This window comes from Antedon bifida, chromosome 9 (assembly GCF_963402885.1).
Source record: "Antedon bifida chromosome 9, ecAntBifi1.1, whole genome shotgun sequence".
Lineage (NCBI taxonomy): Eukaryota > Metazoa > Echinodermata > Crinoidea > Comatulida > Antedonidae > Antedon > Antedon bifida.
In genome coordinates, this window is record NC_136234.1 from 7953905 (window position 1) to 8025993 (window position 72089).

The window sequence follows — 72089 nt, forward strand, 5'->3', positions numbered from 1 at the left end:
TGTTGATCTGCGATTGATATGTGGAAAACACCCTCAATGACAGAAAACTCTGTTGAGTTGATACCTTCTAGCGTGGATGAGTTGGAATAAACAATGCTGAATTCAAAGAAGTAACCACTTCCCGACAGATTGGCCCAGCCATGGATTATATCTACAGTGTTGTTGTTGACGAGCTCTGCATCAGATACTCCTGGGCATTTTCCATGGATGTGAAGAATGTCCCAGATTTTGCACAATTTCAGCCTGAAAAAATCAAAAAATCATTGAATAATTCCTTTTTTTCGTAGAATATTTGTATCAAACCTATGGTGTATTACCAAAGCTTGATAGCCTACAGTATATTGGAGTTTAGAAAGAATTGTGTTAAAACCTACACTGGTATCCAATATAGAGATGCAAGGCTGAACCTCAAATGGATGGTTCTCCATAGCATCAGCCTTAAACGTATACTCATTGTGCTTTGGAATTGATAGATGATTTCTACTCCTTGGTCACTAGATGCCTCTTCTTCAGCTTGCTTCTCAGAATACCTGTGAACCAATTAGTTATGTTGGTTTGTAATGATATAGGCATTATGGTTATGTTTGTTGCACGCCACACATGAGAATACAATTTAAGACTTTGGACAAGACGATACAAGCCAGTTCTATACTACAGTAACTCTACAGAAAACTCTACTTCAACTCATTACTTCTTAAAATGTGACTTACGTTTCATTGCCTGTACTTGGACCTCCTGTTGTATTTGTTGCTCTCACACCCCTTGTTGGGTCTTCAGCTGGGGGAGAAGGATCGGTCATTGCTAATAACCTCAACTTCAAGACTCTCGTACAAAGTACCGGTTTGTGCTGCATTAACAATTTCTGCTTGAAGGTTAACTAACTCATCATGTTCAAGGGTTGAATTGCCTGTAAGGAAAAAATATTAATTATTGTTTACATATTAAAAGAATAGGTAATTAAATAAAATTCAACTCATTTCTAAACATATGAAACTGAAAAAAGAAGAAATCTGGATAGATTATGTGATACTTTAATATGGTTAAAGAAAGCTATTTACTTATTATATATACCAAACTGGCAAGATTGTTAACAAGATCTTCTTCATAGAAAACATCAACAGGAGCCACACCAAAGTCAACCATTATAACCGGTGTAGTGATGATGTCAATTGGGTCACTACCACGTATAAGTATCCAAAGAGTCTGCCAATCGCGATCAAAATAGTTCTCGCCATAAATGCTGGAGTCAGGAGTTGGCATGAACTGATCGTTTGGATCTTCTGGAACCCATATTTCTCTTTCTATTAATGGCAATGATGTCGAAAGAGTTGACAATTTTAAATATCTTGGACTTACATTTGATTCACTTATGTCATGGAAACAGCATGTTGAACAAGTAGCTTCTAGAGTATCACAACGTATCGGTATTATTCGTAGATTAAGATATTATATTCCAAATTTTGCTTTAAGACTACTTGCTAATGCAATAGTATTACCTTGTTTTGATTACTGTAGTAATGTTTGGTCAAATTGTAACTTAGAACTTGTTAATCGTCTTCAAGTACTTCAAAATAGAGTAGCTAGAATCATTCTTTATGCTGATATGTACACCCCTATAACAGAATTGATGTCCTCACTAAAATGGAAGAGTGTCCATGACAGATGGGAAAATGATTTATTAATTATGCTATTTAAATGCCTACAGGGTTTAGCACCATCTTATTTAACAAATCTATTCAAATTTATGGACACTTTTCACACAAAAAATACAAGAAGTCAATCAACAAAAACTCTAAATGTTCCAGCATGGAACAATATTTATGGAAAGAGAATGTTTAACTATAGAGCATCAACCTTATGGAATAATCTTCCTGTACATATCCGTAAAAATTTTCGGTGAATGGACTGGTCTTGTTTCAAGAGTGCAACTTTAATAGGAGGAAAGATTTAGGGAAGAATCACAGTTTACAAAAGCTAAAATTCAACATTAAAGCAGACAACCAACCTTTATGTGGACATTTTTCATCATAAGGAATTTTAAGTCCACGTCTCGGATCTCTATCCCACTCGTATGGAGAATCAGGAATAACATAACCAGGCCGTGATCCTCCTAGAATTCCACCATCTTCATCTCTGATCATTGCTTTCTTAAATGCATCACAATCCATCTCCACGCAATCAGAAAGATTAACTTTACTGTTAAGATTAAATGAAAAGTGTAATGTATTGAACTTGATTAATATTACTTGCTACCAATTATTTAAACTTCCTTCACCTGTTACCATATATGATGAGTTTCGGGATCCCTTTGACCCGGAGGGAGAGTACCCGTCAGGGTTACAGGTCCCAGGTTTTTAGTTGTTTTTAAAATTAATTAGTGTTCCATGACCTTCTCATCAAAATTAACGTCTCTCATAAAATTAAGAAAAGTTGTGCTATGTCAACATAATGTCAATGACGGCGAAATGTCCCCAATATTGGGGATAGCTATGAAAACAAATAAGTAAGTAGTAAGTAACTTGTATTTCAAGGCAAAAGAAATTACTACAGAGGAGAAGAAACAAGCAACACTGTTAACAGTTATTGGCCCATCATCTTATAAGCTTTTACGAAATTTGGTTACACCAGAAAAACCCAAGGATAAAACATTCGATGAGCTGGTAACAGCTATGAATGGGCATCACAGTCCATGTGCCTAGTGAAATTGTACAGCGATACAAATTCAACTCACGCTTTCGACGTGATAATGAAACAGTGCCTGAATTTATGGCATCGCTTCGATCGATGGCAGAATTCTGTAACTTTGGAGCCTCGCTCAATACAATGTTACGAGATCATCTAGTTTTTGGCGTCCGTAATCACGGAATTTGGTCTTTTGGCAGAAAAAGCACTGACACTGGAAAAAGCTGTTGAAATTGCAACTAGCATCGAAACTGCAACAAGAAATGTAAGAGATCTGGCGCAGCCAACCTCTGCAGCTGCAGTTGAAAATGTAAACAAAATTGCTTACAAAAAGAAGTCAAAATTTACGGAATTGTTCAAAAAATGTCCAAAATTTCCACTTTTTAAACTTCAAGAATTATGCTATAATATTGCCATTTATGCACATATATTATGGTAACATCATCTTATAAAGCCATAGTAACTAGTTGTGTAAAAAAATAAAAAGGTCTAAATTTTGACATTTTTCGAAAAATTCACTGCGGGGGACCAAAGGAATTTGTTAGAAAAATTGCCAAATTTTCTTCTTTTTAAAATTCAATAAGTATGCTATAATATTGCAATTTATGCACATATATTGTGTTAACATCATCTTATGGAGACATAAAAACTAGTTAAGTCAAAAAATAAAAGGGTAAGTATTTGGCCATTTTTCGAAAATTTCACTGCTGGGGACCGAAAGAATTTTTCGAAAATTTGCAAATGTTCACTTTTTAATATCCAATAATTATGCTATTATATTGTCATTTATGTATATATATTGTGTTAACATCATCTTATAGAGCCATAGTAACTAGTTATGTAAACAAATAAAAGGGTCGAAATTTTGCCATTTTTCGAAAATTTCAATGCGGGGGAAAAAAGGAATTATTTCGAAAAATGGCAAAAAAATTCGATAATTATGCTATAATATTGCAATTTATGCACATATATTGTGTTAACATAATCTTATGAAGCCATAAAAACTAGTTATGTCAAATACAAATAAGAAGTCGAAACCATGTTTTCGCTGTGGAAAGAATAACCATTTGCCAGACAAATGTTATTTTAAGCAACCTTCGTCAGTTAAGCTACGTACGTACACTGGACAAATAATGGATGTTTTGGGTAAAATTAATGCTGAAGTTACATACCAGAGTACTACTACAATATTACCGTTAACGATTGTGCGAACAGATGGACCTACCCTAATTGGTCGAGACTGGCTTCAGTTTATAAAGTTGGACTGGCAACAAATCAAGGTAATAAACCAATTAGATTTAAGTTCACTGCTTGGTAAATACCAAGAAATATTTAAAGATGAACTAGGTACCCTTAAGGGTACTGAAGCAAAAATGTATGTTGATAAAGAGACAATGCCAAAATTTTGCAAAGCCAGAAATGTTCCGTATGCTTTGCGACAGAAAGTAGATGACTAACTTGATCGCTTACAACGAGAAGGCATTATTGAACCTATACAGTTTTCAGACTGGGCTGCACCAATAGTTCCGGTACTTAAGGCAGATAAATCTACCATTAGGATCTGTGGTGACTACAAAATTACTGTAAATAAAGCAGCCAAAGTTGATCAGTATCCTTTGCCCCGAAGAAAAATTTACTAAATTGGACATATGTCACAAGCGTACCAACAATTACTCTTGGATAAAGATTCTCGAAAATATGTTGTAATCAACACTCAAAAGGGACTTTACAATATACACGGTTGCCGTTTGGAGTCTCTTCAGCACCAGCGATTTTCCAGCATGTCATGGAAGGACTATTACAAGGAGTTAAAGGTGTTACAGTATACCTGGACGATATATTAATTACAGGAAAGAATGACTTTGAGCATTTCGAAACTCTTGAAACCGTCCTAAAGCGACTGGCAGATGCTGGACTTCGTCTAAAAAAGAGTAAGTGTGTTTTTATGGTTAAATCTGTTGGTTATTTGGGACACCTGATCGACAAAGAGGGATTGCATCCCACAAACGCCAAAGTGAGAGCAATTAAAGATGCTCCAGCGTCTCAAAACTTGACAGAACTGAGAGCTTATTTGGGATTATTATCTTATTATGAAGTTTTTACCAAACTTATCCAACACACTTAATTGCTCTGTTATATGCCTTACTTCGTAAGGATAAAGCTTTGAACTGGACAAATTTAGAACAATCTACTTTTGATAAATCAAAGGAATTGCTACTTTCCTGCAGAGTACTTGCACATTATGATCCAAAAAAGGAAATAATATTATCGTGTGATGCATCTCAATATGGAATTGGGGCTGTGTTAGCACATCGACAAAGTGACGGTACAGGAAGACCAATCGCATTTGCATCTAGAACACTTGCAGAAGCGGAAAAAAAGTATTCGCAAATTGAGAAAGAAGGTTTGGCATGCGTTTTCGGGGTAACGCGATTTCAGTCTTACATTTATGGTAGACATTTCACATTGGTAACAGACCATAAGCCATTGCTGGGTCTTATTAATGAGGACAGACTTGTGCCCAGCCAAGCATCAGCTAGAATCCAACGTTGGGCACTGAAATTAGGTACATACAAATATACATTAAGATTCAAACTGACAAAGTCCCATGCCAATGCGGATGCCTTAAGCAGATTACCATTGCCAGGAAAACCAGAATCAATTCCACAACCTGCCGAAACTGTTCTATTGATGGAGCCAATGAACCAATCTCCAGTTTCCACAGCAGATATTAAAGGTTGGACGGTTAAAGATCCAACACTTTCTCGAGTTCTTTACTACATTGAAAAGGGTTGGCCCAATACTAATCCAAAAATTGAAAACTTGCAACCATATTGGATGGATCTGACAAAGAGAACTCTCTACACAAGATGGATGTATTTTGTGGGAAAATAGAATTGTTGTTCCACAGCCTGGTAGAAAACAGTTGCTACAAGCACTACATGACGGTCATACTGGAATTGTCAGAATGAAAAGTTTTGCTCGGGATTCGTTATGGTGGCCTAATATGGACAAAGACATATCAAAGCAGTGCGATACATGCCAATCCAATCAAACTTTACCACCTAAAGCACCATTGCACCCATGGAATTGGCCAAATAGACCATGGTCACGATTAAATATCGACTGTGCTGGACCATTTATTGGAAAAATGTTTTTAATACGATGCATACTCAAAATGGCTTGAGGTAATTCCGGTAAATTCCTCAACGACAAATACCACAGTGGATAAGCTCAGGCTTATATTTGCATCGCATGGATTGCCAGATAAAATAGTATCCGACAATGGAACATGTTTCACCAGTGATGAATTTCATACATTCGTAAAGCGAAATGGAATAAGACATTCTTTAACAGCCCCATATCACCCATCATCGAATGGTCTTGCGGAACGTGCTGTACGCACATTTAAAGAAACAATGAAACGTACGAAAGATGGATATATCGAAACAAAAGTCGCAAGATTCTTATGTTGTAATTTGTATGTTCTTGTTATCAGTTTCTTGTTTTTAGGACCCAAGTGGAAATAAGTTTTTAACTTTTCTTGGCATTCCTTGTAATCAAGGCCTGTTTTTTCCGTGCAATTGTTTTTCTATTTTCTATGTATTATATTTTATTGTTTTTTAACCTTGATTACCAAATAAAGTTAAAAAAAAAACAATTCAAGATTCCTATTTAAATATAGAAATACACCTCATAGCACAACTGGCAAAACACCAGCAGAATTACTGAATGGCCGAAAATTGAAAACGCATTTTGATCTTTTACACCCTTATCAAGCAGATCGTGTTATCACTCAACTTGAAAAACAGAAATTAGCCCATGATCGTCATGCAAAGAACGCACTTTTGCAGAAGGAGAGTAGGTGTATATAAAGAACTTTAGAGGACAAAATCTGAAATGGTTACCCGGAACAATAATATTAAAATCCGGTCGCATCTCATTCAAGACAAAACTAGAAGATGGACGAGTTTGTCGTCGTCATGCCGACCATATCAGGAAGCGTTATAGGCCTGTTCAAACTCAGGATAAACAGCTTACAAACAAAGATGATCCTCCACAATTACCTCCAATGCTCATTAATCCAAATCTGAACAGTGGAAACATCACAATCGACTGTCGAAGCACAGTCTATTACTGCTCAGCGAAGAGTATACCTTACTCGCGATAGAAAACCGCCGGAAAGATATGGACATTTTTAATAACTGAAATATAGAAACTTTTATGGACATTATTACTGGACAATTTAAAATGTTGATCTTATGTTTTACTTTATACAGTGCATTATACCATATACATTTAAAGTGTTATTAAACCATAACTTAGTACAGTGCTGCTTTGATTCAATTATAAATAAATAGCTTAGAATTGTTTATAATAGAAGGGAGGGAATGTAATGTATTGAACTTGATTAATATTACTTGCTACCAATTATTTATACTTCCTTCACCTGTTACCATATATATTATGTTAACCCACTTCTATATAACCCTGGCTACTTAATGGTCACTAATGGCTAAAGTAGACCCCTCTGCTGAGACCACTAAACATTCCACCTTGACAGATTAATTACCCATTACCGATATTGTTATTATATATAGTAGATGTAGAATAAAGAATAAACACTTCAGTGCTAGCTTTCAACTATAACAGAACTTGTCTCTCTCTCACTTATTTGTATTGTAAATCGGTACATTACAAAAAGTATTGTAGGTAAGTGTACTAGGTTGATGAAAATAATGCAACTAGCAAGTAAGGATACACAATGATTTACATTTACGTAACTTGGATAAATGCAAGTGGTCCGTAGATATATAGGATAAATACTATTAGTACTTACCCTAAATTAGGTATATGTATGTAAACCCTGTTCTTGTCTCTGACTGTTACCTTCTTTGTACAGTACCTACAGCGGACATTGGGTGGATACCATCATCATTTGATGGATTGGTCATAGTAGCGTAATGATCTTTCTTACACGCAGTATCAAAATGAGCGAATGTGACATCTATTGATAAGAAAGAGCAAAATACCTTTATTTGTAAATAAATAAGTATGTTGAAATATATTCATTTGGTAAGTTTCACCAAAAATGTATTCCGATATTAAAGACATATTTTATGATAAAACAGTACTAAGGGACAACCTCAACATTACAGTGGTGATAACTTGGATACAATGGCAATTTTATGTTATCCAAATAAGCATTCAGCTTCATGTGTAAACAGTATGAGTATGCGTTTCCTGCAATAGAACTCAACTGGTTTGTCCAAGTAAGGACTAGGTTTGTCCAAGTAAGGACCAGATTATGTCATGCTTTTACATACCTTGCAATCTTGTGTTTCCAGCAATAGCTGGGTAATTATGTATACCATGAAATGGAAAAAATGGAGCACCATTATCACCAGACATGAAATTTGCCCTCACGTATCCAGCATTTCCATTGTCTGGACCACAAGGTGCACACTGTTTTGCACTTTGACCTGCATTCTCCGGTTGATTCTGAAATATTTACATGAAAATGTTAATGGGAAAATGTAATATTTTAATCAGAATTTATAAATTACGTGACTGATTACACAATGGAATGGCATTATCAGTACACGTTAAGAAAAAGAAGGTAGAAGAGTAAGAAAGTCCTTTGACAAATTTCCTTATGAAAGTCAAGTATGCATATATAATATCTATACATTGATTTTATTTGACAGAATGCAAAATATAGTTCCCCAAACTGACAAAATAATAACATTTGAAAAACAGAAATAAAATCTTTTAAAATGAATAATAAAAATGTTCATATTTATTGAAAATGTTTATATCTTTTTTTTGTGTCTTTTTTGGGTTTCCCACTTTTATTTCATCGTCATTAACATTGTTCCATTCATCATGATTTTTACATTTATACATTATCTAATCTAATTCATCATAATTGCTTAATTACAGTATTCAGTTTGTAACATGCTACAAATGTTTATATTCTTACTGAACCTACCTGTAACTCATCGCAATCAAAGAACAGGCTTGTACCAATTATAAACGATGACTACATTCTCACACATACTTATCAACAGCTTCATGACTAAGAGAAGATGGCCCAATGACAAATGGCATCACCCCAATGTTGTTGTCTAAAATCTAAAATGTAAGTTACTATATAAGGAAAAGAGAAGTATTTTGGTATTGCTTACCTGCTCCAACTGTGTGGTGAATTACATTATCCTGAATTGCATCCAGATAGCAGGACTGAAGCCATTATGAAATGTATATTCACGTACAAACGATGGACTTTCTACAGTAACTTCTCCAATATCCAAGAAAGCAACTGAATAATGTGGCTCATAATAATCTGAAACAAATAAATAAGTGTCACTATCGAATGAATAAGTGCCAGACAAAAACCTCAGGGAAAAAAAAGTTACAATTACAGAACTAACACTTTCCAATGTAAGAATGTTCCTTTATAGAAGTATTTTAACACAACCTGTGTTATTATAATGTATTATTCTGGTCCTCAAGCTTTACTGGAAACTGAGGAAATTCGGATTAGGCCCTCCACGGACCCTCGACAGCCAGCAGTGCAGCGCCTACCAGATCAGCACACCGGGAGACAATCCCCTACTTTTTTCAAACAGTGTACCACGTTCTTTAATGTGCACTGTTAAGTACACAGGACCAACGGCTTTACATCTCATCCGAAGAATAAGGCAATGAGAGTAAAGCATCCTGCCTAAGGAACCATGGTGGTCTATTTATAATTATTTTCTCTCAATCTAATAACAATCATTGCCATGATTCAATAAATTGTTTATTAATTAAAAATATAAAAATCATCACCATTAATGACCAGAAATAATGAGTGATAGAGCTGATAATGTTAGTTTTCCCAACGATTATATAATCTTAAGTTTCCAAAGAAGGAAAGAAGGCAAATAAAGAGAATGCTAGAAGTTTGGACTGGCAAACAGTTTAGTGTACACATAAACAGTAGTTACTGGCACTGTATACTTCAACACAAAGAATAATTATTCTAAATATTTATTTCTTAGGCTTAATACTTACAATAGTTGATTAGATCCACTGCTAGCACTCTTCTTCCTTAGATTCATTCGCATAGTCTGACATTTTAACTTAAGGTACCTTCTCTGTGGGTGCTCAAATGAAAACTGTCAATGGATGTCAAAGGTTGAAAAAGCAATGCGTTGCTCAATTTCTAAACAATGACCCTGTTGTACACACATTTGACTGGATATTTGTTTAATTAATGTACAGTATGTATATGCATGTATGAACATGCTCGCCTGCATCTTAAATTGAGAGGATCTGTGTGTGTAGCATCCAATAAGAATTTAGTGAAGTTCGAGAAGCTGGGAAGAGCAACCCTGTGTTGATCTGGGCCTCCGTGGATAAATTGAACTTATTATACCTATTCATGGTAACAGTAACGTTTGTTGCTCTTAGAGTGGATACGGTAGTCTACAATTGAAGATGCTTTTAAAATTGGGGTAGGGGGAAGTATTAATAGAAGGTAGTGGGTTAAATAGAGGGAGACCTGCATTGAAAATTTGAAATGGACTGTAGTCTTCAAAAAGAAGTTGCTCTTAGATTGGATACACTAGTCTAGATCTGCGATTGATATGTGGAAAACACCCTCAATGACAGAAAACTCTGTTGAGTTGATACCTTCTAGCGTGGATGAGTTGGAATAAACAATGCTGAATTTAAAGAAGTAACCACTTCCTGACAGATTAATGGCAAGATCAGTGAAGTTGGCCCAGCCATGGATTATATCTACAGTGTTGTTGCTGACGAGCTCTGCATCAGATACTCCTGGGCATTTTCCATGGATGTAAAAATCATTGAATAATTCCTTTTTTTTCGTAGAATATTTGTATCAAACCTATGGTGTATTACCACAGCTTGATAGCCTATATTGGAGTTTAGAAAGAATTGTGTTAAATCTACACTGGTATCCAATATAGAGATGCAAGGTTGAATCTCAAATAGCATCAGCCGTTGTAAACGTATACTCATTGTGCTTGAGAATTGATAGATGATTTCTACTCCTGGGTCACTAGATGCCTCTTCTTCAGCTTGCTTCTCAGAATACCTGTGAACCAATTAGTTATGTTGTTTTGTAATGATATAGGCATTATGGTTATGTTCGTTACAAGCCACACATGAGAATACAATTTAAGACTTTGGACAAGACGATACAAGCCAGTTCTTTACAACAGTAACTCTACAGAAAACTCTACTTCAACTCATTACTTCTTAAATGTGACTTACGTTTTATTGCCTGTACTTGGACCTCCTGTTGTATTTGTTGCTCTCACACCCCTTGTTGGGTCTTCGGCTGGGGGAGAAGGATCGGTCATTGCTAATAACCTCAACTTCAAGACTCTCGTACAAAGTACCGGTTTGTGCTGCATTAACAATTTCTGCTTGAAGGTTAACTAACTCATCATGTTCTAGGGTTGAATTGCCTGTAAGGAAGAAATGTTAATTATTGTTTAGATATTAAAAGAATAGGCAATGAAATAAAATTCAACTCATTTCTAAACATATAAAACTGAAAAAAGAAGAAATCTGGATAGATTATGTGATACTTTAATATGGTTAAAGAAAGCTATTTACTTACTGTATTATATATACCAAACTGGCAAGATTGTTAACAAGATCTTCTTCATAGAAGTCATCAACATCAACAGAAGCCACACCAACGTCAACCATTATAACCGGTGTAGTGATGATGTCAATTGGGTCACTACCACGTATAAGTATCCAAAGAGTCTGCCAATCGCGATCAAAATAGTTCTCGCCATAAATGCTGGAGTCATGAACTGATCGTCTGGTCTATTTGGATCTTCTGGAACCCATATGAACATATCTCCATCCAGCTGCCTGTTATTTGGCATGACATAGTGACCTTGATGGTACACATCTAAGCGTTGAGGATTGGCATACCAGATGCCGACAACTATTTTCTGATCTGGAGCTGTGTTCAGGAAATGAAGTCATAACGTTTGAGGATTCGTTGAACTCTCATAAACATCTCATAAGTCTCTCCAATTGCAACGATAGACATAAATGTGCTGATGCGCTCTTGACATGTGTACCCATGACACCAGCCGTGATCTTGTGGTCCATTGATCAAATCAACATAACCGTTAGACACAATGACGATTGGTGAAGACGTCGTAATTCTTGTGTCAGGATCAAGACTTTCAATAATCAACATAGCGTAATCGTAGTCATAGCATTCAAAAGCCTGCCAAGATTCATGCCATATGCAGTCTTCTGTACCAATGATACCTTAATGAAAAGAGCAGATTAGATAAAAGATTTTACTACCATTGATGTCTGTAACCATCATGTTTGAAATTCTATAATCCTATAATTCTAAGTCCACGTCTCGGATCTCTGTCCCACTCGTATGCAGAATCAGGAATAACATAACCAGGCCGTGATCCTACTAGAATTCCACCATCTTCGTCTCTGATCATTGCATTCTTAAATGCATCACAATCCATCTCCACGCACTCAGAAGGATTAAAGACCCCTTCCCTTCAATTTGTGACGTTTTGTAAAAATAATACATATATATTACTTTAAAAACATTAAACAAGGTCATTCCTTGTCTTAAATGTACGTTTTATGGTAAATTATGATAAAAAGTGAGAAACAATGCACTACCTATGTAGCTCGCGGCGAATGACCTCTCGTGGGCAGTCTTTAGGTCTAGCCTAGCTAGGCTGAGTTTTGTAGGCCTAGCCGGTAAACATCGGTAACGTACGAATATCGTATGCTAGTTATATACCTAGCCTGACGTTGTATAGTTGCTGCATTAATTGTCTTTCTATATTTGCCAGACTCCGTTGATACAAAATGGGGAAAACCTGGTACTTTCGGTGAAAATTTATGAGTCTTCCATTTGTTTTGGCCTCACGATCAATCAAAAAGTGGGTGAATTACAGAAGAAAAACAAAAATATCAATCCGCACGCAATGCATTTTGGGATTTATAGCGGGCCGCTAAAATTACTAGAATCAACTTATTTTTCACATTTTTAACCATTTAAAGACAAAAAAGTTACCATATAATATTTATTTTTACATTAATTGTAGTTTGTGACCTTAAATTAGATCTAAAAAACGTAGGGAAGGGGGTCTTTTTAACTTTACTGTAGTGTTAAGATTAAATGAAAAGTATTGTAGGTACAGAAAGTGTACTAGGTTGATGAAAATAATGCAATTAGCAAGTAAAGATACACAATGATTTACAATAACGTAACTTGGATAAATGCAAGCGGTCCGTAGATATATAGGATAAATACTATTAGTACTTACCCTAAATTAGGTATATGTATGTAAACCCTGTTCTTGTCTCTGACTGCTACCTTCTTTGTACCTATAAGCATTCAGCTTCATGTGTAAACAGTATGAGTATGCGTTTCCTGCAATAGAACTCAAACAATGGCAGTTGTTGGTTTGTCGAAGTAAGGACTAGGTTTGTCCAAGTAAGGACCAGATTATGTCATGCTTTTACATACCTTGCAATCTTGTGCTTCCAGCAATAGCTGGGTAATTATGTATACCATGAAATTGAAAAAATTGAGCACCATTACATGAAATTTGCCCACACGAATCCAGCATTTCCATTCTCTGGACGAGGTGCACGCTGTTTTGCACTTTGACCTGCATTCTCCGGTTGATTCTGAAATATTTACATGAAAATGTTAATGGAAAAATGTAATATTTTAATCAGAATTTATAAATTACGTAACTGATTACACAATGGAATGGCATTATCAGTACACGTTAAGAAAAAGGAGGTAGAAGAGTAAGAAAGTCCTTTGACAAATTTCCTTTCGAGTGAAAGTCAAGTATGCATATACTGTATAATAAATATACATTGATTTTATTTGACAGAATGCAAAATAGAGTTCCCCAAAATGAAAATATAATAAAAATTGAAATACAGAAAAAAAAAAAACATCTTTTAAAATGAATAATAAAAATGTTCATATTTATTGAAACTGTTTATATCTTTTTTTTTTTTTTTTTGGTTTCCCACTTTTATTTCATCGTCATTAACATTGTTTCATTCATTATGATTTTTACATATATACAGTATTCGGTTTGTAACATGCTATTTAATGTTAAATCTTACTGAACCTACCTGTAACTCATCGCAATCAAAGAACAGGCTTGTACCAATTATAAACGTCCATTCTCACACATACTTATCAACAGCTTCATGACTAAGAGAAGATGGCTCAATGACAAATGGCATCACCCCGATGTTGTTGTCAGCAAGAACAAGATCAGTCATTTGGAAAAAGACTCAATAATCCCAATTCTTCCAGATGAAGAAATTGGCAATCTGTGTGCAGTCTCTCTGACCATCCCTCGTCATGAACACCGTGCAAAGAAGTATGGCCTTCGTTGTTGCTCCATTGACTTTCAACGTCACAATCTCCCCACTGACATGGTACAGCACCATCTCAGAGCCTACCACAGTGTTGTCTTGTAGGATGACATCTCTGGAGCTCTCAATTTCAATACCTGCTGGCCACGATATATCCTCAGCATTGTAGCGGTCTTGATATGTACCAGGAAAGACAGAACAGCAGATTAATCTAAAATGTAAGTTACTATATAAGGGAAAGAGAAGTATTTTGGCATTGCTTACCTGCTCCAACTGTGTGGTGAATTACATTATCCTGAATTGTTAGTCCTGAAGTACCAAACATCCCGATAGCAGGACTGAAGCCATTATGAAATGTATACAACCGCTGGACCTTCTACAGTAACTTCTCCAATATCCAAGAAAGCAACCTAAGGGAACATTATACTTACCTGTTGATTAAGTTAATTAACAATTGGGATGAAATATTTTACAGTACTTTGTACTTAATTTATTATTAACATTAAAACATATTTTAGTGTAAATTAAAAATAATTTTATTTTATAGTTGTTTATTTATAATTTAATTTAGCATTTACTTAAACTATAGGCTTAATATAATTAAGTTAAGTTATCTTGCCCAGTGGGCTAGTCACAACAAAAACAAAAATCAAGCCCTGCTGAAATGGAAGCCTTATAATTCTTTTTTGCACTTTTTTTTATAAAAAGAAGAATTATCTGCAATTGCGCCATTGGCTGCAACAGTATTTTTAATTAATGATTTATGATTTTTTTCAAATAACTACTGCATATATCACAATATATCACTTTTTAACAATTAGCCAGTAAATCATGGTCTGGTGTTAACATTCTGAATTTTCCACTGATGCAGTGATGCCTGAATTTCACTACACTGCATAAAATATTAGTAAGCCTATTATAAGATTACCTTTTCCTTCAAATAGAATACAGTAAATGTCCATCTGGGTCTTGTCTTCTAATATGTGATGCTTCAAAACACATATCCAGTCGTCTTCTGTTGGTCATTTTGAGATTTTTTTCTTCTGAAGAAACAATAACAATTCTACTAATTTTTTAATTAATTATTAATTATTAGGTCGTACAGACAGTGACCAACAACTTTATGTCTTGTCTGAAGAATCACCCAAGAACACAGACAAGTCAGCACAGATCTCGAATTATAAAATATTGCTTATTGAATCGATCAAAAGATGTGTACGGCGTAACAGTTAGCGTTATTTAAATATTCCTTGTTTTTAACTATATAAATATTGACTTTTTGGAACTGAAGTTGATTTATAAAAAGCATATAGGCCTATTTACATCGTATTTGTTACATATAACCCTGAATAGTCTTTGGTTTGGTGTTTAATATAGGACATGCGAATAGATTGTACTGTATTTATTAGGTATTGGTATAAAATAGGCTAGGCCAATACTAGGATGATAGGTCCCAGCATGTAGGCTAGCCTGCTGGGCCTAAAAAAAATAAACCTTAAACCAAAATTACATTTCCTAGTTTTTAGAATGAAAGCTGTCAACAGAAAACCTAATTGAATATAGGGTCTTCGGCCTAGGCTAGCTTGATACTAGACTAACGATATAGCCTTTATAGTAATAATACTAGCCTAGCTAGGCCTATAGGCCTAGGCCTAACCCATTCCCATAAAAGAAAGAAGAAGAAAACAGATCTGTCATATAGGCCTAGCTAGCCTAACTAGGCCTAGAGCTATAATAGACTATAGGCCTAGTAGGCCTAGAGCTAATACTAGGCCTAGGCCTATTATTATGATAGGCCTAGGCCTAGGCCTATTCTATTGTTGCAACCACTTTACCTTAAAAAAAACAATTTGTATCCAAAGCTAATTTCATACGAAGACATCCTTCCACATGCCAATAAAAAAACTACTAGCTAGGGGCATAGGCCTAGCTAAGTATAAAAAGTGTATTGCTATACAATACAATACAACGGATAGGCCAGCTAGCCCTTACAAAAAAGTTCTATAGAATTCTATAGAATTCTATAGAACATTTTATAGAGCTCTATGGTATTCTATAGAAGTACAAAATTTCTATAGAAACATATTTCAATTTCTATAGAATTTATTTTGTGTCTATAGAATGTTTCTTTTTTTCTATAGAACCTATAATTTTATAGAATTTCTATAGAATTTATTTATGAATTTATATATGTGATTAATACATTGTCTCACCATTATTGAAAGATCATGGAATGAAGTGGATTGATAATTACATTTTTATTTTGCCAATAACAATTTTTTTTTCATCGCTTTACAAAAAATTATATGATAAGCAATTTTGCATGTAAAAGAATAGGATTTTTCTTTACCAGTTTATAGATTGTTGAAAATCAAATTAAAACCTGGACAAAATACAGAAAAACAATATAACACTTTTCTGTAGAAACTCTATGAAATCTCTATAGAATTTTGATAGAGATTTTATTCAATCATTCTATAGAAAATCTATAAACGAATTCTATAGAATATTTGATATAAATTCTATAAAATTATATTTATTTGATTTGACAAAATTTGAACAAATTTGTAAGGGATATTAACATGAACCAATTATCATTGTGTACTTGAATTATATAAACTTTTGCTTACTGTATATCATCAATTATTATAATTTTTATTGTTTAATGGGGGTTACATTTTGATTTTGCCAATAGCAATACAATAATACCTTTTACAATTTTGCATGTAAAGGAATATGATTTTTCTTTATAGACTGTTGAAAATCTAATTAACTTGGACAAAATATAGAAAAACAATACAATGCTTTTCTATATAAACTCTATGAAATCTCTATAGAATTTTAATAGAGATTTTATAGAATCATTCTATAGAAATTCTATAGAATAGTTGATATAAATTCTATAAAAACATTTTTATTTAATTCTATAGAACACATTTTTAATATTAACATGAACTAATTATCAATACTGTGTATTTGAATTATATCAACTTTTGCTTACTGTATATCATCAATTATTATCATTTTTCATTGTTTAATTAATGGGAGTCGTTAATTAACACCTCCCTGGTTTTAACAAACACTACTCCAAGCCATAATGGATTGGTCCATGCATGCAGTGCCTCATGGGATAGCTTGGTGCAACTGCAAGAAGAAAATCGGCGGGAGGATTTTAATTGTGTAGCAGCCAAGCAAGCTAGCCTCTAATTTTATTTAAAGAAAGATGAATACTTTGAATCATGTACACTCAGTCTTAGCCAAAGGTTGGTTAATTAGTATTGTATTATTAACCTAGCTTACACATACCATATATGAGTTACATAATATAAGAATCTATGCTTTTTGGCCTAAATAGTAGTAGGCCTATGAGAATCAGGCCAACAAGCCAGCCAAAGTAAGGCCTACTACTACTAGGCCTACATATGGGATTGGTTAAAGAAGCTAGGCCTAGCTAATTAAGAATTTAATTCGTTTTGTGCCTTCAAAAGAAAAGCCTATATCATGATATAAACAATTCTGTCCTTATTCTATTGTTTTATAGATCTCGCCATCTCGTTACCAGATTATACTGTACTGTAAAGCTGTTTTTTTGCTGCGACTGTCATTGGCCAACAAAGTAAAAGAGATGAACAAAACACAGAAGGTTAGCGCACAGGAGTCACAGCAGGACGAAGATACTGAATAGTTTTTATGTTTTGTATATTTTGTTGCACCTTGTTATTAATTCTTTTTATTCATTACTCCAACTCATAACTGACCGGTAAAGTGTATGCTGATGTGTAATTATTAGTTTTATATTTTTAATTCTAAATTAGTTATTTAATTTATCCAAAACCTTGATCTTTTTATAGTGATATTATCCCTATTTCCCACAAGGTACAACCAAAACAATCCAGAATATATATATAAAAGACACCGAACTAACTACTAGTTATTTAACTGCAAAAACAATATTTAATAGTGTATAATAGTATATTTTTATGTGTATGTATACATGTGTAATTTCGTTTTTATATTGTTATCCTAAATATTTTATTGATATTTCAATAAATTGCAGTACGCACTGAAACAGATGAAAAATTGACTTTAGATTTTATTACAGTACTCAAATATTACAATACTCTAATATACTCTTTTCGCCTAGGCCTAACAAACGATTTGCTGTCGCATGAAAGAAGGTCTAATAGCGGACTTGTATTTAAGCTGAAGATCTCAACCACCCATAGAAAATAAACATTGTTTGGCTACTCATTTTCTATAGAAAGTTGTTGGGTTTCTATAGAAAAGTGAAACTTTTTCATGGAAGTTCTATAGAAAATGTTATAGAATTTGTATACAGCTCTATATAATTTTTATAGAGTTTCTATGGAGCTTTATATAATTTCTATAAAGTTTCTATAGACCTATTATAGTTTTTACAGAGTTTCTATAGAATTTCTATAGAGCTTTATATAATTTCTATAGAGTTTCTATAGACCTATTATAATTTTTACAGAGTTTCTATAGAATCTCTATAGAGTTTCCAAAGAATTTCTATAGAATTTCTATAGTTTCCATAGAATTTTTATAGAGTTCCCATAGAATTTTTATAGAGTTTCCGTAGAAATTCTATAGAATTTTTATAGAGTTTCCATAGAATTTTTATAGAGTTTCCATAGAATTTTTATAGAGTTTCCATAGAAATTCTATAGAATTTTTATAGAGTTTCCATAGAATTTTTATAGAGTTTCCATAGAATTTTTATAGAGTTTCCATAGAATTTTTATAGAGTTTCCATAGAATTTTCATAGAATTTTCATAGAGTTTCCATAGAAATATCTATAGAATTTCCATAGAGTTTTCATAGAGTTTCCATAGAATTTCTATAGATTGTTTCTATAAAAAACTTTATAGAAAATCTATAGAAAATTCTATAGATCTTCTATAGAATTTTTTTTTATAGAATTCTATAGAAAATTTTTGTAAGGGAGGCCTAGGCCTAGGCTAGGCCGAAATCAAACTTCCCCGCAGGAGGTTCGTGCAGGCCCACACTTTTTGAGACTCGTCAACTTATTGTTTAAGAATGCAGATATTTTTTGCCCCGTCGATATAAAATATTTTCCCGTAGAAGTAATTATTAGTTTCCCAGTGGGCACAGAACATAATTTCAACGTTGAATCAACGTTGAAATATAGTTGATTTGTTGAAATCATGTTGTCAGCGTATTTCAAACGTTGAATCAACGTTGAAATAACATTTTTTCCCTAACTATTTTTTTTACGTTTATTAATAAACATTGAATCAACGTTGAAATAACATTTTCTTTTCAATAAAATGTTTATGTTCATTTATCAATGTTAATCAAACGTTAAAATAACATTGTCTTTTTAACTAGTAATTTACGTTAATTTATCAATGTTGATCCAACGTTGAAATAACATTGTATTTTTAACTAGTAATTTACGTTAATTTATCAATGTTGATCCAACGTTGAAATAACATTGTCTTTCTAACTAGTAATTTACGTTAATTTATCAATGTTGATCCAACGTTGAAATAACGTTGTATTTTTAACTAGAAATTTACGTTAATTTATCAATGTTGATCCAACGTTGAAATAACATTGTCTTTCTAACTAGTAATTTACGTTAATTTATCAATGTTGATCCAACGTTGAAATAACATTGTATTTTTAACTAGAAATTTACGTTTTATTATCAATGTTGATCCAACGTTGAAATAACATCGTCCTTCTAACTAGTCATTTACGTTTTATTATCAATGTTGATCCAACGTTGAAATAACATTGTCTTTCTAACTAGTAATTTAAGTTAATTTATCAATGTTGATCCAACGTTGAAATAACATTGTCTTTCTAACTAGTAATTTAAGTTAATTTATCAATGTTGATCAACGTTAAAATCACATTGTATTTTTAACTAGAAATTTACATTAATTTATCAATGTTGATCCAATGTTGAAATAACATTGTATTTTTAACTAGAAAATTACGTTAATTTATCAATGTTGATCCAACGTTGAAATAACATTGTATTTTTAACTAGTAATTTACGTTAATTTATCAATGTTGATCCAACGTTGAAATAACATTGTATTTTTAACTAGAAATTTACGTTAATTTATTAATGTTGATTCAACGTTGAAATAACATTGTATTTTTAACTAGTAATTTACGTTAATTTATCAATGTTGATACAACGTTGAAATAACATTGTCTTTATAACTAGAAATTTACGTTAATTTATCAATGTTGATCCAACGTTGAAATAACATTGTCTTTATTACTAGAAATTTACGTTAATTTATCAATGTTGATCCAACGTTGAAATAACATTGTATTTTTAACTAGTAATTTACGTTAATTTATCAATGTTGACCCAACGTTGAAATAACATTGTCTTTCTAACTAGTAATTTACGTTAATTTATCAATGTTGATCCAACGTTGAAATAACATTGTATTTCTGTATAGAAATTTACGTTAATTTTATCAATGTTTATCCAACGTTGAAATAACATTGTATTTTTAACAAGAAATTTACGTTAATTTATCAATGTTGATCCAACGTTGAAATAACATTGTATTTTAAACTAGTAATTTGCGTTAATTTATCAATGTTGATCCAACGTTGAAATAACATTGTATTTTTAACTATTAATTTACGTTAATTTATCAATGTTGATCCAACGTTGAAATAACATTGTATTTTTAACTAGAAATTTACGTTAATTTATTAATGTTGATCCAACGTTGAAATAACATTGTCTTTCTAACTAGTAATTTACGTTAATTTATCAATGTTGATCCAACGTTGAAATAACATTGTATTTTTAACTAGAAATTTACGTTATTTTATCAATGTTGATCCAACGTTGAAATAACATTGTCTTTATAACTAGTAATTTGCGTTAATTTATCAATGTTGATCCAACGTTGAAATAACATTGTATTTTTAACTAGTAATTTACGTTAATTTATCAATGTTGATCCAACGTTGAAATAACATTGTATTTTTAACTAGAAATTTACGTTAATTTTATTAATGTTGATCCAACGTTGAAATAACATTGTATTTTAAACTAGAAATTTACGTTAATTTATCAATGTTGATCCAACGTTGAAATAACATTGTCTTTCTAACTAGTAATTTACGTTAATTTATCAATGTTGATCCAACGTTGAAATAACATTGTCTTTCTAACTAGTAATTTACTTTAATTTATCAATGTTGATCCAACGTTGAAATACTAACATTGTATTTTTAACTAGAAATTTACGTTATTTTATCAATGTTGATCCAACGTTGAAATAACATTGTCTTTCTAACTAGTAATTTACGTTAATTTATCAATGTTGATCCAACGTTGAAATAACATTGTATTTCTAACTAGTAATTTTTTTCAAACAATTATTATGTTTGTTTTTCAATGTTATTCCAACGTTATTTTAACGTTGAAATCCAGTTGTCATTTTCAAATGAAATTGAAATTATGTTGTTTTTTCAAACTATTCAAATTATTATTTTTGTTTTTCAATGTTAATTAAACATTAAATAAAGTTAAATTCTATTTAATACTTTGGTTAAAATGACATGTTTTTAACGTTAATATTAAATAATATGTGTTTAAGTACGTTGCCATTGATGTTTCAACGTTAAATTAACATTAGATTTCAGTTGGCGTTTTTTTATCATCCTTTATTGTAAAACAATAAATGTATGATGTAGCTTGATTATTGGTTATTTAGGAATTTTAGATTGGCAAATATTATTGTCTCTGTATAATACAAAAATGTTCTAGCTAGAAGTTGTGTTGAAAATCGAATGATCCTTTCATGCAAGATCAAATTTCATAAGATACGAGCTTGTCATTGGTTAGTTTCGTTTTGATCAAATTTTGAAACTGGTGTCAGTAATTTCAGTTACTTCGACGTAGGCTAGGCCTGGTGTGTAGAAAAAAAGGCTCATCATTGAAATTGTCAAATAAGTATGTTTTCAGGTAGGAAAACAATCTTTTTTATTTGTAATCTACTAATTTATAAGCTTAGAGCTTGACTATTTTACCCTTATCAACAGCTAGCCTCTAGTCTAGTAGGCCACACATGCATAGCTAGGCTATAGGACTAGGCCTAGGCCTAGGAGCCTAGAGGTAGGCTAGTAGGCTAGGAAACTGCTGATGAACTGAATTCACTCACTAGGCCTAGTGGAAGCATTTAGTATCATGCCTGTCAAGGGCAAACATTTGCCTTGCCAAGGATAACTACAGTACTGTACTTATTATGGTTATAAAATGGTATGTATTAGGCCTTAGTTCTCAATTCAGAATTCTTTCTTTATTTATCCAAAAGTATACATACATATAACATTATATTATTAGTTGGCCTAGTTAGCTTATTGCTAGGCTGTCTACAGTAGCTGCTAATGCTATTATTAGTATTAATAGTATACAAACACATGCTAGCCTAGGACGGCTATTTGTTTAAACTCACTCGCTTTCTTTATTTCAGATTGTAGGCCTAGCTAAGGCCCTTAGGCCTATGGCTAGCTAGAGTACAAAATAATGAAGTACATGTATAATCTTTTCTATGTGAATCAAACGAGAAAAATCTAATGGATGATCAATATTTTTATATACAAAAGGTTGGTATTTATAGTTCTTATCTTTAATATTGAATAAATATTAATACAGTGTTGCAATATTATTTACATAAATTGAATTGATTGCATATTTTATGTGTAAGTGTGAAATGATGTTCTGAATTGAATTTTTGTTTATGTACAGTATGATTTTTGAACAATGTGTTAAAGATATAATTGAACTGAACAATTTTTTTTTTAAATTTTGTTGAATATGCCGTCACTATAGAGTTGTTCACTTTGACCAAAAATTAGATTTTAAAAAATGCATTTGTACCTGAAAAATTTAAACAAACAATTGGTTTTTGGTTAAATATACTGTTTATTTTGTATTTTTGTTAAGTGAAATCTTTATTGTTTTTGTTTATTTTCTACGGCAAGTGAATATCTTTGTTAAAATTGCAAAATGGCAAGGTATTCAAAGTATGATTGTATTAATCTTCATTGTTCATGTTTTTTGGGGACAATAAATCTTTCAATTAAAGATGTATTGTCCCTTGAAACACAAAAAAATGAAGGTCAAAATATTCTAAATTTAAATTGGCCATATAAAAAACTTTGACTGGAAGTCAAAGTTATTTTTTAAACAGAAAACGTCTGAATTTCAGTTAAATGGTTTTTTTTTTCGACAAATTTTTGGTGATAGTTAATAACTATTATGATACTTCAAAATGACCCACCTTTTTTCGAAATCTTTTATTTTTTTGGAATTAGTCAAAGGGACAATACATCTTTAATTTTTTACTGTATTACTTTTGTTTAAAACTACAGTAACTTGATTGAATTTGTTTCAGGTTTGGAAAAATGATATTGCCACACTTTTGGAAAGCATAGGACAATGTCAACACAGGAATCGAGGCAACTGTTTATTGACTAATCGGAACAATGCAATTACAGTATTGTGTTATTGCCATTTCATTTGGACTTCTGCAACATTAGCACAAGGCACCTGTGACGTGTGTTGTATTTATTGTGTTTTACTGTAATCAGCCAATATTTATAGTTATTCAATCATGTTAGTTGGCAAACATATTACAAACTGGTTATTAGTATATTTTTTATACTTAACTTTGGTACCTGAGAACTGTCAGTGAGGATGTACATTATTTGATTGTTGCTTGGATTTTGCCTGATGATTTGATAACACCTGATTAAATGTTATTTTATGTTTTTATAGAAATTAAAGATTAGTAAGATATACAGTATTTATAAAATGTCTCTATTGATGGATTCTGCGACGTAACAGTTACTTTACTACCAACTACTTTAAAACCGTTGATTCAAATTGGATATAGTAATTCAACAAATCAATTACCATTGAAAATATGCCAGATTTCAGCTTGATTTATTTTGGTTGTGTTACTATAAGCTGTTCTTCTATTAACTAAACCATTGCTATGTTAAATTATTGTTGATAATTTCTATGTTGAATCAACGGTAAAAATGTGTTTACACTAAATCAATGTTGATCTGTATACGTTGATTAAACGTTATTTTTTCTACAGTTTTTCAGCGTTATTTCAACGTTTGCGGATAATGTTGAATTAACTTTAATATTTCAACATTGAATCAACGTTGATAATTTCAACGTTAAATCTATGTTGAAATTTACGTTGATGCAAATTTTCATTTCAACTTAATTATTACGTTGTTTCAACATTAATAATTTCAACATTGAATCAACATTGATAATTTCAACGTAGACATTTTGACGTTGTTTCAACGTTGATAATCTATGTTGAATCAACGTTGACATTTTTGTTGAGGCAAACTTCATTTTCAACCATTTTTTAAACGTTATTTCAACGTTACTTATTTTAACGTTGTTTCAACGTTGATAATTTCTATGTTGATTCAACGTTGACATTTACGTTGAGGCAAACTTTCATTTTCAACCATGTTTTCAACGTTATTTCAACGTTACCTATTTTAACGTTGTTTCAACGTTGATAATTTCTATGTTAATTCAACGTTAACATTTACGTTGAGGCAAACTTTCATTTTCAACCATTTTTTCAACGTTATTTCAACGTTACCTATTTTAACGTTGTTTCAACGTTGATAATTTCTATGTTGATTCAACGTTGACATTTAAGTTGAGGCAAACTTTCATTTTCAACCATTTTTTCAACGTTATTTCAACGTTACTTATTTTAACGTTGTTTCAACGTTGATAATTTCTATGTTGATTCAACGTTGACATTTACGTTGAGGCAAACTTTCATTTTCAACCAGTTTTTCAACGTTATTTCAATGTTACCTATTTTAACGTTGTTTCAACGTTGATAATTTCTATGTTGATTCAACGTTGACATTTACGTTGAGGCAAACTTTCATTTTCAACCACTTTTTCAACGTTATTTCAACGTTTGCAGATAACGTTGAATTAACGTTAATTCAACCAATTTTTGCCCACTGGGTTATTACTAATTCTTATGTTAAGGTAGTATAAGTATAGGATTTGGTAAATCATTTAATACAAATAAATATAAGTAGAACCACCAGAACTATTTCCGCTATACAGCCCTATTTAAAAATGGCCTGGTCTAAATTAACATTCTACCTACTAGGGAACGTAGGTTGGCCGAGGCACTCTGCTTGACTTTCTAGGCTACTTTCTACACTACAAGTCCTAGGCCTACCCGTTAGGCCAATTTCTCTCGCGTTGTGGTAATAAGGATACGCAGCTAAAGTGAATTTCCTCCGCTACACTGAACCACGAGCTAAGCCTACATATTTACCGATACTCGTCAATTTATTTTTTTATGGCATCAATGCTACACATTTTGCCCATTGATAATACATTTTCTCGTACTAAAAGTACTTATTAATTTAATTCATTATGTCTATACTTTATTTATTTAGATATTTAGTTTCCGTTTCTTGTTGAATAAACTGCAAATAAATAAAGCTATTGTATTTCTAAAGGTTCCTTTAGCAAAATGGAATCATCTTTCCTATAGTATATAAGAATACAAAAATATTTAGGATCTCGCTATTTATCTGGGCGATGTAGTCTGTGGGGTTAAAGAATACTCGAGCGGAAGAATACAACACATAATAACCATATCTATTACCAGTAAAACAGCGTCCTCTCTTATTATTTCGCGTAGGTTTCAAATAATAACGGGGAAAAAAAGTTAAGTAATATTTAATAGCATAAGTGTGTTCCACTCATAAAAGAGTATTTAATTCCAAAATTGTAATACAGTATATCGAAAAGTTAGATTTTTATTAGTGATAGAAATTTAGTATTATTTGGATAAAATAAAACTGTAAAAACATCATTCAAAAACCATCGTGGAAAAATACTTAACCAACTTCAATTTTGTTCAAATTTGGTACAATAATTCTATATGTATTTATTTATCTTTAGTATAAAAATTGGGTAATTTACTAGAATTTTAGATGATTTGGACATTTTTTATTTTTCAAAATATGATGCCTATGGTTCTACTATACATTTACAACATTTTTTTTTACTAAAAGTGCGCCTAAGTTATTTTTAAAAAAAAACTTGATACTAGTATTTTTCTTTTACATTATAACATTTGTGTAGTAAATTTTTCTTCTCATAAGCTATTATAGTGTAGGCCTACATTTATATTATAGTAGAACCGTTTAATTGGGGACAGCTCTTTTTACTATTTCGCCTTAACGTCTGTTTTTTTAACATTCGCCATTTACATTGCAAATTATAAATGGTATTATTATTTTTTAGTGGATTTAGAATAGCTAGAACATGTGTGATAGTAGTTTTGACTACACTATATCAGGGAAGAGTGAGATTAAAGCAGTCGTGAATTAAAATTTCAATAAAATTTGTCAACAAATATAATTTTACTGTTTCGCCTTAACGTCTGTTTTTTTAACATTCGCCATTTAGGCCTAGGCCTACATCGCATTATAAATGGTATTATAATTTATACTGGATTTGGAATAGCTAGAACAGTGTGTAGTTTAAACTATACTATATCAGAGGAATGAACGTGAATTAAAATGTCCATAACATTTGTCAACAAATATAATTTTGCGATTTCGCCTTAACGTCTGTTTTTTTTACATTCGCCATTTGCATTATAAATGGTATTATTTTTATAATGGATTTGGAATAGCTAGAACATGTGTGTAGATCTTTTCCAGATGGATTTCTTTCAAACTAAATGAGGGGATCTGCTAGGTTCCCGCCCGGAGAAATAGTTTTTCTTACAAGATTTGAATAATCAACAATATCAACATTCAACAGTGTGGCGTGTTGACCGCAATGAATAACAATACCATCTTCCCCACTACACCTGCACCAACTCATTTGCATAATAACGCACGGCATACCAACTGATCAATATTTGTATAGGAGTAGCAATCAATGGGTTGGTTGGATGGCTGCTGTTGTTCATCATGTAATTCATTGTATCAGTTGTTTTGATTTCTCATGATCAATTATTCACTTAATTCATTTCATTTATTCATGATCAAACACAGTAAAATGTAGTACATAGTTTGGAATAATGTTCGTTTGTTCAAAGTTAATAATTCACACAGAAATTGTGAAATTATTTATTACAATAATGCATATGTATTTAAATAAATAGAGAGAATACACTAGCCAGGCTAGGCATCGGCATCTTTACACATTTCTATTTATTTGTTCCTAATTTTCTGACATAACTTAGGTGTTCTTAAAATTGAGGGCGCCAAACATAAAATTTACGAGATCGGAAAGAGGCGGGAAGCCAAAAAAAATGATGGTGTGCTCCCTTGCCTCTAGCACGGTAAGGCTCTCTCACAGCCTTGGGGGTACCACACATCAGATGCTTTGATGTTATTGCCTCATAATGTGTGGTGGAAAGGGGGACGTTTAAGTCTGTGAACCCCAAACACAGAAGCTCGCATAGCTTTAACTCTTTTCCACCGACCGGCATGGGGTTTGAACCCACGATAATCGTGTTCCACGACGCTCTACCAACTGAGCTATCCGGCCCTCTGGTTAATAGCAAGGTTAAAACTAGATTCGTTTCCTCAAAAGTACGTCATGAATATGCAAATTTATGACGTAACGATTAGAATGACGTAATATGAAGCGCGTATAAGACTATACTATTGTCACCTTTTATTACTCGTGTACATTGTGGCATAACGGGTAGTGCTCTAGTAACTATCGTTTGGATTGTATTCTCTCAGCTCTACTGGCTGGGGTTCGAATCTCTACGGATTTCTTTTTTTTTTAAAATAAATATAAAATGCTTTTCTTTTATTTTGAAAGAGAGATATTTAGAGAGTCAGGTTAATTTAGAATAATATAATGTAAAAGATTAACAACATCAAAATTCAACAGTGTGGCGCGTTGACCGCCGCGAATGACTAACAATTGAATGTCAGAAAAAAAGGAATTATAGTTCTCTTCGTTACGTGTTTAGAAAAGAATTTATATCTCATCGTTGGTGGTATGTCGGCGTTGTTATGCAAATGGCTTTGTACAGGTGTAGTGGGAAAGATGGTATTCCAACCGTTTAAAACCAAAATATCGGCTAAATATATTCTTTTTTGCGTTTCAACATAATTATATGTTAATGATTCCAATTACGATACAAACTTTTTTTTTATTTTGTAGGTAAATTGGCAGATATAACCCTTTTTGTCTTTCCCCTTAACGTTTTCATACCACAATCGCTGTGCTAAGGGGAATTTATTATTACCCTTAAGGCCATTTTACACTAAAAAGAGGGAAGTAAAATCAACCGATTGACCCCTATCTAAGTTTATTTTCTGTCAATCCTTAAGGATACAATTTATATAAAACAAAATAATTAAATGGTTACATTCTGTTTCACCAAATTTATAAATAATTCTAGGTCCTAGAGGCATGTCTTTTAATTTGTTGTCGGTGTCTTCTATTCTAGGCCTAGAAGGCCTAGCCTAGGTCTAAGTGATGCGGCCTTTGCCGCCTGGCTGGGCGTGAGGTGAGTTGGTACCAATTTTAAAAACTAGTTGCATAGGCCTAGTCAGCTAAGCTAAAAGGTTAGGCCTAGCCTATTATAGTCGCCGCATAGTACTGTATATCGCTATTAATTAGGGCCAAAATTAAATAACTAGCCTAGGGGCCTAGCTAGGCCTATTTAGCTTATCTTTCTTAGGCTAGGCCCTAGCCTAAGCCTAGCTAGGTAGGCCTAGAATAGGCCTAGTAGATATTCGCCCAGGATTCGCGTATGGGTGTTAAACGGATGATCGGGCCCACTTTTGTATGCGCACCAAACAAAAGGAGGCCTCCAAATAGCCATAAATAAACACAGAACTAAATGGCCATTAAACTAGTTTAGTATCTAGTCAAGTATCAGCCGCGCAATGTTTTTATGAATATAGTAAATATTAATTAATTATTAAACAGCCGATAAATACTAATCAATGTGTCTTAATACAAAACAAATTTTACTAATCTAACATCTAGTTTTAATGATTAATTATAATAATTAATCGTATATTTCTTTTCTTATTTCTGCATATCATTATTATACATGATACCCCAAACAACAAGGCTCATCTCATAAACACAATATTTCTTGTTTTTTTAATTGTACTTCTTCATTTCTTATGCACTTGGAGTTTATAACTTGATACAGAAACCATAATCCTGTTATCGATAAAATGAATATTAATTATTAATATTGGTAATGGTAACTAATAATAAATAAACTAATTTCCAACATTTAAAAAACCACAATTTGCAGAATAAAACCAAAACGGAAACAAAACAACTTTATTTATAAAAATCACACATACTTATTGGCACATGTAAAATAAATTAAAAAAAAAAATGTACTGGCATAACTGACGGCCGCAATAACTGGTGGCTGAAATGATCCCAAAAGAGTTATGTTGTCTGGTACTCGTTGTGTTAACATTAATAATGTCTTTTTCCTTTTCATATAGGCCTAGTGTCTGATGTGTTGATGGAGTAAATGTTCTTGGGCAGCTGGTTGCAGTTTTTCTCATTTTCTATTTTTATATTGTTCTTAGTTGATGTCATATTCTAAATATGTAATTTGTATTGTCATGACGTTGAAAATATTTAAATAACAATTGTCCATGTGGTTTTTAACATCTTTAGATTCATCAGAGATTCATCTGATGTTCAAATCCAGTAAAAGTATTGGATTATTTTATTGATGATTTGTTCTACTGTACAATCATGTAAGAATTAGAAATCTGGCTACTCGCTCAAAGCTGCTACAGTAATGTACTGTGTTAGGAATACTATTAATTGAATCTAACATACACTGGATAGTTCCTAATTTCAGTCTGTTACAGTATTAAATTTAAGAATTTTATTAGGGAACATACTACACTAATTGTGCTTCATATTTTCATATTCATACCGGTAATTTTTTAAAAAACATTTGACGTTTTTAACATGTATGAAATCTATCTCCAGCAGGATCAATTACAGGACAATTGTTCTTGTCTTATATGTGATGATTTTTATGTATAAATAAATGATCATAATGTAAAGAAAAATAAATTAGAAACATTGACATTCTAGCTGAAATACTTTGAAATATTTAATCACTGAATAACTTAATAAATTACACTTTAATATTGTAAACATTTCCAAATTGATCAGCTTGTATTATACCATGTACCGTCAATTCTAATAGTAACCCACACTCTAATAGTAACCCCCCTTCTAGTAGTAACCCAACTTATAAGTCAATCTATAGTAATAACCCACTACTACTACTAGTAACCCATGGGGGAGGTTATTATTAGAGTCACAAAAACTATTGAAAAAATGACATTAAGACTGGTCGTTTATTATGCAGCAATATTTTGAAAATAAGGAGATAATGCATGTTGATCTCGGGAGGACTGAGTGTTTTTGAGTTTATAAAATAAAGTTCAAAGAAATTTATTTATTCGTACTGTTTTATTATTTTTCTATGATTTGCTGACCGGAAAAGTTGGGGTGGGTTACTATTTTCAGGTGCCTTACTATTTACAGGTGCCTAATTTAAGATTAGTAATAATAACCCACTACTCCAATAGGAATCCCCCTTTCCCCCCCCCCCCCCCCACTTCTAATAGTAACCCACCCTAAAAAACAATCAAAAAATAATAACCCAGGGTTACAATTAGAAGATTTACGGAATCAATTAGTTTAAACTAATTAATACATGCTATAGACTATTGTAGCCCAAATATCAAATTACACTTTTAATATTGCAAACATTTCCAAATTGATCAACTTGTAGTATATAACCATGTATCAATTAGTTTAAACTAATTAATCCATGCTATAATCTATAGACTACTGTAGCCCAAATATCAAATTACACTATTATTTATAATAATAACAGCAACCGGGAATCCACAAAATGTTAGGATTCAGCCAAGTAGCCTTTTTTGCAATTAAAATCTCATTACACGGAATCTCTTCGATGTTATAGAACACACTTCTCGTAGGCGTGTTGAATATGCGTGTAATAGCATGTTGTATAAACGCGCCCTTAGGTGCAACAGCCTGACAAATTGATATGGTAACACTATTAAAAACAAGTATATCAATCAGAACGTTAACATACGTTATGTTATATCTATTTTCAAACCTTTTAAAATCAAAAACTCATCAGCATCATTTTTTCATTCTTAACTTTCATCCTTATAATTATCCAATTTTGAATTGAGAATCCAGGATTTGATGTCAACAATTTCGCTACCTCTTTCTTGCCTGCAAAATGAGAAAAACAAAAATGCAATTATTCTATCATCTCTTACAGATGTATTTGTCCTAAATTTGTCCTATTTTGATGTCACATAACAGCTATCCACTTGGAATCGAGAAATTGAATATTTGCGACCAACAACCGGCCCATATTTTATAACTACTGTAGTACTGTACTTGTTCAAAAATAACACTATATTGATCTCTTTCCCTTTAATGTTCAACAATATTCCAATTAAAATGCTTAAATACAGAAGTATAGGCCTACAGGTACATATGACAACCTCAGACATCCATCCTATATTAGACTGTGTTCCAGCCCGTAAATTTTGGCACATATGGCGTTTTATACGTATAATATAATACTCAGATTTACGCACTGGGGAAATATGTGAAGAAATCGATTTGCATGCCCGCAAATATCCGATAAGAATGACGTAGGTTATAATACCATATGTGCCAAATTATTTATCTTTACTATTTACGGGCTGGAACCCAGTCTAATCATATATATGCACTGCTCTTTAACCAATTGAATGCTCTTTGGCATGTGAATAACGAACCTTTTTAAATATAAACTTACCTGTGAGATCGTCATGGTTGTATAGGTCATCTCCTATAGTAGTAAACAAAAACAATTTATAACATTAATATTTTATACATTTTCGTTCTTGATACATTGTACATTTGTGTTTTCAAATGTTTTGCTGCTAATATTGTAGTAGACTTACCTGATGTTGTGGCAATTTCTAGTTGTCCATAACTATCAGCATCATCTGCTGATAAACAACAATAAAATGTTAAGAATGTAATGTTTACGAAAATCTAATTTGTGTCTGATAAGTGCCATTTCCGGCATCTACAGTTGCACAACTCTTAAACATTTCTTATGACACAGGGACAGATTGGAATGGAAAATGGGACATGGATTAATTAATTTTAACACTAAAAAAGAACTTCATAGAAAGAGTCAATCTTAATTTCACCTCACCTCAGCACCAGCTGGTATAGATTTTTATTAGTAATGTTTTATAAGCTTACCTGTGATGTTTTCTTCTTCTTTAAAAGTTTCATCTGCTGATCAATAATAAAAGAAAAGTTAACAATTTAATATATTCCTAATATCTATCTGTACATTAAGTACTTTGATTGCACTGATTGCATTGAAGAACTTAAGATCTACCATAACATTTTTTTCCATGTTTAAAACAACAAATATATGGTCTTGATTTTATGGCACTCTGGAATTGTCTCTTCTATTAGCAAAAGAAGTATTCTCATTTTACATACTTTGTTTATAAACTATATTAAAGCTTACCTGTAAAAGTATTCATTTCTACTTCTAGGCTTCTGGGTTATCTCCTATAGAAAAACACAATAAAATAAGTTTTTCTTATTCTTCTTACCTGTACAAGTGTTGCCACTTGTTAATTTGACAAAATTTGCTGATTTTTCAATTACCTACTGGCAGAACAGGTAAGTAAAAGATATGTACTGTGTGGGTAATAAGCTGTACGGACTATATAAAGGGCAGGAAATATTTTGAGATAATCTAGGTTTTGGCGAGATTCTGGTTTTTAAGGTGTTTATGCTTTGTGAGAGTGAAGTTTGCATTGTACCAGCAACAATGCCTATTTTTTTTTTAAAAAGATGTGCCGTGTTTAAATCGTTTTCACCCGCAACTACAGCAATTGCATTATAATTCTTCAAGGTTGATATGTCCTTGGCTATTGGCTTGTCTTTAATTTGAGGCGATTTATACAGCCGATGAAATCAAATTTGAAAGTAGTCTGTAATTGGATTTTTATGGGAGTGTCGACTTGTAGGTACTTTTGGCTATAGTCTTCAACATAAGTTGCTCTTAGAGTGGATACAATAGTCTACAATTGAAGATGCTTTTAAAATTGGGGTAGGGGAAGTATTAATAGAAGGTAGTGGGTTAAATAGAGGGAGACCTGCATTGAATATTTGAAATGGACTGTAGTCTTCAAAAAGAAGTTGCTCTTAGATTGGATACATCACTAGTCTACAATTGATGGTGATTTTTGAATTATAATGCAGTATTAAATAGAAGATGGATGGTTAATTAGAGAGAGAACTGCATTGACAATTTGAAAATGACTTATAATTAATTAAAAAATCACCAACCTTGGAATCCAGATGTTCTGCAATATCCGTTGTAAAATCTTCAATTAGATTAAACTGAACATTAAATTTCTCCAAAACTTTTACTGTTGATCTGCGATTGATATGTGGAAAACACCCTCAATGACAGAAAACTCTGTTGAGTTGATACCTTCTAGCGTGGATGAGTTGGAATAAACAATGCTGAATTCAAAGAAGTAACCACTTCCCGACAGATTGGCCCAGCCATGGATTATATCTACAGTGTTGTTGTTGACGAGCTCTGCATCAGATACTCCTGGGCATTTTCCATGGATGTGAAGAATGTCCCAGATTTTGCACAATTTCAGCCTGAAAAAATCAAAAAATCATTGAATAATTCCTTTTTTTCGTAGAATATTTGTATCAAACCTATGGTGTATTACCAAAGCTTGATAGCCTACAGTATATTGGAGTTTAGAAAGAATTGTGTTAAAACCTACACTGGTATCCAATATAGAGATGCAAGGCTGAACCTCAAATGGATGGTTCTCCATAGCATCAGCCTTAAACGTATACTCATTGTGCTTTGGAATTGATAGATGATTTCTACTCCTTGGTCACTAGATGCCTCTTCTTCAGCTTGCTTCTCAGAATACCTGTGAACCAATTAGTTATGTTGGTTTGTAATGATATAGGCATTATGGTTATGTTTGTTGCACGCCACACATGAGAATACAATTTAAGACTTTGGACAAGACGATACAAGCCAGTTCTATACTACAGTAACTCTACAGAAAACTCTACTTCAACTCATTACTTCTTAAAATGTGACTTACGTTTCATTGCCTGTACTTGGACCTCCTGTTGTATTTGTTGCTCTCACACCCCTTGTTGGGTCTTCAGCTGGGGGAGAAGGATCGGTCATTGCTAATAACCTCAACTTCAAGACTCTCGTACAAAGTACCGGTTTGTGCTGCATTAACAATTTCTGCTTGAAGGTTAACTAACTCATCATGTTCAAGGGTTGAATTGCCTGTAAGGAAAAAATATTAATTATTGTTTACATATTAAAAGAATAGGTAATTAAATAAAATTCAACTCATTTCTAAACATATGAAACTGAAAAAAGAAGAAATCTGGATAGATTATGTGATACTTTAATATGGTTAAAGAAAGCTATTTACTTATTATATATACCAAACTGGCAAGATTGTTAACAAGATCTTCTTCATAGAAAACATCAACAGGAGCCACACCAAAGTCAACCATTATAACCGGTGTAGTGATGATGTCAATTGGGTCACTACCACGTATAAGTATCCAAAGAGTCTGCCAATCGCGATCAAAATAGTTCTCGCCATAAATGCTGGAGTCAGGAGTTGGCATGAACTGATCGTTTGGATCTTCTGGAACCCATATTTCTCTTTCTATTAATGGCAATGATGTCGAAAGAGTTGACAATTTTAAATATCTTGGACTTACATTTGATTCACTTATGTCATGGAAACAGCATGTTGAACAAGTAGCTTCTAGAGTATCACAACGTATCGGTATTATTCGTAGATTAAGATATTATATTCCAAATTTTGCTTTAAGACTACTTGCTAATGCAATAGTATTACCTTGTTTTGATTACTGTAGTAATGTTTGGTCAAATTGTAACTTAGAACTTGTTAATCGTCTTCAAGTACTTCAAAATAGAGTAGCTAGAATCATTCTTTATGCTGATATGTACACCCCTATAACAGAATTGATGTCCTCACTAAAATGGAAGAGTGTCCATGACAGATGGGAAAATGATTTATTAATTATGCTATTTAAATGCCTACAGGGTTTAGCACCATCTTATTTAACAAATCTATTCAAATTTATGGACACTTTTCACACAAAAAATACAAGAAGTCAATCAACAAAAACTCTAAATGTTCCAGCATGGAACAATATTTATGGAAAGAGAATGTTTAACTATAGAGCATCAACCTTATGGAATAATCTTCCTGTACATATCCGTAAAAATTTTCGGTGAATGGACTGGTCTTGTTTCAAGAGTGCAACTTTAATAGGAGGAAAGATTTAGGGAAGAATCACAGTTTACAAAAGCTAAAATTCAACATTAAAGCAGACAACCAACCTTTATGTGGACATTTTTCATCATAAGGAATTTTAAGTCCACGTCTCGGATCTCTATCCCACTCGTATGGAGAATCAGGAATAACATAACCAGGCCGTGATCCTCCTAGAATTCCACCATCTTCATCTCTGATCATTGCTTTCTTAAATGCATCACAATCCATCTCCACGCAATCAGAAAGATTAACTTTACTGTTAAGATTAAATGAAAAGTGTAATGTATTGAACTTGATTAATATTACTTGCTACCAATTATTTAAACTTCCTTCACCTGTTACCATATATGATGAGTTTCGGGATCCCTTTGACCCGGAGGGAGAGTACCCGTCAGGGTTACAGGTCCCAGGTTTTTAGTTGTTTTTAAAATTAATTAGTGTTCCATGACCTTCTCATCAAAATTAACGTCTCTCATAAAATTAAGAAAAGTTGTGCTATGTCAACATAATGTCAATGACGGCGAAATGTCCCCAATATTGGGGATAGCTATGAAAACAAATAAGTAAGTAGTAAGTAACTTGTATTTCAAGGCAAAAGAAATTACTACAGAGGAGAAGAAACAAGCAACACTGTTAACAGTTATTGGCCCATCATCTTATAAGCTTTTACGAAATTTGGTTACACCAGAAAAACCCAAGGATAAAACATTCGATGAGCTGGTAACAGCTATGAATGGGCATCACAGTCCATGTGCCTAGTGAAATTGTACAGCGATACAAATTCAACTCACGCTTTCGACGTGATAATGAAACAGTGCCTGAATTTATGGCATCGCTTCGATCGATGGCAGAATTCTGTAACTTTGGAGCCTCGCTCAATACAATGTTACGAGATCATCTAGTTTTTGGCGTCCGTAATCACGGAATTTGGTCTTTTGGCAGAAAAAGCACTGACACTGGAAAAAGCTGTTGAAATTGCAACTAGCATCGAAACTGCAACAAGAAATGTAAGAGATCTGGCGCAGCCAACCTCTGCAGCTGCAGTTGAAAATGTAAACAAAATTGCTTACAAAAAGAAGTCAAAATTTACGGAATTGTTCAAAAAATGTCCAAAATTTCCACTTTTTAAACTTCAAGAATTATGCTATAATATTGCCATTTATGCACATATATTATGGTAACATCATCTTATAAAGCCATAGTAACTAGTTGTGTAAAAAAATAAAAAGGTCTAAATTTTGACATTTTTCGAAAAATTCACTGCGGGGGACCAAAGGAATTTGTTAGAAAAATTGCCAAATTTTCTTCTTTTTAAAATTCAATAAGTATGCTATAATATTGCAATTTATGCACATATATTGTGTTAACATCATCTTATGGAGACATAAAAACTAGTTAAGTCAAAAAATAAAAGGGTAAGTATTTGGCCATTTTTCGAAAATTTCACTGCTGGGGACCGAAAGAATTTTTCGAAAATTTGCAAATGTTCACTTTTTAATATCCAATAATTATGCTATTATATTGTCATTTATGTATATATATTGTGTTAACATCATCTTATAGAGCCATAGTAACTAGTTATGTAAACAAATAAAAGGGTCGAAATTTTGCCATTTTTCGAAAATTTCAATGCGGGGGAAAAAAGGAATTATTTCGAAAAATGGCAAAAAAATTCGATAATTATGCTATAATATTGCAATTTATGCACATATATTGTGTTAACATAATCTTATGAAGCCATAAAAACTAGTTATGTCAAATACAAATAAGAAGTCGAAACCATGTTTTCGCTGTGGAAAGAATAACCATTTGCCAGACAAATGTTATTTTAAGCAACCTTCGTCAGTTAAGCTACGTACGTACACTGGACAAATAATGGATGTTTTGGGTAAAATTAATGCTGAAGTTACATACCAGAGTACTACTACAATATTACCGTTAACGATTGTGCGAACAGATGGACCTACCCTAATTGGTCGAGACTGGCTTCAGTTTATAAAGTTGGACTGGCAACAAATCAAGGTAATAAACCAATTAGATTTAAGTTCACTGCTTGGTAAATACCAAGAAATATTTAAAGATGAACTAGGTACCCTTAAGGGTACTGAAGCAAAAATGTATGTTGATAAAGAGACAATGCCAAAATTTTGCAAAGCCAGAAATGTTCCGTATGCTTTGCGACAGAAAGTAGATGACTAACTTGATCGCTTACAACGAGAAGGCATTATTGAACCTATACAGTTTTCAGACTGGGCTGCACCAATAGTTCCGGTACTTAAGGCAGATAAATCTACCATTAGGATCTGTGGTGACTACAAAATTACTGTAAATAAAGCAGCCAAAGTTGATCAGTATCCTTTGCCCCGAAGAAAAATTTACTAAATTGGACATATGTCACAAGCGTACCAACAATTACTCTTGGATAAAGATTCTCGAAAATATGTTGTAATCAACACTCAAAAGGGACTTTACAATATACACGGTTGCCGTTTGGAGTCTCTTCAGCACCAGCGATTTTCCAGCATGTCATGGAAGGACTATTACAAGGAGTTAAAGGTGTTACAGTATACCTGGACGATATATTAATTACAGGAAAGAATGACTTTGAGCATTTCGAAACTCTTGAAACCGTCCTAAAGCGACTGGCAGATGCTGGACTTCGTCTAAAAAAGAGTAAGTGTGTTTTTATGGTTAAATCTGTTGGTTATTTGGGACACCTGATCGACAAAGAGGGATTGCATCCCACAAACGCCAAAGTGAGAGCAATTAAAGATGCTCCAGCGTCTCAAAACTTGACAGAACTGAGAGCTTATTTGGGATTATTATCTTATTATGAAGTTTTTACCAAACTTATCCAACACACTTAATTGCTCTGTTATATGCCTTACTTCGTAAGGATAAAGCTTTGAACTGGACAAATTTAGAACAATCTACTTTTGATAAATCAAAGGAATTGCTACTTTCCTGCAGAGTACTTGCACATTATGATCCAAAAAAGGAAATAATATTATCGTGTGATGCATCTCAATATGGAATTGGGGCTGTGTTAGCACATCGACAAAGTGACGGTACAGGAAGACCAATCGCATTTGCATCTAGAACACTTGCAGAAGCGGAAAAAAAGTATTCGCAAATTGAGAAAGAAGGTTTGGCATGCGTTTTCGGGGTAACGCGATTTCAGTCTTACATTTATGGTAGACATTTCACATTGGTAACAGACCATAAGCCATTGCTGGGTCTTATTAATGAGGACAGACTTGTGCCCAGCCAAGCATCAGCTAGAATCCAACGTTGGGCACTGAAATTAGGTACATACAAATATACATTAAGATTCAAACTGACAAAGTCCCATGCCAATGCGGATGCCTTAAGCAGATTACCATTGCCAGGAAAACCAGAATCAATTCCACAACCTGCCGAAACTGTTCTATTGATGGAGCCAATGAACCAATCTCCAGTTTCCACAGCAGATATTAAAGGTTGGACGGTTAAAGATCCAACACTTTCTCGAGTTCTTTACTACATTGAAAAGGGTTGGCCCAATACTAATCCAAAAATTGAAAACTTGCAACCATATTGGATGGATCTGACAAAGAGAACTCTCTACACAAGATGGATGTATTTTGTGGGAAAATAGAATTGTTGTTCCACAGCCTGGTAGAAAACAGTTGCTACAAGCACTACATGACGGTCATACTGGAATTGTCAGAATGAAAAGTTTTGCTCGGGATTCGTTATGGTGGCCTAATATGGACAAAGACATATCAAAGCAGTGCGATACATGCCAATCCAATCAAACTTTACCACCTAAAGCACCATTGCACCCATGGAATTGGCCAAATAGACCATGGTCACGATTAAATATCGACTGTGCTGGACCATTTATTGGAAAAATGTTTTTAATACGATGCATACTCAAAATGGCTTGAGGTAATTCCGGTAAATTCCTCAACGACAAATACCACAGTGGATAAGCTCAGGCTTATATTTGCATCGCATGGATTGCCAGATAAAATAGTATCCGACAATGGAACATGTTTCACCAGTGATGAATTTCATACATTCGTAAAGCGAAATGGAATAAGACATTCTTTAACAGCCCCATATCACCCATCATCGAATGGTCTTGCGGAACGTGCTGTACGCACATTTAAAGAAACAATGAAACGTACGAAAGATGGATATATCGAAACAAAAGTCGCAAGATTCTTATGTTGTAATTTGTATGTTCTTGTTATCAGTTTCTTGTTTTTAGGACCCAAGTGGAAATAAGTTTTTAACTTTTCTTGGCATTCCTTGTAATCAAGGCCTGTTTTTTCCGTGCAATTGTTTTTCTATTTTCTATGTATTATATTTTATTGTTTTTTAACCTTGATTACCAAATAAAGTTAAAAAAAAAACAATTCAAGATTCCTATTTAAATATAGAAATACACCTCATAGCACAACTGGCAAAACACCAGCAGAATTACTGAATGGCCGAAAATTGAAAACGCATTTTGATCTTTTACACCCTTATCAAGCAGATCGTGTTATCACTCAACTTGAAAAACAGAAATTAGCCCATGATCGTCATGCAAAGAACGCACTTTTGCAGAAGGAGAGTAGGTGTATATAAAGAACTTTAGAGGACAAAATCTGAAATGGTTACCCGGAACAATAATATTAAAATCCGGTCGCATCTCATTCAAGACAAAACTAGAAGATGGACGAGTTTGTCGTCGTCATGCCGACCATATCAGGAAGCGTTATAGGCCTGTTCAAACTCAGGATAAACAGCTTACAAACAAAGATGATCCTCCACAATTACCTCCAATGCTCATTAATCCAAATCTGAACAGTGGAAACATCACAATCGACTGTCGAAGCACAGTCTATTACTGCTCAGCGAAGAGTATACCTTACTCGCGATAGAAAACCGCCGGAAAGATATGGACATTTTTAATAACTGAAATATAGAAACTTTTATGGACATTATTACTGGACAATTTAAAATGTTGATCTTATGTTTTACTTTATACAGTGCATTATACCATATACATTTAAAGTGTTATTAAACCATAACTTAGTACAGTGCTGCTTTGATTCAATTATAAATAAATAGCTTAGAATTGTTTATAATAGAAGGGAGGGAATGTAATGTATTGAACTTGATTAATATTACTTGCTACCAATTATTTATACTTCCTTCACCTGTTACCATATATATTATGTTAACCCACTTCTATATAACCCTGGCTACTTAATGGTCACTAATGGCTAAAGTAGACCCCTCTGCTGAGACCACTAAACATTCCACCTTGACAGATTAATTACCCATTACCGATATTGTTATTATATATAGTAGATGTAGAATAAAGAATAAACACTTCAGTGCTAGCTTTCAACTATAACAGAACTTGTCTCTCTCTCACTTATTTGTATTGTAAATCGGTACATTACAAAAAGTATTGTAGGTAAGTGTACTAGGTTGATGAAAATAATGCAACTAGCAAGTAAGGATACACAATGATTTACATTTACGTAACTTGGATAAATGCAAGTGGTCCGTAGATATATAGGATAAATACTATTAGTACTTACCCTAAATTAGGTATATGTATGTAAACCCTGTTCTTGTCTCTGACTGTTACCTTCTTTGTACAGTACCTACAGCGGACATTGGGTGGATACCATCATCATTTGATGGATTGGTCATAGTAGCGTAATGATCTTTCTTACACGCAGTATCAAAATGAGCGAATGTGACATCTATTGATAAGAAAGAGCAAAATACCTTTATTTGTAAATAAATAAGTATGTTGAAATATATTCATTTGGTAAGTTTCACCAAAAATGTATTCCGATATTAAAGACATATTTTATGATAAAACAGTACTAAGGGACAACCTCAACATTACAGTGGTGATAACTTGGATACAATGGCAATTTTATGTTATCCAAATAAGCATTCAGCTTCATGTGTAAACAGTATGAGTATGCGTTTCCTGCAATAGAACTCAACTGGTTTGTCCAAGTAAGGACTAGGTTTGTCCAAGTAAGGACCAGATTATGTCATGCTTTTACATACCTTGCAATCTTGTGTTTCCAGCAATAGCTGGGTAATTATGTATACCATGAAATGGAAAAAATGGAGCACCATTATCACCAGACATGAAATTTGCCCTCACGTATCCAGCATTTCCATTGTCTGGACCACAAGGTGCACACTGTTTTGCACTTTGACCTGCATTCTCCGGTTGATTCTGAAATATTTACATGAAAATGTTAATGGGAAAATGTAATATTTTAATCAGAATTTATAAATTACGTGACTGATTACACAATGGAATGGCATTATCAGTACACGTTAAGAAAAAGAAGGTAGAAGAGTAAGAAAGTCCTTTGACAAATTTCCTTATGAAAGTCAAGTATGCATATATAATATCTATACATTGATTTTATTTGACAGAATGCAAAATATAGTTCCCCAAACTGACAAAATAATAACATTTGAAAAACAGAAATAAAATCTTTTAAAATGAATAATAAAAATGTTCATATTTATTGAAAATGTTTATATCTTTTTTTTGTGTCTTTTTTGGGTTTCCCACTTTTATTTCATCGTCATTAACATTGTTCCATTCATCATGATTTTTACATTTATACATTATCTAATCTAATTCATCATAATTGCTTAATTACAGTATTCAGTTTGTAACATGCTACAAATGTTTATATTCTTACTGAACCTACCTGTAACTCATCGCAATCAAAGAACAGGCTTGTACCAATTATAAACGATGACTACATTCTCACACATACTTATCAACAGCTTCATGACTAAGAGAAGATGGCCCAATGACAAATGGCATCACCCCAATGTTGTTGTCTAAAATCTAAAATGTAAGTTACTATATAAGGAAAAGAGAAGTATTTTGGTATTGCTTACCTGCTCCAACTGTGTGGTGAATTACATTATCCTGAATTGCATCCAGATAGCAGGACTGAAGCCATTATGAAATGTATATTCACGTACAAACGATGGACTTTCTACAGTAACTTCTCCAATATCCAAGAAAGCAACTGAATAATGTGGCTCATAATAATCTGAAACAAATAAATAAGTGTCACTATCGAATGAATAAGTGCCAGACAAAAACCTCAGGGAAAAAAAAGTTACAATTACAGAACTAACACTTTCCAATGTAAGAATGTTCCTTTATAGAAGTATTTTAACACAACCTGTGTTATTATAATGTATTATTCTGGTCCTCAAGCTTTACTGGAAACTGAGGAAATTCGGATTAGGCCCTCCACGGACCCTCGACAGCCAGCAGTGCAGCGCCTACCAGATCAGCACACCGGGAGACAATCCCCTACTTTTTTCAAACAGTGTACCACGTTCTTTAATGTGCACTGTTAAGTACACAGGACCAACGGCTTTACATCTCATCCGAAGAATAAGGCAATGAGAGTAAAGCATCCTGCCTAAGGAACCATGGTGGTCTATTTATAATTATTTTCTCTCAATCTAATAACAATCATTGCCATGATTCAATAAATTGTTTATTAATTAAAAATATAAAAATCATCACCATTAATGACCAGAAATAATGAGTGATAGAGCTGATAATGTTAGTTTTCCCAACGATTATATAATCTTAAGTTTCCAAAGAAGGAAAGAAGGCAAATAAAGAGAATGCTAGAAGTTTGGACTGGCAAACAGTTTAGTGTACACATAAACAGTAGTTACTGGCACTGTATACTTCAACACAAAGAATAATTATTCTAAATATTTATTTCTTAGGCTTAATACTTACAATAGTTGATTAGATCCACTGCTAGCACTCTTCTTCCTTAGATTCATTCGCATAGTCTGACATTTTAACTTAAGGTACCTTCTCTGTGGGTGCTCAAATGAAAACTGTCAATGGATGTCAAAGGTTGAAAAAGCAATGCGTTGCTCAATTTCTAAACAATGACCCTGTTGTACACACATTTGACTGGATATTTGTTTAATTAATGTACAGTATGTATATGCATGTATGAACATGCTCGCCTGCATCTTAAATTGAGAGGATCTGTGTGTGTAGCATCCAATAAGAATTTAGTGAAGTTCGAGAAGCTGGGAAGAGCAACCCTGTGTTGATCTGGGCCTCCGTGGATAAATTGAACTTATTATACCTATTCATGGTAACAGTAACGTTTGTTGCTCTTAGAGTGGATACGGTAGTCTACAATTGAAGATGCTTTTAAAATTGGGGTAGGGGGAAGTATTAATAGAAGGTAGTGGGTTAAATAGAGGGAGACCTGCATTGAAAATTTGAAATGGACTGTAGTCTTCAAAAAGAAGTTGCTCTTAGATTGGATACACTAGTCTAGATCTGCGATTGATATGTGGAAAACACCCTCAATGACAGAAAACTCTGTTGAGTTGATACCTTCTAGCGTGGATGAGTTGGAATAAACAATGCTGAATTTAAAGAAGTAACCACTTCCTGACAGATTAATGGCAAGATCAGTGAAGTTGGCCCAGCCATGGATTATATCTACAGTGTTGTTGCTGACGAGCTCTGCATCAGATACTCCTGGGCATTTTCCATGGATGTAAAAATCATTGAATAATTCCTTTTTTTTCGTAGAATATTTGTATCAAACCTATGGTGTATTACCACAGCTTGATAGCCTATATTGGAGTTTAGAAAGAATTGTGTTAAATCTACACTGGTATCCAATATAGAGATGCAAGGTTGAATCTCAAATAGCATCAGCCGTTGTAAACGTATACTCATTGTGCTTGAGAATTGATAGATGATTTCTACTCCTGGGTCACTAGATGCCTCTTCTTCAGCTTGCTTCTCAGAATACCTGTGAACCAATTAGTTATGTTGTTTTGTAATGATATAGGCATTATGGTTATGTTCGTTACAAGCCACACATGAGAATACAATTTAAGACTTTGGACAAGACGATACAAGCCAGTTCTTTACAACAGTAACTCTACAGAAAACTCTACTTCAACTCATTACTTCTTAAATGTGACTTACGTTTTATTGCCTGTACTTGGACCTCCTGTTGTATTTGTTGCTCTCACACCCCTTGTTGGGTCTTCGGCTGGGGGAGAAGGATCGGTCATTGCTAATAACCTCAACTTCAAGACTCTCGTACAAAGTACCGGTTTGTGCTGCATTAACAATTTCTGCTTGAAGGTTAACTAACTCATCATGTTCTAGGGTTGAATTGCCTGTAAGGAAGAAATGTTAATTATTGTTTAGATATTAAAAGAATAGGCAATGAAATAAAATTCAACTCATTTCTAAACATATAAAACTGAAAAAAGAAGAAATCTGGATAGATTATGTGATACTTTAATATGGTTAAAGAAAGCTATTTACTTACTGTATTATATATACCAAACTGGCAAGATTGTTAACAAGATCTTCTTCATAGAAGTCATCAACATCAACAGAAGCCACACCAACGTCAACCATTATAACCGGTGTAGTGATGATGTCAATTGGGTCACTACCACGTATAAGTATCCAAAGAGTCTGCCAATCGCGATCAAAATAGTTCTCGCCATAAATGCTGGAGTCATGAACTGATCGTCTGGTCTATTTGGATCTTCTGGAACCCATATGAACATATCTCCATCCAGCTGCCTGTTATTTGGCATGACATAGTGACCTTGATGGTACACATCTAAGCGTTGAGGATTGGCATACCAGATGCCGACAACTATTTTCTGATCTGGAGCTGTGTTCAGGAAATGAAGTCATAACGTTTGAGGATTCGTTGAACTCTCATAAACATCTCATAAGTCTCTCCAATTGCAACGATAGACATAAATGTGCTGATGCGCTCTTGACATGTGTACCCATGACACCAGCCGTGATCTTGTGGTCCATTGATCAAATCAACATAACCGTTAGACACAATGACGATTGGTGAAGACGTCGTAATTCTTGTGTCAGGATCAAGACTTTCAATAATCAACATAGCGTAATCGTAGTCATAGCATTCAAAAGCCTGCCAAGATTCATGCCATATGCAGTCTTCTGTACCAATGATACCTTAATGAAAAGAGCAGATTAGATAAAAGATTTTACTACCATTGATGTCTGTAACCATCATGTTTGAAATTCTATAATCCTATAATTCTAAGTCCACGTCTCGGATCTCTGTCCCACTCGTATGCAGAATCAGGAATAACATAACCAGGCCGTGATCCTACTAGAATTCCACCATCTTCGTCTCTGATCATTGCATTCTTAAATGCATCACAATCCATCTCCACGCACTCAGAAGGATTAAAGACCCCTTCCCTTCAATTTGTGACGTTTTGTAAAAATAATACATATATATTACTTTAAAAACATTAAACAAGGTCATTCCTTGTCTTAAATGTACGTTTTATGGTAAATTATGATAAAAAGTGAGAAACAATGCACTACCTATGTAGCTCGCGGCGAATGACCTCTCGTGGGCAGTCTTTAGGTCTAGCCTAGCTAGGCTGAGTTTTGTAGGCCTAGCCGGTAAACATCGGTAACGTACGAATATCGTATGCTAGTTATATACCTAGCCTGACGTTGTATAGTTGCTGCATTAATTGTCTTTCTATATTTGCCAGACTCCGTTGATACAAAATGGGGAAAACCTGGTACTTTCGGTGAAAATTTATGAGTCTTCCATTTGTTTTGGCCTCACGATCAATCAAAAAGTGGGTGAATTACAGAAGAAAAACAAAAATATCAATCCGCACGCAATGCATTTTGGGATTTATAGCGGGCCGCTAAAATTACTAGAATCAACTTATTTTTCACATTTTTAACCATTTAAAGACAAAAAAGTTACCATATAATATTTATTTTTACATTAATTGTAGTTTGTGACCTTAAATTAGATCTAAAAAACGTAGGGAAGGGGGTCTTTTTAACTTTACTGTAGTGTTAAGATTAAATGAAAAGTATTGTAGGTACAGAAAGTGTACTAGGTTGATGAAAATAATGCAATTAGCAAGTAAAGATACACAATGATTTACAATAACGTAACTTGGATAAATGCAAGCGGTCCGTAGATATATAGGATAAATACTATTAGTACTTACCCTAAATTAGGTATATGTATGTAAACCCTGTTCTTGTCTCTGACTGCTACCTTCTTTGTACCTATAAGCATTCAGCTTCATGTGTAAACAGTATGAGTATGCGTTTCCTGCAATAGAACTCAAACAATGGCAGTTGTTGGTTTGTCGAAGTAAGGACTAGGTTTGTCCAAGTAAGGACCAGATTATGTCATGCTTTTACATACCTTGCAATCTTGTGCTTCCAGCAATAGCTGGGTAATTATGTATACCATGAAATTGAAAAAATTGAGCACCATTACATGAAATTTGCCCACACGAATCCAGCATTTCCATTCTCTGGACGAGGTGCACGCTGTTTTGCACTTTGACCTGCATTCTCCGGTTGATTCTGAAATATTTACATGAAAATGTTAATGGAAAAATGTAATATTTTAATCAGAATTTATAAATTACGTAACTGATTACACAATGGAATGGCATTATCAGTACACGTTAAGAAAAAGGAGGTAGAAGAGTAAGAAAGTCCTTTGACAAATTTCCTTTCGAGTGAAAGTCAAGTATGCATATACTGTATAATAAATATACATTGATTTTATTTGACAGAATGCAAAATAGAGTTCCCCAAAATGAAAATATAATAAAAATTGAAATACAGAAAAAAAAAAAACATCTTTTAAAATGAATAATAAAAATGTTCATATTTATTGAAACTGTTTATATCTTTTTTTTTTTTTTTTTGGTTTCCCACTTTTATTTCATCGTCATTAACATTGTTTCATTCATTATGATTTTTACATATATACAGTATTCGGTTTGTAACATGCTATTTAATGTTAAATCTTACTGAACCTACCTGTAACTCATCGCAATCAAAGAACAGGCTTGTACCAATTATAAACGTCCATTCTCACACATACTTATCAACAGCTTCATGACTAAGAGAAGATGGCTCAATGACAAATGGCATCACCCCGATGTTGTTGTCAGCAAGAACAAGATCAGTCATTTGGAAAAAGACTCAATAATCCCAATTCTTCCAGATGAAGAAATTGGCAATCTGTGTGCAGTCTCTCTGACCATCCCTCGTCATGAACACCGTGCAAAGAAGTATGGCCTTCGTTGTTGCTCCATTGACTTTCAACGTCACAATCTCCCCACTGACATGGTACAGCACCATCTCAGAGCCTACCACAGTGTTGTCTTGTAGGATGACATCTCTGGAGCTCTCAATTTCAATACCTGCTGGCCACGATATATCCTCAGCATTGTAGCGGTCTTGATATGTACCAGGAAAGACAGAACAGCAGATTAATCTAAAATGTAAGTTACTATATAAGGGAAAGAGAAGTATTTTGGCATTGCTTACCTGCTCCAACTGTGTGGTGAATTACATTATCCTGAATTGTTAGTCCTGAAGTACCAAACATCCCGATAGCAGGACTGAAGCCATTATGAAATGTATACAACCGCTGGACCTTCTACAGTAACTTCTCCAATATCCAAGAAAGCAACCTAAGGGAACATTATACTTACCTGTTGATTAAGTTAATTAACAATTGGGATGAAATATTTTACAGTACTTTGTACTTAATTTATTATTAACATTAAAACATATTTTAGTGTAAATTAAAAATAATTTTATTTTATAGTTGTTTATTTATAATTTAATTTAGCATTTACTTAAACTATAGGCTTAATATAATTAAGTTAAGTTATCTTGCCCAGTGGGCTAGTCACAACAAAAACAAAAATCAAGCCCTGCTGAAATGGAAGCCTTATAATTCTTTTTTGCACTTTTTTTTATAAAAAGAAGAATTATCTGCAATTGCGCCATTGGCTGCAACAGTATTTTTAATTAATGATTTATGATTTTTTTCAAATAACTACTGCATATATCACAATATATCACTTTTTAACAATTAGCCAGTAAATCATGGTCTGGTGTTAACATTCTGAATTTTCCACTGATGCAGTGATGCCTGAATTTCACTACACTGCATAAAATATTAGTAAGCCTATTATAAGATTACCTTTTCCTTCAAATAGAATACAGTAAATGTCCATCTGGGTCTTGTCTTCTAATATGTGATGCTTCAAAACACATATCCAGTCGTCTTCTGTTGGTCATTTTGAGATTTTTTTCTTCTGAAGAAACAATAACAATTCTACTAATTTTTTAATTAATTATTAATTATTAGGTCGTACAGACAGTGACCAACAACTTTATGTCTTGTCTGAAGAATCACCCAAGAACACAGACAAGTCAGCACAGATCTCGAATTATAAAATATTGCTTATTGAATCGATCAAAAGATGTGTACGGCGTAACAGTTAGCGTTATTTAAATATTCCTTGTTTTTAACTATATAAATATTGACTTTTTGGAACTGAAGTTGATTTATAAAAAGCATATAGGCCTATTTACATCGTATTTGTTACATATAACCCTGAATAGTCTTTGGTTTGGTGTTTAATATAGGACATGCGAATAGATTGTACTGTATTTATTAGGTATTGGTATAAAATAGGCTAGGCCAATACTAGGATGATAGGTCCCAGCATGTAGGCTAGCCTGCTGGGCCTAAAAAAAATAAACCTTAAACCAAAATTACATTTCCTAGTTTTTAGAATGAAAGCTGTCAACAGAAAACCTAATTGAATATAGGGTCTTCGGCCTAGGCTAGCTTGATACTAGACTAACGATATAGCCTTTATAGTAATAATACTAGCCTAGCTAGGCCTATAGGCCTAGGCCTAACCCATTCCCATAAAAGAAAGAAGAAGAAAACAGATCTGTCATATAGGCCTAGCTAGCCTAACTAGGCCTAGAGCTATAATAGACTATAGGCCTAGTAGGCCTAGAGCTAATACTAGGCCTAGGCCTATTATTATGATAGGCCTAGGCCTAGGCCTATTCTATTGTTGCAACCACTTTACCTTAAAAAAAACAATTTGTATCCAAAGCTAATTTCATACGAAGACATCCTTCCACATGCCAATAAAAAAACTACTAGCTAGGGGCATAGGCCTAGCTAAGTATAAAAAGTGTATTGCTATACAATACAATACAACGGATAGGCCAGCTAGCCCTTACAAAAAAGTTCTATAGAATTCTATAGAATTCTATAGAACATTTTATAGAGCTCTATGGTATTCTATAGAAGTACAAAATTTCTATAGAAACATATTTCAATTTCTATAGAATTTATTTTGTGTCTATAGAATGTTTCTTTTTTTCTATAGAACCTATAATTTTATAGAATTTCTATAGAATTTATTTATGAATTTATATATGTGATTAATACATTGTCTCACCATTATTGAAAGATCATGGAATGAAGTGGATTGATAATTACATTTTTATTTTGCCAATAACAATTTTTTTTTCATCGCTTTACAAAAAATTATATGATAAGCAATTTTGCATGTAAAAGAATAGGATTTTTCTTTACCAGTTTATAGATTGTTGAAAATCAAATTAAAACCTGGACAAAATACAGAAAAACAATATAACACTTTTCTGTAGAAACTCTATGAAATCTCTATAGAATTTTGATAGAGATTTTATTCAATCATTCTATAGAAAATCTATAAACGAATTCTATAGAATATTTGATATAAATTCTATAAAATTATATTTATTTGATTTGACAAAATTTGAACAAATTTGTAAGGGATATTAACATGAACCAATTATCATTGTGTACTTGAATTATATAAACTTTTGCTTACTGTATATCATCAATTATTATAATTTTTATTGTTTAATGGGGGTTACATTTTGATTTTGCCAATAGCAATACAATAATACCTTTTACAATTTTGCATGTAAAGGAATATGATTTTTCTTTATAGACTGTTGAAAATCTAATTAACTTGGACAAAATATAGAAAAACAATACAATGCTTTTCTATATAAACTCTATGAAATCTCTATAGAATTTTAATAGAGATTTTATAGAATCATTCTATAGAAATTCTATAGAATAGTTGATATAAATTCTATAAAAACATTTTTATTTAATTCTATAGAACACATTTTTAATATTAACATGAACTAATTATCAATACTGTGTATTTGAATTATATCAACTTTTGCTTACTGTATATCATCAATTATTATCATTTTTCATTGTTTAATTAATGGGAGTCGTTAATTAACACCTCCCTGGTTTTAACAAACACTACTCCAAGCCATAATGGATTGGTCCATGCATGCAGTGCCTCATGGGATAGCTTGGTGCAACTGCAAGAAGAAAATCGGCGGGAGGATTTTAATTGTGTAGCAGCCAAGCAAGCTAGCCTCTAATTTTATTTAAAGAAAGATGAATACTTTGAATCATGTACACTCAGTCTTAGCCAAAGGTTGGTTAATTAGTATTGTATTATTAACCTAGCTTACACATACCATATATGAGTTACATAATATAAGAATCTATGCTTTTTGGCCTAAATAGTAGTAGGCCTATGAGAATCAGGCCAACAAGCCAGCCAAAGTAAGGCCTACTACTACTAGGCCTACATATGGGATTGGTTAAAGAAGCTAGGCCTAGCTAATTAAGAATTTAATTCGTTTTGTGCCTTCAAAAGAAAAGCCTATATCATGATATAAACAATTCTGTCCTTATTCTATTGTTTTATAGATCTCGCCATCTCGTTACCAGATTATACTGTACTGTAAAGCTGTTTTTTTGCTGCGACTGTCATTGGCCAACAAAGTAAAAGAGATGAACAAAACACAGAAGGTTAGCGCACAGGAGTCACAGCAGGACGAAGATACTGAATAGTTTTTATGTTTTGTATATTTTGTTGCACCTTGTTATTAATTCTTTTTATTCATTACTCCAACTCATAACTGACCGGTAAAGTGTATGCTGATGTGTAATTATTAGTTTTATATTTTTAATTCTAAATTAGTTATTTAATTTATCCAAAACCTTGATCTTTTTATAGTGATATTATCCCTATTTCCCACAAGGTACAACCAAAACAATCCAGAATATATATATAAAAGACACCGAACTAACTACTAGTTATTTAACTGCAAAAACAATATTTAATAGTGTATAATAGTATATTTTTATGTGTATGTATACATGTGTAATTTCGTTTTTATATTGTTATCCTAAATATTTTATTGATATTTCAATAAATTGCAGTACGCACTGAAACAGATGAAAAATTGACTTTAGATTTTATTACAGTACTCAAATATTACAATACTCTAATATACTCTTTTCGCCTAGGCCTAACAAACGATTTGCTGTCGCATGAAAGAAGGTCTAATAGCGGACTTGTATTTAAGCTGAAGATCTCAACCACCCATAGAAAATAAACATTGTTTGGCTACTCATTTTCTATAGAAAGTTGTTGGGTTTCTATAGAAAAGTGAAACTTTTTCATGGAAGTTCTATAGAAAATGTTATAGAATTTGTATACAGCTCTATATAATTTTTATAGAGTTTCTATGGAGCTTTATATAATTTCTATAAAGTTTCTATAGACCTATTATAGTTTTTACAGAGTTTCTATAGAATTTCTATAGAGCTTTATATAATTTCTATAGAGTTTCTATAGACCTATTATAATTTTTACAGAGTTTCTATAGAATCTCTATAGAGTTTCCAAAGAATTTCTATAGAATTTCTATAGTTTCCATAGAATTTTTATAGAGTTCCCATAGAATTTTTATAGAGTTTCCGTAGAAATTCTATAGAATTTTTATAGAGTTTCCATAGAATTTTTATAGAGTTTCCATAGAATTTTTATAGAGTTTCCATAGAAATTCTATAGAATTTTTATAGAGTTTCCATAGAATTTTTATAGAGTTTCCATAGAATTTTTATAGAGTTTCCATAGAATTTTTATAGAGTTTCCATAGAATTTTCATAGAATTTTCATAGAGTTTCCATAGAAATATCTATAGAATTTCCATAGAGTTTTCATAGAGTTTCCATAGAATTTCTATAGATTGTTTCTATAAAAAACTTTATAGAAAATCTATAGAAAATTCTATAGATCTTCTATAGAATTTTTTTTTATAGAATTCTATAGAAAATTTTTGTAAGGGAGGCCTAGGCCTAGGCTAGGCCGAAATCAAACTTCCCCGCAGGAGGTTCGTGCAGGCCCACACTTTTTGAGACTCGTCAACTTATTGTTTAAGAATGCAGATATTTTTTGCCCCGTCGATATAAAATATTTTCCCGTAGAAGTAATTATTAGTTTCCCAGTGGGCACAGAACATAATTTCAACGTTGAATCAACGTTGAAATATAGTTGATTTGTTGAAATCATGTTGTCAGCGTATTTCAAACGTTGAATCAACGTTGAAATAACATTTTTTCCCTAACTATTTTTTTTACGTTTATTAATAAACATTGAATCAACGTTGAAATAACATTTTCTTTTCAATAAAATGTTTATGTTCATTTATCAATGTTAATCAAACGTTAAAATAACATTGTCTTTTTAACTAGTAATTTACGTTAATTTATCAATGTTGATCCAACGTTGAAATAACATTGTATTTTTAACTAGTAATTTACGTTAATTTATCAATGTTGATCCAACGTTGAAATAACATTGTCTTTCTAACTAGTAATTTACGTTAATTTATCAATGTTGATCCAACGTTGAAATAACGTTGTATTTTTAACTAGAAATTTACGTTAATTTATCAATGTTGATCCAACGTTGAAATAACATTGTCTTTCTAACTAGTAATTTACGTTAATTTATCAATGTTGATCCAACGTTGAAATAACATTGTATTTTTAACTAGAAATTTACGTTTTATTATCAATGTTGATCCAACGTTGAAATAACATCGTCCTTCTAACTAGTCATTTACGTTTTATTATCAATGTTGATCCAACGTTGAAATAACATTGTCTTTCTAACTAGTAATTTAAGTTAATTTATCAATGTTGATCCAACGTTGAAATAACATTGTCTTTCTAACTAGTAATTTAAGTTAATTTATCAATGTTGATCAACGTTAAAATCACATTGTATTTTTAACTAGAAATTTACATTAATTTATCAATGTTGATCCAATGTTGAAATAACATTGTATTTTTAACTAGAAAATTACGTTAATTTATCAATGTTGATCCAACGTTGAAATAACATTGTATTTTTAACTAGTAATTTACGTTAATTTATCAATGTTGATCCAACGTTGAAATAACATTGTATTTTTAACTAGAAATTTACGTTAATTTATTAATGTTGATTCAACGTTGAAATAACATTGTATTTTTAACTAGTAATTTACGTTAATTTATCAATGTTGATACAACGTTGAAATAACATTGTCTTTATAACTAGAAATTTACGTTAATTTATCAATGTTGATCCAACGTTGAAATAACATTGTCTTTATTACTAGAAATTTACGTTAATTTATCAATGTTGATCCAACGTTGAAATAACATTGTATTTTTAACTAGTAATTTACGTTAATTTATCAATGTTGACCCAACGTTGAAATAACATTGTCTTTCTAACTAGTAATTTACGTTAATTTATCAATGTTGATCCAACGTTGAAATAACATTGTATTTCTGTATAGAAATTTACGTTAATTTTATCAATGTTTATCCAACGTTGAAATAACATTGTATTTTTAACAAGAAATTTACGTTAATTTATCAATGTTGATCCAACGTTGAAATAACATTGTATTTTAAACTAGTAATTTGCGTTAATTTATCAATGTTGATCCAACGTTGAAATAACATTGTATTTTTAACTATTAATTTACGTTAATTTATCAATGTTGATCCAACGTTGAAATAACATTGTATTTTTAACTAGAAATTTACGTTAATTTATTAATGTTGATCCAACGTTGAAATAACATTGTCTTTCTAACTAGTAATTTACGTTAATTTATCAATGTTGATCCAACGTTGAAATAACATTGTATTTTTAACTAGAAATTTACGTTATTTTATCAATGTTGATCCAACGTTGAAATAACATTGTCTTTATAACTAGTAATTTGCGTTAATTTATCAATGTTGATCCAACGTTGAAATAACATTGTATTTTTAACTAGTAATTTACGTTAATTTATCAATGTTGATCCAACGTTGAAATAACATTGTATTTTTAACTAGAAATTTACGTTAATTTTATTAATGTTGATCCAACGTTGAAATAACATTGTATTTTAAACTAGAAATTTACGTTAATTTATCAATGTTGATCCAACGTTGAAATAACATTGTCTTTCTAACTAGTAATTTACGTTAATTTATCAATGTTGATCCAACGTTGAAATAACATTGTCTTTCTAACTAGTAATTTACTTTAATTTATCAATGTTGATCCAACGTTGAAATACTAACATTGTATTTTTAACTAGAAATTTACGTTATTTTATCAATGTTGATCCAACGTTGAAATAACATTGTCTTTCTAACTAGTAATTTACGTTAATTTATCAATGTTGATCCAACGTTGAAATAACATTGTATTTCTAACTAGTAATTTTTTTCAAACAATTATTATGTTTGTTTTTCAATGTTATTCCAACGTTATTTTAACGTTGAAATCCAGTTGTCATTTTCAAATGAAATTGAAATTATGTTGTTTTTTCAAACTATTCAAATTATTATTTTTGTTTTTCAATGTTAATTAAACATTAAATAAAGTTAAATTCTATTTAATACTTTGGTTAAAATGACATGTTTTTAACGTTAATATTAAATAATATGTGTTTAAGTACGTTGCCATTGATGTTTCAACGTTAAATTAACATTAGATTTCAGTTGGCGTTTTTTTATCATCCTTTATTGTAAAACAATAAATGTATGATGTAGCTTGATTATTGGTTATTTAGGAATTTTAGATTGGCAAATATTATTGTCTCTGTATAATACAAAAATGTTCTAGCTAGAAGTTGTGTTGAAAATCGAATGATCCTTTCATGCAAGATCAAATTTCATAAGATACGAGCTTGTCATTGGTTAGTTTCGTTTTGATCAAATTTTGAAACTGGTGTCAGTAATTTCAGTTACTTCGACGTAGGCTAGGCCTGGTGTGTAGAAAAAAAGGCTCATCATTGAAATTGTCAAATAAGTATGTTTTCAGGTAGGAAAACAATCTTTTTTATTTGTAATCTACTAATTTATAAGCTTAGAGCTTGACTATTTTACCCTTATCAACAGCTAGCCTCTAGTCTAGTAGGCCACACATGCATAGCTAGGCTATAGGACTAGGCCTAGGCCTAGGAGCCTAGAGGTAGGCTAGTAGGCTAGGAAACTGCTGATGAACTGAATTCACTCACTAGGCCTAGTGGAAGCATTTAGTATCATGCCTGTCAAGGGCAAACATTTGCCTTGCCAAGGATAACTACAGTACTGTACTTATTATGGTTATAAAATGGTATGTATTAGGCCTTAGTTCTCAATTCAGAATTCTTTCTTTATTTATCCAAAAGTATACATACATATAACATTATATTATTAGTTGGCCTAGTTAGCTTATTGCTAGGCTGTCTACAGTAGCTGCTAATGCTATTATTAGTATTAATAGTATACAAACACATGCTAGCCTAGGACGGCTATTTGTTTAAACTCACTCGCTTTCTTTATTTCAGATTGTAGGCCTAGCTAAGGCCCTTAGGCCTATGGCTAGCTAGAGTACAAAATAATGAAGTACATGTATAATCTTTTCTATGTGAATCAAACGAGAAAAATCTAATGGATGATCAATATTTTTATATACAAAAGGTTGGTATTTATAGTTCTTATCTTTAATATTGAATAAATATTAATACAGTGTTGCAATATTATTTACATAAATTGAATTGATTGCATATTTTATGTGTAAGTGTGAAATGATGTTCTGAATTGAATTTTTGTTTATGTACAGTATGATTTTTGAACAATGTGTTAAAGATATAATTGAACTGAACAATTTTTTTTTTAAATTTTGTTGAATATGCCGTCACTATAGAGTTGTTCACTTTGACCAAAAATTAGATTTTAAAAAATGCATTTGTACCTGAAAAATTTAAACAAACAATTGGTTTTTGGTTAAATATACTGTTTATTTTGTATTTTTGTTAAGTGAAATCTTTATTGTTTTTGTTTATTTTCTACGGCAAGTGAATATCTTTGTTAAAATTGCAAAATGGCAAGGTATTCAAAGTATGATTGTATTAATCTTCATTGTTCATGTTTTTTGGGGACAATAAATCTTTCAATTAAAGATGTATTGTCCCTTGAAACACAAAAAAATGAAGGTCAAAATATTCTAAATTTAAATTGGCCATATAAAAAACTTTGACTGGAAGTCAAAGTTATTTTTTAAACAGAAAACGTCTGAATTTCAGTTAAATGGTTTTTTTTTTCGACAAATTTTTGGTGATAGTTAATAACTATTATGATACTTCAAAATGACCCACCTTTTTTCGAAATCTTTTATTTTTTTGGAATTAGTCAAAGGGACAATACATCTTTAATTTTTTACTGTATTACTTTTGTTTAAAACTACAGTAACTTGATTGAATTTGTTTCAGGTTTGGAAAAATGATATTGCCACACTTTTGGAAAGCATAGGACAATGTCAACACAGGAATCGAGGCAACTGTTTATTGACTAATCGGAACAATGCAATTACAGTATTGTGTTATTGCCATTTCATTTGGACTTCTGCAACATTAGCACAAGGCACCTGTGACGTGTGTTGTATTTATTGTGTTTTACTGTAATCAGCCAATATTTATAGTTATTCAATCATGTTAGTTGGCAAACATATTACAAACTGGTTATTAGTATATTTTTTATACTTAACTTTGGTACCTGAGAACTGTCAGTGAGGATGTACATTATTTGATTGTTGCTTGGATTTTGCCTGATGATTTGATAACACCTGATTAAATGTTATTTTATGTTTTTATAGAAATTAAAGATTAGTAAGATATACAGTATTTATAAAATGTCTCTATTGATGGATTCTGCGACGTAACAGTTACTTTACTACCAACTACTTTAAAACCGTTGATTCAAATTGGATATAGTAATTCAACAAATCAATTACCATTGAAAATATGCCAGATTTCAGCTTGATTTATTTTGGTTGTGTTACTATAAGCTGTTCTTCTATTAACTAAACCATTGCTATGTTAAATTATTGTTGATAATTTCTATGTTGAATCAACGGTAAAAATGTGTTTACACTAAATCAATGTTGATCTGTATACGTTGATTAAACGTTATTTTTTCTACAGTTTTTCAGCGTTATTTCAACGTTTGCGGATAATGTTGAATTAACTTTAATATTTCAACATTGAATCAACGTTGATAATTTCAACGTTAAATCTATGTTGAAATTTACGTTGATGCAAATTTTCATTTCAACTTAATTATTACGTTGTTTCAACATTAATAATTTCAACATTGAATCAACATTGATAATTTCAACGTAGACATTTTGACGTTGTTTCAACGTTGATAATCTATGTTGAATCAACGTTGACATTTTTGTTGAGGCAAACTTCATTTTCAACCATTTTTTAAACGTTATTTCAACGTTACTTATTTTAACGTTGTTTCAACGTTGATAATTTCTATGTTGATTCAACGTTGACATTTACGTTGAGGCAAACTTTCATTTTCAACCATGTTTTCAACGTTATTTCAACGTTACCTATTTTAACGTTGTTTCAACGTTGATAATTTCTATGTTAATTCAACGTTAACATTTACGTTGAGGCAAACTTTCATTTTCAACCATTTTTTCAACGTTATTTCAACGTTACCTATTTTAACGTTGTTTCAACGTTGATAATTTCTATGTTGATTCAACGTTGACATTTAAGTTGAGGCAAACTTTCATTTTCAACCATTTTTTCAACGTTATTTCAACGTTACTTATTTTAACGTTGTTTCAACGTTGATAATTTCTATGTTGATTCAACGTTGACATTTACGTTGAGGCAAACTTTCATTTTCAACCAGTTTTTCAACGTTATTTCAATGTTACCTATTTTAACGTTGTTTCAACGTTGATAATTTCTATGTTGATTCAACGTTGACATTTACGTTGAGGCAAACTTTCATTTTCAACCACTTTTTCAACGTTATTTCAACGTTTGCAGATAACGTTGAATTAACGTTAATTCAACCAATTTTTGCCCACTGGGTTATTACTAATTCTTATGTTAAGGTAGTATAAGTATAGGATTTGGTAAATCATTTAATACAAATAAATATAAGTAGAACCACCAGAACTATTTCCGCTATACAGCCCTATTTAAAAATGGCCTGGTCTAAATTAACATTCTACCTACTAGGGAACGTAGGTTGGCCGAGGCACTCTGCTTGACTTTCTAGGCTACTTTCTACACTACAAGTCCTAGGCCTACCCGTTAGGCCAATTTCTCTCGCGTTGTGGTAATAAGGATACGCAGCTAAAGTGAATTTCCTCCGCTACACTGAACCACGAGCTAAGCCTACATATTTACCGATACTCGTCAATTTATTTTTTTATGGCATCAATGCTACACATTTTGCCCATTGATAATACATTTTCTCGTACTAAAAGTACTTATTAATTTAATTCATTATGTCTATACTTTATTTATTTAGATATTTAGTTTCCGTTTCTTGTTGAATAAACTGCAAATAAATAAAGCTATTGTATTTCTAAAGGTTCCTTTAGCAAAATGGAATCATCTTTCCTATAGTATATAAGAATACAAAAATATTTAGGATCTCGCTATTTATCTGGGCGATGTAGTCTGTGGGGTTAAAGAATACTCGAGCGGAAGAATACAACACATAATAACCATATCTATTACCAGTAAAACAGCGTCCTCTCTTATTATTTCGCGTAGGTTTCAAATAATAACGGGGAAAAAAAGTTAAGTAATATTTAATAGCATAAGTGTGTTCCACTCATAAAAGAGTATTTAATTCCAAAATTGTAATACAGTATATCGAAAAGTTAGATTTTTATTAGTGATAGAAATTTAGTATTATTTGGATAAAATAAAACTGTAAAAACATCATTCAAAAACCATCGTGGAAAAATACTTAACCAACTTCAATTTTGTTCAAATTTGGTACAATAATTCTATATGTATTTATTTATCTTTAGTATAAAAATTGGGTAATTTACTAGAATTTTAGATGATTTGGACATTTTTTATTTTTCAAAATATGATGCCTATGGTTCTACTATACATTTACAACATTTTTTTTTACTAAAAGTGCGCCTAAGTTATTTTTAAAAAAAAACTTGATACTAGTATTTTTCTTTTACATTATAACATTTGTGTAGTAAATTTTTCTTCTCATAAGCTATTATAGTGTAGGCCTACATTTATATTATAGTAGAACCGTTTAATTGGGGACAGCTCTTTTTACTATTTCGCCTTAACGTCTGTTTTTTTAACATTCGCCATTTACATTGCAAATTATAAATGGTATTATTATTTTTTAGTGGATTTAGAATAGCTAGAACATGTGTGATAGTAGTTTTGACTACACTATATCAGGGAAGAGTGAGATTAAAGCAGTCGTGAATTAAAATTTCAATAAAATTTGTCAACAAATATAATTTTACTGTTTCGCCTTAACGTCTGTTTTTTTAACATTCGCCATTTAGGCCTAGGCCTACATCGCATTATAAATGGTATTATAATTTATACTGGATTTGGAATAGCTAGAACAGTGTGTAGTTTAAACTATACTATATCAGAGGAATGAACGTGAATTAAAATGTCCATAACATTTGTCAACAAATATAATTTTGCGATTTCGCCTTAACGTCTGTTTTTTTTACATTCGCCATTTGCATTATAAATGGTATTATTTTTATAATGGATTTGGAATAGCTAGAACATGTGTGTAGATCTTTTCCAGATGGATTTCTTTCAAACTAAATGAGGGGATCTGCTAGGTTCCCGCCCGGAGAAATAGTTTTTCTTACAAGATTTGAATAATCAACAATATCAACATTCAACAGTGTGGCGTGTTGACCGCAATGAATAACAATACCATCTTCCCCACTACACCTGCACCAACTCATTTGCATAATAACGCACGGCATACCAACTGATCAATATTTGTATAGGAGTAGCAATCAATGGGTTGGTTGGATGGCTGCTGTTGTTCATCATGTAATTCATTGTATCAGTTGTTTTGATTTCTCATGATCAATTATTCACTTAATTCATTTCATTTATTCATGATCAAACACAGTAAAATGTAGTACATAGTTTGGAATAATGTTCGTTTGTTCAAAGTTAATAATTCACACAGAAATTGTGAAATTATTTATTACAATAATGCATATGTATTTAAATAAATAGAGAGAATACACTAGCCAGGCTAGGCATCGGCATCTTTACACATTTCTATTTATTTGTTCCTAATTTTCTGACATAACTTAGGTGTTCTTAAAATTGAGGGCGCCAAACATAAAATTTACGAGATCGGAAAGAGGCGGGAAGCCAAAAAAAATGATGGTGTGCTCCCTTGCCTCTAGCACGGTAAGGCTCTCTCACAGCCTTGGGGGTACCACACATCAGATGCTTTGATGTTATTGCCTCATAATGTGTGGTGGAAAGGGGGACGTTTAAGTCTGTGAACCCCAAACACAGAAGCTCGCATAGCTTTAACTCTTTTCCACCGACCGGCATGGGGTTTGAACCCACGATAATCGTGTTCCACGACGCTCTACCAACTGAGCTATCCGGCCCTCTGGTTAATAGCAAGGTTAAAACTAGATTCGTTTCCTCAAAAGTACGTCATGAATATGCAAATTTATGACGTAACGATTAGAATGACGTAATATGAAGCGCGTATAAGACTATACTATTGTCACCTTTTATTACTCGTGTACATTGTGGCATAACGGGTAGTGCTCTAGTAACTATCGTTTGGATTGTATTCTCTCAGCTCTACTGGCTGGGGTTCGAATCTCTACGGATTTCTTTTTTTTTTAAAATAAATATAAAATGCTTTTCTTTTATTTTGAAAGAGAGATATTTAGAGAGTCAGGTTAATTTAGAATAATATAATGTAAAAGATTAACAACATCAAAATTCAACAGTGTGGCGCGTTGACCGCCGCGAATGACTAACAATTGAATGTCAGAAAAAAAGGAATTATAGTTCTCTTCGTTACGTGTTTAGAAAAGAATTTATATCTCATCGTTGGTGGTATGTCGGCGTTGTTATGCAAATGGCTTTGTACAGGTGTAGTGGGAAAGATGGTATTCCAACCGTTTAAAACCAAAATATCGGCTAAATATATTCTTTTTTGCGTTTCAACATAATTATATGTTAATGATTCCAATTACGATACAAACTTTTTTTTTATTTTGTAGGTAAATTGGCAGATATAACCCTTTTTGTCTTTCCCCTTAACGTTTTCATACCACAATCGCTGTGCTAAGGGGAATTTATTATTACCCTTAAGGCCATTTTACACTAAAAAGAGGGAAGTAAAATCAACCGATTGACCCCTATCTAAGTTTATTTTCTGTCAATCCTTAAGGATACAATTTATATAAAACAAAATAATTAAATGGTTACATTCTGTTTCACCAAATTTATAAATAATTCTAGGTCCTAGAGGCATGTCTTTTAATTTGTTGTCGGTGTCTTCTATTCTAGGCCTAGAAGGCCTAGCCTAGGTCTAAGTGATGCGGCCTTTGCCGCCTGGCTGGGCGTGAGGTGAGTTGGTACCAATTTTAAAAACTAGTTGCATAGGCCTAGTCAGCTAAGCTAAAAGGTTAGGCCTAGCCTATTATAGTCGCCGCATAGTACTGTATATCGCTATTAATTAGGGCCAAAATTAAATAACTAGCCTAGGGGCCTAGCTAGGCCTATTTAGCTTATCTTTCTTAGGCTAGGCCCTAGCCTAAGCCTAGCTAGGTAGGCCTAGAATAGGCCTAGTAGATATTCGCCCAGGATTCGCGTATGGGTGTTAAACGGATGATCGGGCCCACTTTTGTATGCGCACCAAACAAAAGGAGGCCTCCAAATAGCCATAAATAAACACAGAACTAAATGGCCATTAAACTAGTTTAGTATCTAGTCAAGTATCAGCCGCGCAATGTTTTTATGAATATAGTAAATATTAATTAATTATTAAACAGCCGATAAATACTAATCAATGTGTCTTAATACAAAACAAATTTTACTAATCTAACATCTAGTTTTAATGATTAATTATAATAATTAATCGTATATTTCTTTTCTTATTTCTGCATATCATTATTATACATGATACCCCAAACAACAAGGCTCATCTCATAAACACAATATTTCTTGTTTTTTTAATTGTACTTCTTCATTTCTTATGCACTTGGAGTTTATAACTTGATACAGAAACCATAATCCTGTTATCGATAAAATGAATATTAATTATTAATATTGGTAATGGTAACTAATAATAAATAAACTAATTTCCAACATTTAAAAAACCACAATTTGCAGAATAAAACCAAAACGGAAACAAAACAACTTTATTTATAAAAATCACACATACTTATTGGCACATGTAAAATAAATTAAAAAAAAAAATGTACTGGCATAACTGACGGCCGCAATAACTGGTGGCTGAAATGATCCCAAAAGAGTTATGTTGTCTGGTACTCGTTGTGTTAACATTAATAATGTCTTTTTCCTTTTCATATAGGCCTAGTGTCTGATGTGTTGATGGAGTAAATGTTCTTGGGCAGCTGGTTGCAGTTTTTCTCATTTTCTATTTTTATATTGTTCTTAGTTGATGTCATATTCTAAATATGTAATTTGTATTGTCATGACGTTGAAAATATTTAAATAACAATTGTCCATGTGGTTTTTAACATCTTTAGATTCATCAGAGATTCATCTGATGTTCAAATCCAGTAAAAGTATTGGATTATTTTATTGATGATTTGTTCTACTGTACAATCATGTAAGAATTAGAAATCTGGCTACTCGCTCAAAGCTGCTACAGTAATGTACTGTGTTAGGAATACTATTAATTGAATCTAACATACACTGGATAGTTCCTAATTTCAGTCTGTTACAGTATTAAATTTAAGAATTTTATTAGGGAACATACTACACTAATTGTGCTTCATATTTTCATATTCATACCGGTAATTTTTTAAAAAACATTTGACGTTTTTAACATGTATGAAATCTATCTCCAGCAGGATCAATTACAGGACAATTGTTCTTGTCTTATATGTGATGATTTTTATGTATAAATAAATGATCATAATGTAAAGAAAAATAAATTAGAAACATTGACATTCTAGCTGAAATACTTTGAAATATTTAATCACTGAATAACTTAATAAATTACACTTTAATATTGTAAACATTTCCAAATTGATCAGCTTGTATTATACCATGTACCGTCAATTCTAATAGTAACCCACACTCTAATAGTAACCCCCCTTCTAGTAGTAACCCAACTTATAAGTCAATCTATAGTAATAACCCACTACTACTACTAGTAACCCATGGGGGAGGTTATTATTAGAGTCACAAAAACTATTGAAAAAATGACATTAAGACTGGTCGTTTATTATGCAGCAATATTTTGAAAATAAGGAGATAATGCATGTTGATCTCGGGAGGACTGAGTGTTTTTGAGTTTATAAAATAAAGTTCAAACAAATTTATTTATTCGTACTGTTTTATTATTTTTCTATGATTTGCTGACCGGAAAAGTTGGGGTGGGTTACTATTTTCAGGTGCCTTACTATTTACAGGTGCCTAATTTAAGATTAGTAATAATAACCCACTACTCCAATAGTAATCCCCCTTCCCCCCCCCCCCCACTTCTAATAGTAACCCACCCTAAAAAACAATCAAAAAATAATAACCCAGGGTTACAATTAGAAGATTTACGGAATCAATTAGTTTAAACTAATTAATACATGCTATAGACTATTGTAGCCTAAATATCAAATTACACTTTTAATATTGCAAACATTTCCAAATTGATCAACTTGTAGTATATAACCATGTATCAATTAGTTTAAACTAATTAATCCATGCTATAATCTATAGACTATTGTAGCCCAAATATCGAATTACACTATTATTTATAATAATAACAGCAACCGGGAATCCACAAAATGTTAGGATTCAGCCAAGTAGCCTTTTTTGCAATTAAAATCTCATTACACGGAATCTCTTCGATGTTATAGAACACACTTCTCGTAGGCGTGTTGAATATGCGTGTAATAGCGTGTTGTATAAACGCGCCCTTAGGTGCAACAGCCTGACAAATTGATATGGTAACACTATTAAAAACAAGTATATCAATCAGAACGTTAACATACGTTATGTTATATCTATTTTCAAACCTTTTAAAATCAAAAACTCATCAGCATCATTTTTTCATTCTTAACTTTCATCCTTATAATTATCCAATTTTGAATTGAGAATCCAGGATTTGATGTCAACAATTTCGCTACCTCTTTCTTGCCTGCAAAATGAGAAAAACAAAAATGCAATTATTCTATCATCTCTTACAGATGTATTTGTCCTAAATTTGTCCTATTTTGATGTCACATAACAGCTATCCACTTGGAATCGAGAAATTGAATATTTGCGACCAACAACCGGCCCATATTTTATAATGTAAAATAAATTTAAAAAAAAAATGTACTGGCATAACTGACGGCCGCAATAACTGGTGGCTGAAATGATCCCAAAAGAGTTATGTTGTCTGGTACTCGTTGTGTTGACATTAATAATGTCTTTTTCCTTTTCATATAGGCCTAGTGTCTGATGTGTTGATGGAGTAAATGTTCTTGGGCAGCTGGTTGCAGTTTTTCTCATTTTCTATGGCTATATTGTTCTTAGTTGATGTCATATTCTAAATATGTAATTTGTATTGTCATGACGTTGAAAATATTTAAATAACAATTGTCCATGTGGTTTTTAACATCTTTAGATTCATCAGAGATTCATCTGATGTTCAAATCCAGTAAAAGTATTGGATTATTTTATTGATGATTTGTTCTACTGTACAATCATGTAAGAATTAGAAATCTGGCTACTCGCTCAAAGCTGCTACAGTAATGTACTGTGTTAGGAATACTATTAATTGAATCTAACATACACTGGATAGTTCCTAATTTCAGTCTGTTACAGTATTAAATTTAAGAATTTTATTAGGGAACATACTACACTATAAATTGTGCTTCATATTTTCATATTCATACCGGTAATTTTTTAAAAAACATTTGACGTTTTTTACATGTATGAAATCTATCTCCAGCAGGATCAATTACAGGACAATTGTTCTTGTCTTATATGTGATGATTTTTATCTATAAATAAATGATCATAATGTAAAGAAAAATAAATTAGAAACATTGACATTCTAGCTGAAATACTTTGAAATATTTAATCACTGAATAACTTAATAAATTACACTTTAATATTTTAAACATTTCCAAATTGATCAGCTTGTATTATACCATGTACCGTCAATTCTAATAGTAACCCACACTCTAATAGTAACCCCCCTTCTAGTAGTAACCCAACTTATAAGTCAATCTATAATAATAACCCACTACTACTACTAGTAACCCATGGGGGAGGTTATTATTAGAGTCACAAAAACTATTGAAAAAATGACATTAAGACTGGTCGTTTATTATGCAGCAATATTTTGAAAATAAGGAGATAATGCATGTTGATCTCGGGAGGACTGAGTGTTTTTGAGTTTATAAAATAAAGTTCAAAGAAATTTATTTATTCGTACTGTTTTATTATTTTTCTATGATTTGCTGACCGGAAAAGTTGGGGTGGGTTACTATTTTCAGGTGCCTTACTATTTACAGGTGCCTAATTTAAGATTAGTAATAATAACCCACTACTCCAATAGGAATCCCCCTTCCCCCCCCCCCCCACTTCTAATAGTAACCCACCCTAAAAAACAATCAAAAAATAATAACCCAGGGTTACAATTAGAAGATTTACGGAATCAATTAGTTTAAACTAATTAATACATGCTATAGACTATTGTAGCCCAAATATCAAATTACACTTTTAATATTGCAAACATTTCCAAATTGATCAACTTGTAGTATATAACCATGTATCAATTAGTTTAAACTAATTAATCCATGCTATAATCTATAGACTATTGTAGCCCAAATATCAAATTACACTATTATTTATAATAATAACAGCAACCGGGAATCCACAAAATGTTAGGATTCAGCCAAGTAGCCTTTTTTGCAATTCAAATCTCATTACACGGAATCTCTTCGATGTTATAGAACACACTTCTCGTAGGCGTGTTGAATATGCGTGTAATAGCGTGTTGTATAAACGCGCCCTTAGGTGCAACAGCCTGACAAATTGATATGGTAACACTATTAAAAACAAGTATATCAATCAGAACGTTAACATACGTTATGTTATATCTATTTTCAAACCTTTTAAAATCAAAAACTCATCAGCATCATTTTTTCATTCTTAACTTTCATCCTTATAATTATCCAATTTTGAATTGAGAATCCAGGATTTGATGTCAACAATTTCGCTACCTCTTTCTTGCCTGCAAAATGAGAAAAACAAAAATGCAATTATTCTATCATCTCTTACAGATGTATTTGTCCTAAATTTGTCCTATTTTGATGTCACATAACAGCTATCCACTTGGAATCGAGAAATTGAATATTTGCGACCAACAACCGGCCCATATTTTATAACTACTGTAGTACTGTACTTGTTCAAAAATAACACTATATTGATCTCTTTCCCTTTAATGTTCAACAATATTCCAATTAAAATGCTTAAATACAGAAGTATAGGCCTACAGGTACATATGACAACCTCAGACATCCATCCTATATTAGACTGTGTTCCAGCCCGTAAATTTTGGCACATATGGCGTTTTATACGTATAATATAATACTCAGATTTACGCACTGGGGAAATATGTGAAGAAATCGATTTGCATGCCCGCAAATATCCGATAAGAATGACGTAGGTTATCATACCATATGTGCCAAATTATTTATCTTTACTATTTACGGGCTGGAACCCAGTCTAATCATATATATGCACTGCTCTTTAACCAATTGAATGCTCTTTGGCATGTGAATAACGAACCTTTTTAAATATAAACTTACCTGTGAGATCGTCATGGTTGTATAGGTCATCTCCTATAGTAGTAAACAAAAACAATTTATAACATTAATATTTTATACATTTTCGTTCTTGATACATTGTACATTTGTGTTTTCAAATGTTTTGCTGCTAATATTGTAGTAGACTTACCTGATGTTGTGGCAATTTCTAGTTGTCCATAACTATCAGCATCATCTGCTGATAAACAACAATAAAATGTTAAGAATGTAATGTTTACGAAAATCTAATTTGTGTCTGATAAGTGCCATTTCCGGCATCTACAGTTGCACAACTCTTAAACATTTCTTATGACACAGGGACAGATTGGAATGGAAAATGGGACATGGATTAATTAATTTTAACACTAAAAAAGAACTTCATAGAAAGAGTCAATCTTAATTTCACCTCACCTCAGCACCAGCTGGTATAGATTTTTATTAGTAATGTTTTATAAGCTTACCTGTGATGTTTTCTTCTTCTTTAAAAGTTTCATCTGCTGATCAATAATAAAAGAAAAGTTAACAATTTAATATATTCCTAATATCTATCTGTACATTAAGTACTTTGATTGCACTGATTGCATTGAAGAACTTAAGATCTACCATAAAATTTTTTTCCATGTTTAAAACAACAAATATATGGTCTTGATTTTATGGCACTCTGGAATTGTCTCTTCTATTAGCAAAAGAAGTATTCTCATTTTACATACTTTGTTTATAAACTATATTAAAGCTTACCTGTAAAAGTATTCATTTCTACTTCTAGGCTTCTGGGTTATCTCCTATAGAAAAACACAATAAAATAAGTTTTTCTTATTCTTCTTACCTGTACAAGTGTTGCCACTTGTTAATTTGACAAAATTTGCTGATTTTTCAATTACCTACTGGCAGAACAGGTAAGTAAAAGATATGTACTGTGTGGGTAATAAGCTGTACGGACTATATAAAGGGCAGGAAATATTTTGAGATAATCTAGGTTTTGGCGAGATTCTGGTTTTTAAGGTGTTTATGCTTTGTGAGAGTGAAGTTTGCATTGTACCAGCAACAATGCCTATTTTTTTTTAAAAAAGATGTGCCGTGTTTAAATCGTTTTCACCCGCAACTACAGCAATTGCATTATAATTCTTCAAGGTTGATATGTCCTTGGCTATTGGCTTGTCTTTAATTTGAGGCGATTTATACAGCCGATGAAATCAAATTTGAAAGTAGTCTGTAATTGGATTTTTATGGGAGTGTCGACTTGTAGGTACTTTTGGCTAGTCTTCAACATAAGTTGCTCTTAGAGTGGATACAATAGTCTACAATTGAAGATGCTTTTAAAATTGGGGTAGGGGAAGTATTAATAGAAGGTAGTGGGTTAAATAGAGGGAGACCTGCATTGAATATTTGAAATGGACTGTAGTCTTCAAAAAGAAGTTGCTCTTAGATTGGATACATCACTAGTCTACAATTGATGGTGATTTTTGAATTATAATGCAGTATTAAATAGAAGATGGATGGTTAATTAGAGAGAGAACTGCATTGACAATTTGAAAATGACTTATAATTAATTAAAAAATCACCAACCTTGGAATCCAGATGTTCTGCAATATCCGTTGTAAAATCTTCAATTAGATTAAACTGAACATTAAATTTCTCCAAAACTTTTACTGTTGATCTGCGATTGATATGTGGAAAACACCCTCAATGACAGAAAACTCTGTTGAGTTGATACCTTCTAGCGTGGATGAGTTGGAATAAACAATGCTGAATTCAAAGAAGTAACCACTTCCCGACAGATTGGCCCAGCCATGGATTATATCTACAGTGTTGTTGTTGACGAGCTCTGCATCAGATACTCCTGGGCATTTTCCATGGATGTGAAGAATGTCCCAGATTTTGCACAATTTCAGCCTGAAAAAATCAAAAAATCATTGAATAATTCCTTTTTTTCGTAGAATATTTGTATCAAACCTATGGTGTATTACCAAAGCTTGATAGCCTACAGTATATTGGAGTTTAGAAAGAATTGTGTTAAAACCTACACTGGTATCCAATATAGAGATGCAAGGCTGAACCTCAAATGGATGGTTCTCCATAGCATCAGCCTTAAACGTATACTCATTGTGCTTTGGAATTGATAGATGATTTCTACTCCTTGGTCACTAGATGCCTCTTCTTCAGCTTGCTTCTCAGAATACCTGTGAACCAATTAGTTATGTTGGTTTGTAATGATATAGGCATTATGGTTATGTTTGTTTCACGCCACACATGAGAATACAATTTAAGACTTTGGACAAGACGATACAAGCCAGTTCTATACTACAGTAACTCTACAGAAAACTCTACTTCAACTCATTACTTCTTAAAATGTGACTTACGTTTCATTGCCTGTACTTGGACCTCCTGTTGTATTTGTTGCTCTCACACCCCTTGTTGGGTCTTCAGCTGGGGGAGAAGGATCGGTCATTGCTAATAACCTCAACTTCAAGACTCTCGTACAAAGTACCGGTTTGTGCTGCATTAACAATTTCTGCTTGAAGGTTAACTAACTCATCATGTTCAAGGGTTGAATTGCCTGTAAGGAAAAAATATTAATTATTGTTTACATATTAAAAGAATAGGTAATTAAATAAAATTCAACTCATTTCTAAACATATGAAACTGAAAAAAGAAGAAATCTGGATAGATTATGTGATACTTTAATATGGTTAAAGAAAGCTATTTACTTATTATATATACCAAACTGGCAAGATTGTTAACAAGATCTTCTTCATAGAAAACATCAACAGGAGCCACACCAAAGTCAACCATTATAACCGGTGTAGTGATGATGTCAATTGGGTCACTACCACGTATAAGTATCCAAAGAGTCTGCCAATCGCGATCAAAATAGTTCTCGCCATAAATGCTGGAGTCAGGAGTTGGCATGAACTGATCGTTTGGATCTTCTGGAACCCATATTTCTCTTTCTATTAATGGCAATGATGTCGAAAGAGTTGACAATTTTAAATATCTTGGACTTACATTTGATTCACTTATGTCATGGAAACAGCATGTTGAACAAGTAGCTTCTAGAGTATCACAACGTATCGGTATTATTCGTAGATTAAGATATTATATTCCAAATTTTGCTTTAAGACTACTTGCTAATGCAAGTATTACCTTGTTTTGATTACTGTAGTAATGTTTGGTCAAATTGTAACTTAGAACTTGTTAATCGTCTTCAAGTACTTCAAAATAGAGTAGCTAGAATCATTCTTTATGCTGATATGTACACCCCTATAACAGAATTGATGTCCTCACTAAAATGGAAGAGTGTCCATGACAGATGGGAAAATGATTTATTAATTATGCTATTTAAATGCCTACAGGGTTTAGCACCATCTTATTTAACAAATCTATTCAAATTTATGGACACTTTTCACACAAAAAATACAAGAAGTCAATCAACAAAAACTCTAAATGTTCCAGCATGGAACAATATTTATGGAAAGAGAATGTTTAACTATAGAGCATCAACCTTATGGAATAATCTTCCTGTACATATCCGTAAAAATTTTCGGTGAATGGACTGGTCTTGTTTCAAGAGTGCAACTTTAATAGGAGGAAAGATTTAGGGAAGAATCACAGTTTACAAAAGCTAAAATTCAACATTAAAGCAGACAACCAACCTTTATGTGGACATTTTTCATCATAAGGAATTTTAAGTCCACGTCTCGGATCTCTATCCCACTCGTATGGAGAATCAGGAATAACATAACCAGGCCGTGATCCTCCTAGAATTCCACCATCTTCATCTCTGATCATTGCTTTCTTAAATGCATCACAATCCATCTCCACGCAATCAGAAAGATTAACTTTACTGTTAAGATTAAATGAAAAGTGTAATGTATTGAACTTGATTAATATTACTTGCTACCAATTATTTAAACTTCCTTCACCTGTTACCATATATATTATGTTAACCCACTTCTATATAACCCTGGCTACTTAATGGTCACTAATGGCTAAAGTAGACCCTCTGCTTAGACCACTAAACATTCCACCTTGACAGATTAATTACCCATTACCGATATTGTTATTATAATATATAGTAAATGTAGAATAAAGAATAAACACTTCAGTGCTAGCTTTCAACTATAACAGAACTTGTCTCTCTCTCACTTATTTGTATTGTAAATCGGTACATTACACTACAGTGGCGACGAGAATGGCCCTTATTGGCAAAATTGAAGAATTTATTGAAGGAAGGGAAGATTGGTCACAGTTTGTTGAGCGTTTAGACTTTAGAC

General features: G+C 32.4%; 4 protein-coding genes and 2 long non-coding RNA genes across 12 annotated transcripts; 2 read left to right on the forward strand and 4 right to left on the reverse strand.

Annotated features, from left to right (window-relative positions):
- Nucleotides 1-1491: 1491 nt before the first annotated feature.
- Nucleotides 1492-9936, reverse strand: LOC144852777 (fibrocystin-L-like). 2 transcript variants are annotated; one of them, XM_078710753.1, is made up of 6 exons: nt 9742-9936; nt 8871-9028; nt 8010-8184; nt 7523-7690; nt 2006-2196; nt 1492-1613 (listed from the first exon to the last, which is right to left on the reverse strand). In XM_078710753.1, the coding sequence occupies exons 5-6, from the start codon at nt 2166-2168 to the stop codon at nt 1594-1596; spliced, it is 183 nt and encodes a 60-aa protein (XP_078566879.1). In that variant the 5' UTR covers nt 2169-2196; nt 7523-7690; nt 8010-8184; nt 8871-9028; nt 9742-9936; the 3' UTR covers nt 1492-1593. Both variants share the same exon structure in this region; 1 of them encodes a protein (XP_078566879.1).
- A 12125-nt stretch (nt 9937-22061) lies between these two features.
- Nucleotides 22062-23949, forward strand: LOC144852347 (uncharacterized). 3 transcript variants are annotated; one of them, XR_013614285.1, is made up of 3 exons: nt 22092-22106; nt 22615-22747; nt 23539-23949. It is a non-coding gene; the product is annotated as an uncharacterized LOC144852347 (long non-coding RNA). The 3 variants fall into 3 exon arrangements; XR_013614286.1 differs by lacking the exon at nt 22092-22106 and adding an exon at nt 22298-22400; XR_013614284.1 differs by having other exon boundaries at nt 22062-22747.
- A 9739-nt stretch (nt 23950-33688) lies between these two features.
- Nucleotides 33689-34524, reverse strand: LOC144852387 (uncharacterized). The gene is made up of 3 exons (XM_078710172.1): nt 34403-34524; nt 34067-34222; nt 33689-33935 (listed from the first exon to the last, which is right to left on the reverse strand). The coding sequence occupies exons 1-3, from the start codon at nt 34489-34491 to the stop codon at nt 33689-33691; spliced, it is 492 nt and encodes a 163-aa protein (XP_078566298.1). The 5' UTR covers nt 34492-34524.
- Nucleotides 34525-35183: 659 nt separating this feature from the next.
- Nucleotides 35184-43628, reverse strand: LOC144852776 (fibrocystin-L-like). Of its 2 annotated transcripts, none has more exons than XM_078710752.1 (6): nt 43434-43628; nt 42563-42720; nt 41702-41876; nt 41215-41382; nt 35698-35888; nt 35184-35305 (listed from the first exon to the last, which is right to left on the reverse strand). In XM_078710752.1, the coding sequence occupies exons 5-6, from the start codon at nt 35858-35860 to the stop codon at nt 35286-35288; spliced, it is 183 nt and encodes a 60-aa protein (XP_078566878.1). In that variant the 5' UTR covers nt 35861-35888; nt 41215-41382; nt 41702-41876; nt 42563-42720; nt 43434-43628; the 3' UTR covers nt 35184-35285. Both variants share the same exon structure in this region; 1 of them encodes a protein (XP_078566878.1).
- A 12125-nt stretch (nt 43629-55753) lies between these two features.
- On the forward strand, nt 55754-57641 carry LOC144851871 (uncharacterized). 3 transcript variants are annotated; one of them, XR_013614237.1, is made up of 3 exons: nt 55784-55798; nt 56307-56439; nt 57231-57641. It is a non-coding gene; the product is annotated as an uncharacterized LOC144851871 (long non-coding RNA). The 3 variants fall into 3 exon arrangements; XR_013614238.1 differs by lacking the exon at nt 55784-55798 and adding an exon at nt 55990-56092; XR_013614236.1 differs by having other exon boundaries at nt 55754-56439.
- Nucleotides 57642-69461: 11820 nt separating this feature from the next.
- LOC144852388 (uncharacterized) lies at nt 69462-70264 on the reverse strand. The gene is made up of 3 exons (XM_078710173.1): nt 70176-70264; nt 69840-69995; nt 69462-69708 (listed from the first exon to the last, which is right to left on the reverse strand). Exons 1-3 carry the CDS (start codon nt 70262-70264, stop codon nt 69462-69464), a joined length of 492 nt encoding a protein of 163 aa, XP_078566299.1.
- Nucleotides 70265-72089: the final 1825 nt, after the last annotated feature.

Excerpts from the sequence above, each read along its gene's own strand:
- LOC144852777 (XM_078710753.1), bottom strand. The coding sequence starts at position 2,168 with ATGGATTGTGATGCATTTAAGAAAGCAATGATCAGAGATGAAGATGGT. Across the intron at positions 1,614-2,005 it reads TGAAAAATGTCCACATAAAG|GGGTGTACATATCAGCATAA; the intron begins GTTGGTTGTCTG and ends ATTCTGTTATAG.
- LOC144852387 (XM_078710172.1), bottom strand. The coding sequence starts at position 34,491 with ATGACCGATCCTTCTCCCCCAGCTGAAGACCCAACAAGGGGTGTGAGA. Across the intron at positions 34,223-34,402 it reads CCAAGTACAGGCAATGAAAC|GTATTCTGAGAAGCAAGCTG; the intron begins GTAAGTCACATT and ends ATTGGTTCACAG. Across the intron at positions 33,936-34,066 it reads TCTCTATATTGGATACCAGT|GCTGAAATTGTGCAAAATCT; the intron begins GTAGGTTTTAAC and ends TGATTTTTTCAG.
- LOC144852776 (XM_078710752.1), bottom strand. The coding sequence starts at position 35,860 with ATGGATTGTGATGCATTTAAGAAAGCAATGATCAGAGATGAAGATGGT. Across the intron at positions 35,306-35,697 it reads TGAAAAATGTCCACATAAAG|GGGTGTACATATCAGCATAA; the intron begins GTTGGTTGTCTG and ends ATTCTGTTATAG.
- LOC144852388 (XM_078710173.1), bottom strand. The coding sequence starts at position 70,264 with ATGACCGATCCTTCTCCCCCAGCTGAAGACCCAACAAGGGGTGTGAGA. Across the intron at positions 69,996-70,175 it reads CCAAGTACAGGCAATGAAAC|GTATTCTGAGAAGCAAGCTG; the intron begins GTAAGTCACATT and ends ATTGGTTCACAG. Across the intron at positions 69,709-69,839 it reads TCTCTATATTGGATACCAGT|GCTGAAATTGTGCAAAATCT; the intron begins GTAGGTTTTAAC and ends TGATTTTTTCAG.